Below are 72,089 nucleotides of genomic sequence, written 5' to 3'. Positions count from 1 at the left end.
TTTGGCTGCTGCATCACATTGTTGCCTCATGTTCAGTCAATGATCTATTAGTATACCCAAGTCTTTTTCACATGTGCTGCTGCTTAGCCCAATTTCTCCCATTCTGTATGTGCTTTTATTTTCATTTTTCTTGCCCAGATGTAAGACTTTGCATTTTTCCTTGTTAAACACCATTCTGTTAGTCACCGCCCACTGTTCAAGCTTTTCTAGATCTTTTTGAATACTCTCTTCCCTAGTATTAAATATCCCTCCTAGCTTTGCATCATCGGCAAATTTGATCATAAAAATGTTGAACAACACTGGGCCTAGAAAAGAGCCTTCAGGTACTTGTTGAGTAGAGGACTAATAAAATTTCCCCTTTCATTATTTACCATGATATCTGGTACACCATATGTACAAAATTCTTCGTTCAATAATGTACTTAACCATATTTTTGGCATTTGCATTTTTATTTATATTTTTTTAAAAGCCACACCTCTAGCTAACGTGAGCAGAGGTCTATGAAGACCAGCATAAACTTCAAAACACCTACTTTTGGTAGATGTATGTAGACATTCTGCAGTTTGGCTGACTCTGACAGTGAGGAGGCACTTTGACCAATTGGCCTATGTTGTGACGGGCACATGCCATCTAGCCCAGTATAAGAACTGCACAAATGGTGGTTAACTGCTAGTTCATTAGGGGCCTAGTAAGCCTAATAGCATTTGGGGTATATTCAATTGCTTCTTATATTGCTGTAAGCATGGCTGTGCCTTATGAGTTAACTGGGCAGGTTTCTGACATAAGAAATTTGCTCATTTTTAAAATGTAACAAAGTTTAAGTAAAATCATTGTTATTAATTTGACTTTAATGTACTTTTTTTTAGGTTTGTCAAGTACACAATTATCTCATTTTAGCATCATATAATTCAATATTTATACACATACACTTCACTCAAATGGAGATACACTTCTGTTCTAGGCTGGTCTGTGTTGAGGAGGGGCTAAACCATATATACTCTTCTCCCCTCCCTGTCCTTACATCACCTAGCAGCACAGTATAAGTACTATATAACGCAATATGACATATACACGGGCCCTTCACACTCACAAAAATAACCGATCCACACTATTTATTATCAGAAGAGACAATTCCATCCTAAATGTTTTGTGCAGCAAAATATAGCAAGATTTGAATTCACACCTTTGCACAGACAAGCAGGCACTCCACTGCACAGTGCTCCACCCTTTGGAATTTACCTTATCTCTTGTAGAACAAAGAAAACTTCTCTAGACAAATAATAAAATTATATAATAGACTTCACTGTCAATTTTCAATATGACCATCATCTTCTGTGGGCAAATAGTTGGGTTACGTCAGTCTATTAATCATATGTGGCAATGGTACTATGTGGAGATGCAGAGTGTAATATGCTTGTCCCCCTTTACAAGCTACAAATCTATACTATACAAACAGCGGGGGGATTTATTCATTCATTTACTGACTCATAAGCTTATGCTGCGAAGTAGGAACTGAGATTGTACTTACATGGGACTGCCAACCGAGAACAAAACACAAAGTTTAGAAAAACTCTTACCACAGTTTGACATGTTTTGTACAGTGTCAGTCATCCAATGAAAATCCTTAAAACACAACATATATCCAATTTCCACTTGCATACTTCTTATATTCACCATTTCAGTTAGCAACTCTTAGCCCTAAGCCATCCTTTCTATACACTGTTAAGCCTTTTCCATCTTTCAATATTCAAACATCCCTTGAAACGTATACCTGCTCTCTTCAACATTCGCTGACATAGACCTTCAACTTCTTTCCTTAACTAATTGTCTAGCTGTTTTACAAGCATCACCCTATCTACCATTTCCCTGTGAGTTACCCCTAAATCACCATATCGTCCAGCAGTCAGCATCCTATCTTTATGCCATCGTCCGGTTTCCAAATTAGCATTCTGTTTGGCCAACCGAAAGAGGGCAATTCTGCTCTTAAGACGGTACTCTCACCGTTACCAATTGTGGACAGTTTTATTCAAACAGCAAACCTTTTGCCTTTTGAACAGCAACATGCACAATTATTCTTACCTTTTGTGACAGGATCATACAAAGAATGTACAAAACAACAATCCTAATACAATCAAAAGTGCAATTTCACAAGTTTCCATGTCATTCTCAACTCCCATAAAAGCCTTTTAAGCCTAGATTTCTTTTCTATTGATAAATAGTCAGGACAATACAGGTTACTAACTGGGGGCTACAGGATAATTACGTACATTCTGTAAAAAACACTGTTTCTTACTCCTAAATAATCATTTACACAGTCAGACAACATAGAAAACCAGTTAATACTGGTTTTCAGACAACATAGAAAAGGGTATTACTTACAACCTAACAGACAACCTAGAAAACCACACAGTATATCTAATTCATTATAGTTCTTTTGACACAGACTTATAGTATTTCAACTCACCCAGACGCTGGGAGGATCATTCTAGAGAGAGACAAACAACATAGGTGTAAGAATAAAGTTTCTTACCTTGTTGGAGCTCCTCATAATCTCTCCATCTCTGAATAGAAGACCCCTTGATGTCCGTAAAAGATAAAAACATCTATGTCCCTCTTCAGGTGCCAATTTCTGTAAGCGCAATCGCGCTCTTAGATATATGGTGGGTGCCATATTAGGTGTGGTTGGTATGAGCTTGGAGAAAATCAGCTTAAACAACACAATATGTTATGTTACCAAGAGATTCTCTGATTATTTGTATTAAGAGACAGCTTTTAGAGACAAATAAGTTTCATGTTGATTCAGAAAGGGATGTTACAAAGCCAAACACAGCTACATCATTCATTTGGTTCAAACCAGTTTTCCTTTGAAGTATAAAAAATGATAACATTCTGTTGACTCGCCTGTCATATGTTTGAATGGGAATCTCCTGTATCTTGTCTTTAGAAGAATCGCTGTGAGAAACATCATTAACATAGTGTAAGGAATTTACTCTGCAGAATATTCCACTTGCAGATATAGCTGAAATTAGACTGAAATACAAAACTAAATCATACAAGATGTACTTTCCCTCACACCAGCATTAACTTTTTTTTAGTCATTTGTACTACAGTAGCTCTTCTGCGAAATTGAACCATAATGGCTAGTCTTTTTTTTTTTTTTTTTTTTATCATTAGATTTTTTATTGAGGTGAAAAGGATTTGCACAGTACAAATTATCACATGTATGGTACAAAGCAGGTATACAAGCATGTTAACAATGTTTGCTTACAGTTTCCATACTTTTTTCTTTTTTTTATTGTAATCTCCAATTTTTTTTTAAAATAGCAAAGGATGATTCTAGATGGATCGTTTGCATTCTTTTAACTTTAACTTATGGTTCAAGATTAGAGATGAGCGAGCACCAAAATGGTCGGGTGCTCGTTACTCAGGATTTCGCGATGCTCGAGGGTTCGTTTCGAATAACGAACCCCATTGAAGTCAATGGGCGACCCGAGCATTTTTGTATATCGCCGATGCTCGCTAAGGTTTCCATTTGTGAAAATCTGGGCAATTCAAGAAAGTGATGGGAATGACACAGCAACGGATAGGGCAGGCGAGGGGCTACATGTAGGGCTGCATCTCAAGTTCCCAGGTCCCACTATTAAGCCACAATAGCGGCAAGAGTGCCCCCCCCCTCCCAACAATTTTTACTTGTGAAAAGCCCTCATTAGCAATGCATACCTTAGCTAAGCACCACACTACCTCCAACAAAGCACAATCACTGCCTGCATGACACTCCGCTGCCACTTCTCCTGGGTTACATGCTGCCCAACCCCCCCCCCCCCCCCCCGCACGACCCAGTGTCCACAGCACACACCAAAGTGTCCCTGCGCAGCCTTCAGCTGCCCTCATGCCACACCACCCTCATGTCTATTTATAAGTGCGTCTGCCATGAGGAGGAACCGCAGGCACACACTGCAGAGGGTTGGCACGGCTAGGCAGCGACCCTCTTTAAAAGGGGCGGGGCGATAGCCCATAATGCTGTACAGAAGCAATGAGAAATCCAATCCTGTGCCACCTCCATCAGGAGCTGCACACGTGGGCATAGCAATGGGGAACCTATGTGCCACACACTATTCATTCTGTCAAGGTGTCTGCATGCCCCAGTCAGACCGCGGGTTTTTATAAATAGTCACAGGCAGGTACAACTCCGCAATGGGAATTCCGTGTGCACCCACAGCATGGGTGGCTCCCTGGAACCCACCGGCGGTACATAAATATATCCCATTGCATTGCCCATCACAGCTGAGGTAATGTCATGTTTAATGCAGGTGGGCTTCGGCCCACACTGCATGCCCCAGTCAGACTGGGGTTCTTTAGAAGTGGACACATGCAGTTACAACTCCGTGTGGACCGACAGCATGAGTGGGTGCCAGGAAGCCACTGGCGGTACATAAATATATCCCATTGCATTGCCCAGCACAGCTGAGGTAATGTCATGTTTAATGCAGGTGGGCTTCGGCCCACACTGCATGCCCCAGTCAGACCGGGGTTCTTTAGAAGTGGACACATGCAGTTACAACTCCGTGTGGACCGACAGCATGGGTGGGTGCCAGGAAGCCACTGGTGGTACATAAATATATCCCATTGCAGTGCCCAGCACAGCTGAGGTAATGTCATGCTTAATGCAGGTGGGCTTCGGCCCACACTGCATGCCCCAGTCAGACTGGGGTTCTTTAGAAGTGGACACATGCAGTTACAACTCCGTGTGGACCGACAGCATGGGTGGGTGCCAGGAAGCCACCGGCGGTACATAAATATATCCCATTGCATTGCCCTGCACAGCTGAGGTAACGTCAGATAAAATACAGGTGGGCTTCGGCCCACACTGCAGGCCCCAGTCAGGCTCGAGTTTTTTATAAGTATACACAGGCACGTACATCTCCCTAATGGGAAGTCCATGTGGACCGACAGCATGGGTGGGTCCCAAGAAGCCACCGGCGGTACATAAATATATCCCATTGCAGTGCCCATCACAGCTGAGGTAATGTCGTGCTTAATGCAGGTGGGCTTCGGCCCACACTGCATGCCCCAGTCAGACTGGGGTTCTTTAGAAGTGGACACATGCAGTTACAACTCCGTGTGGACCGACAGCATGGGTGGGTGCCAGGAAGCCACCGGCGGTACATAAATATATCCCATTGCAGTGCCCAGCACAGCTGATGTAACGTCAGCTTTAATGCAGGTGGGCAAAAAATTAATTGGATTACACTGTAGGCGAGGACCCAAAAAAATTGGTGTACCAACAGTACTAATGTACCTCAGAAAAATTGCCCATGCCCAACCAAGAGGGCAGGTGAAACCCATTAATCGCTTTGGTTAATGTGGCTTAATTTGTAACTAGGCCTGGAGGCAGCCCAGTTAAAATAAAAATTGCTTCAGGTGCAAGTTTCAACGCTTTAATGAGCATTGAAACGTATAAAAATTGTTTACAAAAATTAAATGACTGAGACTTGTGGGCCTAAGAAAAATTGCCCGTCCGGCGTGATTATGTGAGGTTTCAGGAGGAGGAGCAGGAGGAGGAGGATGAATAGAATACACAGATTGATGAAGCTAAAAGGTCCACGTTTTTGATGGTGATAGAGAACAATGCTTCCATCCGCGGGTGCAGCCTACGTATTGTTTAGGTATCGCTGCTGTCCGCTGGTGGAGAAGAGAAGTCTGGGGAAATCCAGGCTTTGTTCATCTTGATGAGTGTAAGCCTGTCGGCACTGTCGGTTGACAGGCGGGTAGGCTTATCCGTGATGATTCCCCCAGCCGCACTAAACACCCTCTCTGACAAGACGCTAGCCGCAGAACAAGCAAGCACTTCCAGGGCATACAGCGCGAGTTCAGGCCACGTGTCCAGCTTCGACACCCAGTAGTTGTATGGGGCAGAGGCGTCACAGAGGACGGTCGTGCGATCGGCTACGAACTCCCTCACCATCCTTTTACAGTGCTCCCGCCGACTCAGCCTTGACTGGGGAGCGGTGACACAGTCTTGCTGGGGAGCCAGAAAGCAGTCAAAGGCCTTAGAGAGTGTTCCCCTGCCTGTGCTGTACATGCTGCCTGATCTCCGCGCCTGCCCTGCTACCTGGCCCTCGGAACTGCGCCTTCGGCCACTAGCGCTGTCGGATGGGAATTTTACCATCAGTTTGTCCGCCAGGGTCCTGTGTTATAGCATCACTCTCGAACCCCTTTCCTCTTCGGGTATGAGAGTGGAAAGGTTCTCCTTATACTGTGGGTCGAGCAGTGTGTACACCCAGTAATCTGTAGTGGCCAGAATGCGTGTAATGCGAGGGTCACGAGAAAGGCATCCTAACATGAAGTCAGCCATGTGTGCCAGGGTACCTGTACGCAACACATGGCTGTCCTCACTAGGAAGATCACTTTCAGGATCCTCCTCCTCAACGCGCTGAGATATAGACAGGAGGGTGCTCTGACTATCCAGCGACATACTGTCTTCCCCCGCCTCCGTTTCCGAGCGCAAAGCGTCTGCCTTTATGCTTTGCAGGGAACTTCTCAAGAGGCATAGCAGAGGAACGGTGATGCTAATGATTGCAGCATCGCCGCTCACCATCTGGGTAGACTCCTCAAAGTTTCCAAGGACCTGGCAGATGTCTGCCAACCAGGCCCACTCTTCTGTAAAGAATTGAGGAGGCTGACTCCCACTGCGCCTCCCATGTTGGAGTTGGTATTCCACTATAGCTCTACGCTGCTCATAGTGCCTGGCCAACATGTGGAGCGTAGAGTTCCACCGTGTGGGCACGACGCACAGCAGTCGGTGCACTGGCAGATTAAACCGATGTTGCAGGGTGCGCAGGGTGGCAGCGTCCGTGTGGGACTTGCGGAAATGTGCACAGAGCCGGCGCACCTTTCTGAGCAGGTCTGACAAGCGTGGGTAGCTTTTCAGAAAGCGCTGAACCACCAAATTAAAGACATGGGCCAGGCATGGCACGTTCGTGAGGCTGCCGAGCTACAGAGCCGCCACCAGGTTACGGCCGTTGTCACTCACGACCATGCCCGGTTGGAGGCTCAGCGGCGCAAGCCAGCGGTCGGTCTGCTCTGTCAGACCCTGCAGTAGTTCGTGGGCCATGTGCCTCTTCTCTCCTAAGCTGAGTAGTTTCAGCACGGCCTGCTGACGCTTGCCCACCGCTCTGCTGCCGTGCCGCGCGACACCGACTGCTGGCGACGTTCTGCTGCTGACACATCTTGATTGCGAGACAGAGGTTGCGTAGAAGGAGGAGGAGGAGGAGGGTGGTTTAGTGGAGGAAGCATACACCGCCGCAGATACCACCACCAAGCTGGGGCCCGCAATTCTGGGGGTGGGTAGGACGTGAGCGGTCCCAGGCTCGGACTCTGTCCCAGCCTCCACTAAATTCACCCAATGTGCTGTCAGGGAGACATAGTGGCCCTGCCCGCCTGTGCTTGTCCACGTGTCCGTTGTTAAGTGGACCTTGGCAGTAACCGCGTTGGTGAGGGCGCGTACAATGTTGCGGGAGACGTGGTCGTGCAGGGCTGGGACGGCACATCGGGAAAAGTAGTGGCAACTGGGAACTGAGTAGCGCGGGGCCACCGCCGCCATCATACCTTTGAAAGCCTCAGTTTCCACAACCCTATACGGCAGCATCTCCAGGCTGATCAATTTGGCTATGTGCACGTTTAACGCTTGAGCGTGCAGGTGCGTGGCGGCGTACTTACGCTTGCGCTTCAACACTTGCGCTAGCGACGGCTGGACGGTGCGCTGAGGGACATTGGTGGATGGGGCCGAGGACAGCGGAGGTGAGGGTGTGGGTGCAGGCCAGGAGACGGTAGTGCCTGTGTCCTGAGAGGGGGGTTGGATGTCAGTGGCAGGTTGGGGCACAGGGGGAGAGGCAGTGGTGCAAACCGGAGGCGCTGAACGGCCTTCGTCCCACCTTGTGGGGTGCTTGGCCATCATATGCCTGCGCATGCTCGTGGTGGTGGCTCCCCGGCTGATCTTGGCGCGACAAAGGTTGCACACCACTGTTCGTCGGTCGTCTGCTCTCTCAGTGAAAAACTGCTAGACCATTGAGCACCTCGGCCTCTGCAGGATGGCATGGCGCGAGGGGGCGCTTTGGGAAACAGTTGGTGGATTATTCGGTCTGGCCCTGCCTCTACCCCTGGCCACCGCACTGCCTCTTCCAACCTGCCCTGCTGCTGCACTTGCCTCCCCCTCTGAAGACCTGTCCTCAATAGGCGTAGCAAACCAGGTGGGGTCAGTCACCTCATCGTCCTGCTGCTCTTCCTCTGAATCCTCTGTGCGCTCCTCCCTTGGACTTACTCCAATTACTACTACCTGAATGATAGACAACTGTGTCTCATCGTGATCGTCCTCCTCACCCACTGAAAGCTCTTGAGACAGTTGCCGGAAGTCCCCAGCTTCATCCCCCGGACCCCGGGAACTTTCCAAAGGTTGGGCATCTGTAACGACAAACTCCTCCAGTGGGAGAGGATTCGGAACCATTGCTGCCCATTCTGCGCAGGGGCCCGAGAACAGTTCCTGGGAGTCTGCCCGCTCCTCAGAATGTGTCATTGAAATGGAGTGAGGAGGCTGGGAGGAAGGAGGAGCAGCAGCCAGAGGATTCAGAGTTGCAGCAGTGGACGGCGCAGAAGTCTGGGTGGTCGATAGATTGCTGGATGCACTTTCTGCCATCCACGACAGGACCTGCTCACACTGCTCATTTTCTAATAAAGGTCTACCGCGTGGACCCATTTATTATGAGATGAATCTGGGGACGCCATAAACGTGCCTCTCTGCTAATCCCGCAGCAGTCAGCTGCGATACACCTGGATCAGGAGCTCGGCCTGTTCCCACACCCTGACTTGGGCCTCCGCGTCCTCGCCCGCATCCACGTCCACGTCCTCTAGGCCTACACCTACCCCTCAGCACGGTGTATTACCAGTAGTGCAGAAACAGAACGCTGTAATTAAATGTGCCGCTTATTGGCCTGTGGTTGTAGGCTGACTTCGCTTACGGAACGCACAGCAGAGCCAGGAAAGAATTTTGCGCAAGCCTGCTGTAACACTTAGCTGGCTGCGTATTAATTAGGACTACTACCCCCAGCACAGACACAGTACACTGAGGATGGTCACAAGTAGCCCAAATAGAAAGTTTTTTCCCAAATTTTTTGGGAAAAGCCCACTGCCTATATAGACAGTATATCTCTTTCACTGTCCCTGCCTCACCATACTGGCCCTGGACTATGTAAAATTACTGCAGACTGTTTCCCTCTGGACAGGATGACAGCAGTGATATAACGGCCAACGCAGAGCCAGGAAAGAATTTTGCGCAAGCCTGCTGTAACACTTAGCTGGCTGCGTATTAATTAGGACTACTACCCCCAGCACAGACGCAGTACACTGAGGACGGTCACAGGCAGCCCAAATAGAAAGTTTTTTCCCAAATTTTTTTGGAAAAGCCCACTGCCTATATGGACAGTATATGTCTTTCACCTTTTTCACTGTCCCTGCCTCAGCACTACTGGCCCTATACTATGTAAAATTACTGCAGACTGAGGACGCAATGCTCTGCACGGCCGATATACAGAAAAAAAATGTGCAACACTGCAAAAAGCAGCCTCAACAGTACTGCACACGGTCAGATGTGGCCCTAAGAAGGACCGTTGGGGTTCTTGAAGCCTAAAATAACTCCTAACACTCTCCCTATAGCAGCTCCACCATCAGCAGCACTTTCCCTGAGCTATGTCAGAATGCATCTGTGGCGAGCTGCGGGAGGGGCCGATTTATGTACTCCGGTGACACCTGATCTCGCCAGCCACTCACTGCAGGGGGATGGTATAGGGCTGGAACATCACAGGAGGAAGTTGTAATGCCTTCCCTGTCTTTCTATTGACCAGAAAAGCGCGCTAACGTCTCAGAGATGAAAGTGAAAGTAACTCGAACATCGCGTGGTGCTCGCCTCTAGTAACGAGCATCTCGAACACGCTAATACTCGAACGAATATCAAGCTCGGACGAGTACGTTCGCTCATCTCTATTCAAGATGTCTTTATTGATTTTTGCCTTATATGTAAAAAAACTTTCTTTTCTTATCGAAATAAATCACATTTGTTACAATGAAATTGTTGTTAAACTCTATACTTTAAATCTCTTCTGACGTCCGTATTCCCTCGGTGGGCCCCTTTTCGGCCACCGGGGTTGATATTATTGCTGTTAATTACATGTTACAATCTTTCACAACTATTAACCTATAAAACAGATACCGAAAACATGTCTGCATAACCTGCGGTTTCACTCTAAGAAAAGAGGAGGAAGAAAGAAAAAAGAAAGAGGGGGAAGGAGGTGAGGATGAGAGAAGATTAGGACGAGGGAGGGGTGGGAGTGGGGGGGGGGACCGATCTGTTCCGCTACTGTTAGTTTTAATGGTTTAGGTGGTAGCTCTCTCATTCCTGAGGGCCCGTGGCAACCAGTTGTGGACGCGGTCGGGGAGGCGGAGTAGTTCCATTTGCCACCCATGCGGCCACTTCCTGTGAGTCTCGGAGCTGATTCCAGGTGTACCAAACAGCCAGATATTTGTTATATTTCATCTCATCTCTAGCATATAGCTCCTCTAGATGCCTGATATTATCTAATGCTTCTAGCCACATTGTCCGAGAAGGCGGATCTGTGAAGTTCCATTTTCTAGGAATCACCTGTCGCGCTGCTAGTTTGAAGAATCTCAATAGTGAGCTTTTGGCCTGAGACAGCGACCCGGGAAACATGGATAATAGTGCTAATTCCGGGGTTAAGTGTGTTTGGTTGCCACTGACCCACGCATGGAGAGCCCCCACCTCTCGCCACAGAGGGCCTATCAGTGCACATGCACACCATATGTGAGTAAAGGTACCTTTCTCAGATAGGCATCTCCAGCAGACATTCGGACATTGGGGGCAAAATCTGGCCAATCTCTCTGGGGTCCTGTACCATCTCGTGATGACCTTGTAATTTAGCTCTTGCAATTTACTCGAGATGTTTATTTTGAAAGTCAGTATATAGGCCTTCTTCCATGACTCCTCTGTGTATGTGGCTCCCAGCTCTCGCTCCCACGCCCTCTCTAAGTCCTTTCCTTTATCCTGTGTATCCTCTTCTAACAAGAATTTATATAGTTCTGAGATTTTTTGGTTTTTTTTCCGATTATGGATAAACTGCTTCTCGAATGGTGTCAAGGGCATGTTTAACTCTTCGGGCTTCCCTAGGGATCTTATGTAATGTCTTTATTGGAGGTACTGGTACCATGCTCCAGCCGGGGGGCTCCGATTTCCAATTTCCTCCCTCAGAGGCCTAAGTCCCCCCGTCCCCAGCATGTCCCCCACCCTAGGATTGTCTGTTGGCCGTATGTCAGTCATTATCTTTGTAAGGGATGAGCCTTTGAAAAATAGTGGGATACCTGCGTTACCTACCAGGGGTGTCAGGGGGCCCGGTCTCGCTATTAGTTTTGTTTTTGTGGCTGGGCCTATCCAGGTCACCATGATATTTTCCACAAAGGGCGACAGTCCCAGGTTTCTCAGACCCTTATATCCCGGTATCCATATCAGGCCCTGTCCTTTATGTGGTACCACATCCTGCTCCATTCTCACCCAACGCTTTTGAGGGTTCTTGTGTGTTAGTTCTAGAATGCAGCGAGATAAGGTGGCCTTGTAGTATAATGCTATGTTTGGTATTTCCATCCCTCCGCGATCCCGCGGGCCAGTGAGTGCCCTCCAATTGCGTCAAGGTTGTCTGCCCCCCCATATAAACCGCATCATCGCCCTCCTAATTCGGTTTAGATATGCTCCCGGTAGTTGAATCGGGACGGTTTGGAGGGTGTATAATATTCTAGGTAATATGTTCATTTTTATCGTACGTATTTTGCCGAACCAGGAGAGGGGTACCGTCCGCCATTTGTCCAGGTCCTCCTCTAGTTTAGTTAGTAATGGCTTATAATTTTTCCGAAACAGGTCGGCTATATCGGGTGCGATTATAATTCCTAGATACTTAATGCTGTCTTTATTCCATGTAAATGGGAAAGCAGACCTTATTGCCTCTGTTTCTTCTTCTGGGATGTTTACATTAAGGATCTCGGACTTGCTCAGATTCACCTTAAAATTTGAGAGTCGGCCGAATAATTGGAATTCCTTTATTATATTTGGGAGGGCAATTCTAGGATTGGTCATGTAGATTAGCAGGTCAGGTGAGCAAGGTTCTGTGAACCGAAACGCGTACTCTGTCTGTTATGAGCACAAAATTATTGGAATAAAAGCAAGGTTTTTTCACGATACCTGGATTCCTGCATATGAGATATGTGTTTCAAATCAAAGCCAAAGTAGCCGGATGGCAACGTGAAGGTATGTGAGTACACCTGCTTACGGGACTAAAGCTGCAGCACAAGAAAACAAGGTGGGACAGTTTACTTTTTTGCTTCACATCGGCATACAAGGCTGTTTTCTGCTCATCATTATTCATCTGTACTCCCTTAATGCTCTCATTTGCCCGCAGGGCACTTGCCAGGGTCTCTATAACAATGATGTATAGATAAGGGGACAGTGGACACCCCTGGCGCGTGCCGCTTTTAATCTATAGCTGTTGTGATAGCCTTCTATTTACTCTAATCTGGGCCGAGGGACCGGCATATAGTGCCATTACCCATCCCAAGAACGGCGGGCCCAACCCAATTTGCTCGAGGGCCGCCTCCAGGAACCCCCACCCTGTCGAACGCTTTCTCTGCATCGACAGTTAAGAGGCATAATGGCTCTCCTGTGTTCTTAGCCCTGGATAGGAGTGATAGCGTTCTTATTGTATTATCTGGAGCTTCCCTGCCGTATCAGATTGGGGATATGGGGCTGGAGGCGGCCCACGAGCATCTTAGAGAATAATTTTGTGTCGACGTGCAACAACGAAATCGGCCTATAGCTTTCACATTGGGCAGGATCTTTCCCGGGCTTGGGCAGGACCGTGATTACTGCCTGTAGGGCCTGTTTCAGGAAGGGGCAGTCCCTGGAGATAGCATTAAAGGGGTTGTCCCGCGCCGAAACGGTTTTTTTTTTTTATTCAATAGGCCCCCTATTTTAAAAAAAAAAACGTTTAGTACTTACCCGAATCCCCGCGCGGCGGCGACTTCTTCCTTACCTTAGCAAGATGGCCGCCGGGATCTTCACCCACGATGCACCGAGGGTCTTCTCCCATGGTGCACCGTGGGCTCTGTGCGGCCCATTGCCGATTCCAGCCTCCTGATTGGCTGGAATCGGCACACGTGACGGGGCGGAGCTACATGATGACGCGTAGAAGGGGGCGGAGCCAGAACTCCGCTCGTGCCGAGACCCAAGAGAAGGGAGAAGACCCTTCTGCACAAGCGCGTCTAATCGGGAGATTAGACGCTGAAATTAGACGGCACCATGGAGACGGGGACGCCAGCAACGGAGCAGGTAAGTGAATAACTTCTGTATGGCTAATATTTAATGCACGATGTATATTACAAAGTGCATTAATATGGCCATACAGAAGTGCTTACCCCCACTTGCTTTCTCGGGACAACCCCTTTAAAGGCTTCTAGCATCATAGGGGCCAGATGGTCATAAAATACTTTAAAGAAGCGGGGTGTGAAGCCATCTGGGCCTGGGCTCTTACCTATCTTTAGCGACCTTACTGCCTCCTTCAGTTCCTGTGGCGTAAAGTCGCTTTCAAGGGTCTGTTTGTTGGGATCCTGTATCTGATTAGCCGTGTGCTTTGCTATGTATGTGTTCCTTTCGGTTACTAGTTCCTGTTCCTGTTCTCCCTGTCCCTCTTCTAGGTTATATAGGTCCTGATAGAACGTTTGGAAACTTTCTAGTATGCCGGTATTATGGTGAACCAACCCCTCTCCTGGTTTGTTAATTCTGAATACATACGACTGCTGTGTCCTAGGATTCAGGGCTCTTGCTAATCCCTTTCCGCACTTATTCCCAAATTCGTAGAACCACCCTTTTGATTTGTCTTGCTGACAGAGAGATGCTTGGTCTAGTATGCAGAGTATTTCCATCCGCTTAGAGGATATTTCCGAGGCGATGTTATCTGTCGGCAGTGACTTGTTAGTGGTCTCTAATTTATTGAGGTCTGCCATTAGTTCCTCGAGCTTGGCCGTTCTAATTTTCTTTAGTCTTGCCCCATGTGCTATGAATATTCCCCGTAAAACGCACTTAAGGGCCTCCTATGTAATAGAGGTTGGAGTGGGGTCTGTTTCGTGATTAGTCCTAAATTCGTCTACGGTTTGTTGTATCTCCTGTTTACAGACTGCGTCATCCAGCAGGTTGTCGTTCAGACGCCAACTGAATGACGCACTGTCCCTTCTGCCTGTCCCCAGGGAACCCCAGACTGGAGCATGATCCGGCCATATGAACGAACCCATTGTTGAGGAGGGGGATCTATCTAGTAACCCGTGCGATATGTACAGATAATCTAATCTGTGGTAGCTATTGTGTGCACCTGAGCGGTAGCTATAATCTTTCTCCCCTGGATGTAGTGTCCTCCACATATCTATCAGTCTGAGGTTTGCTAGTTTTGTTCTGAGTTTATGTGTGGATGTTGGGGAAGTCCCCGACTTACCCCCAGATGAATCTCGTGCTGGGTCCATGCTGAGGTTAAAATCGCCTCCCAGGATGGTACTGGATCCATCTGCGAACTCCACCAATGCCCCCAACATCCGGATGCCGAACTGCTGCTGACCCTGGTTGGGCAAGTAAGCATTTGCCACCGTTAAAACTTCATTATGAACCAGTATCTTTATGAATACAAATCTCCCGCTTTCGTCCACCTTTGAAGATATGAGTTTGTGAGGTAGACTTTAATAGATAGCGATTGAGGTACCGCCTGCTTTTTTAGTTGGGTGTGGGCCGTGGAACCATGTGGTATAATGTCGGTGCTTGCATTTGGGGATTTTCGTATCCTGAAAGTGAGTTTCCTGTAAGAGGGCTATCATCGTTTTTTCCTTATGAAAATTTACTGCACATTGTATAACATTTTATTATGTTTAAAGGGATGATTGCAAGAAAAAGGCAGCAAGGTGAAAGAAGTCTTGAAATGTGATGCTCTGAAAGGAAACCCTTATGATCCTGTCGTGGTTCCACCAGTTAATTGTCTTCTGTGTTGCCTCTGTCTTGAAGCCACATGTAAAGATATAGAGACATACTGTGAGGTTCTTAAAAATTTCAAGGACTTGATAAAGCCTGGAGGTCACCTTTTAATCATAAGTGTAATGGATTGTACTTTTTATTGTGTTGGTAAAACATATTTTAGTGGAATGTCTGCAAATAAGGAAGAGCTGGAGATGGCATTCAAGGAAGCTGGTTACCAAACTGAAAAAGCCTTGTTTGTGCCACGTACTGATAAATCATTCATGGATACGGCTGACTACGGCGGTCTCTATTTTTTTCATGCCCGTAAACCAAAGTAAAGCCAAATTCTTCAGTTATTTATTTATATCTTCATATTGTGACATGTAAATACACTAATGTAAAATGCTAATGAGTACATGATTTGGCATTGGGTTGAGTTTGAAAACTAAAAAATAATAAAATATTGTATAAATTCACACTACAAAAGATGATCCATTTGTCAGCATTATCAATAATGGCGATCATATCTAAAAGTGATGGCATATGTGAGTAGCCAAAATGCATGTGCAGTGTCTGAGGAGCAGGCCCTCAGCCGAGGAAACAGCAGGGTAGAGAAATAACATTGTCACCGAGCTCTACCGTCTCCTCACTACGGGTGGCTAGTTGTTACTATTGTGGGAGATTACAATTACAACCGGGGTAACCTTAAGTCCTGTTTGTCACTGTGACACCAATGTTCCGTTTTCTGCAGCGGATCACACAGATAGAATAAAGTAGTCCACACACAGAGGGTATTTTCTGAACAAGAACCGGGATGGTTCGGTTCTGTCCATTTACTTAAACTCTTGATGAATCAACAGAAGAACTGTTATTGTATGAAAACATCTTATGCATTATTGAAACAGTAAGGTTCCCAAAGCATTATTCTTCCACAGTCAGTTATCTGTAGGATTTCCCCTCCCTTTGGCCAGACTCTCTCAACTGGTAGACATTCACTTTACTTGCGTGCTTGCGGTTTTCCTCACTCCAGTTACATGTGTTTTTTGTGCTGCACTCGCACGTGTACCCAAAATGTCTGTGCTTCCACACTCTGTAAGGGCAACTTCTATATGGAGGGTTGCTGGCACGGCTGCGCTCTGGCATGAGCAGCAGGTCATCTCTCCTCTTCCCTTGACTTTCACCAACCAACTCTGGACACCCCTCTCTCACTACAACACATGGACACAGATCCAACACACAAATTGATACATTTTTCAGACAACACTAGACATGACCAGACAGTAACCCTTTCATGCCTGTAAACGCCAAAACACACAAACCTAATACATTCCACAGTTAAGACAGTAATACGAGACATACATAAAACATGTATTCTGATGTGCTTGAGGATAACCCCAAAACTCTTTACCACTACACATGCCCATTTGGATGGATAATGTTGATTAGATTTCAACTTCTGGCTATATAGTAGAATCATAACTGAAGGGTAAGTCTGAGATCCACTTACCATTCTACCACTATATAAGCAGTATAATCTACAGAGGGGCACAGGTAGATCAGACTTATGGTAAACAACTTGTGACATTGCATTTCTTGAAGATGCCCTTAAAGGGGTGGTCTCGCGAAACAAAGTGGGGTTATACACTTCTGTATGGCCATATTAATGCACTTTGTAATATACATCGTGCATTAAATATGAGCCATACAGAAGTTATTCACTTACCTGCTCCGTTGCTAGCGTCCTCGTCTCCATGGTTCCGTCTAAATTCGCCGGCAGCTTGCTTTTTTAGACGCGCTTGCGCAGTCCGGTCTTCTCCATTCAGCACGAGCCGCTTCAGTGTGCTCCCCGCTACAGCTCTTCTGCGCATGCGCAGACGAGCTGTCACTGCTCGGGAGCGCGCTGGAGCGGCTATTCTGTACCTTCCGGAGAAGCCGCCCAGCTGTCCCGCCGTCCAGCTGTCCTGGTAAGTGATGGGCCGGGGGGGCTGCCGCTGCGCCGGGCTGCGCCGGGGGGGGGGGCTGCCGCTGCGATGGGGGGGGCTGTCGCTAGGCCGGGAGGGCTGCCGCTGCGATGGGGGAGGCTGTCGCTAGGCCGGGGGGGCTGCCGCTGTGATGGGGGGGGCTGTCGCTAGGCCGGGGGGGCTGCCGCTGCGCCGGGGGAACTAGCGCTGGGCCCGGGGGGGGGGGGGGGTTTGTCGCTGGGCCGCGGGGGCTGTGATGGGGGGGGGGGGCCGCTGAGCCGGTTACCTTATGCCTGGCGGTGGGTGACAGGTCGGCGGTGTTCACTCCAGGGGTCCGGTCGGCGGCTGCGGGGCGTCTGGTTGCCATGGAGACACAGCTGGTAGCGTCTCGGGAGCGCGCACGTCGGGCTACAGCAAGCGATGCGAAAAGAGCTGGCGGCCATCTTGGGAAAAAGTTTTATAAGTTGCTGAAACGCTGGAACGGTAAGTAGAAACCAGCTAGGAAAGTAATTTACAGGGGTAATTAGTAATGTATGTTTAATTAGGGGGACTGGGCAAAAAAAAAAATTCACTGCTTCCTCGAGACATCTCCTTTAAGTCCCTTTTTGGACAGTGATTTAGGAGTGTGCTTTTGTATTTTAGTCAATGTATTCCGGTTTGCTAAAAGTGATTAAATACTTACTGTCATGTGGTGCTCCTGGGACATGTAGTTCTATGGGTCCATCAGCCCAAACCTAAGTAAGCCTGCGAGCGGAGTGAGTGTGAGTGCCTGACATAACTGTACTGTGTCGTAAGTGTATTGTGTCATAAGTGTGACTTGGGATTAGGGACTTTGGCCCCCTGCAGACGGCCAGGTCGGATCCCGCTGCGGGCCGTGCCCCTGCAGTGACCCACAGCTCACCTGCTCCAGCGTCTCCCCGCACTGCTATGTGCCGGCCAGCTGGCGCTTCCCTAGTGATGAAAAAGGACATGCCACGATTTGTTTACCGAGCGTGTGTTCACACGGTCAAATAGCAGCTGTCTACAAATGATTGCATTATCTAATGCAATCCTATGGCAGCCGGCACGTGCAGAAATTCTGCGGGAAATCCTGCAGTGGAATTTCCACCCATGTGCAGGAGCCCTTTAAAGTCAGGGACTTTGGGAAAGTCATTTGTAATTAATTACTGTTTATCTATTTGAATTTTTGCATATATAACTGTCATCTAATCTATCTGTACAGCCCCCATTTTAGAATGTAGAGCAGAAACCAGCTCCTTTTACGGATGTTTCCACGCACGGACTTGGCTGTAAACCACAACCGATGCACAGAAAAATGGAGAAAGTTCAGTATTGGGATAAAGGCTTACAGTCTTTATTAACAGATCCAAGCAGACATTAAAAATAAAACAGAACATATGCCGTCTTACATGTTCAGGAAAGCATGTTGCCCTAAATCATAGACCTCAATGCACATGTGAATAACACATATATCACAACTAGCTGATATTACCCGGCTTCACCAGAGTTAACTTGGTACTGGTGTTTATCTGGTGTTCACCCGGAAAATCTTATGAAGTCGTGGTTACTTTAGAGATACTGAGGAAAAAAATGTTCACTAGAGATGAGCGAGCATATTCGCTAAGGCAAATTACTCGAGCGAGTATTGCCTTTTTTGAGTACATGCCTGCTCGTCTTAAAAGATTCGGGTGTCGGTGGCAGATAGAAGAGAGATTTTCCTCAGACTGTATGTAAAAATTTCCCTCCAGAAAATGTCTAACTCACACACGCTGCTCATAACACACAGATCAGATAGATTCCTCTCCGTGTATAGGCAGATAGAAGTGAGATTTATCTCAGAGTGTATGTGAAAATGTCACCCCACAGAATGTCCACCTCACACTCTCCTCATTTTTACACTAAAAGGTAACGCCCCTTTTTATTCAAATTTCCTACCCAGACTGAAGGTTGCAGCCCCTTGTTATACTTAAAGGCATACTCCATCCCAGCAGTCCATATCATCTTCCTTTTGTACTTTACAGCCTTTCAATACATATGACAGCCAGTTTTATTCCTGTCAGTATATACTCATATTTCAAAATGTGTTTTGTTTTGCTGAGAAGATAACTGTCTCATATATTGCAGGATACAGATATGTTATTAGTTACATAACATAGGAATGGTCATGCCAAATTTCTGGTTTGTGCAGTATAGATGTGTGTTATTAGTTACATTACATAGGGGATCACTTATTTTTATGCATAGGATTGAATCAAGTTGCAACCCTTTAAATTTCCAATATTTAGTACGCAAAGAATGGTCATGGAAGATTTCACATTTGTGCGGTAAAAATTTGTGTAATTATTTGTTGCATCGGAAAGTGAGAGAATTAGATTACATACATAAAATTTGGACCCAAATTCTTTTGCACTTAGAATTGAATAATCAAGTTGAGACACATTAGCTTTTCCTATTTATGACATAATCAATGCTCGTACCAAATTTCAAGTTTCTATGACATCGGGAAGTGAGAAAATTAGATTACATACGTAAAATTTGGACGCTAATTCTTTAGGGCTTAAAAATTGAACAAATCGAGTTGGGACCCATTAGCCTTCCCTATTTTGGACATAATCTATGCTCGTGCCAAATTTCATATTTCTATGACATTGGGAAGTTGGAGAATTAGTAGTGAGTCAGTGAGGGCTTTCATCTATCTATCTATATATACAGTAACGATAAGCGAGCACCAAAATGCTCGTGTCGAACTTTTCGTAATGCTTGAGAGCTTGTTTCGGGTAATGAGCCCCATTGAAGTCAATGGGTGACTCGAGCATTTTTGTAAGGGACCAATGCTCTGCATAGGTGATAACTTGTCAAACACCAGAAAACATCAGAAAGTCGTGGAAACAACACATAAACAGATAGGGAAGGGCTGCATCTGAGGCTCCCAGGTCCCACTATTAAGCCAAAATGGGAGCAAGAGTCTGGCGTCACCCCCCTAATAATTTACTTGGGACAAACCCCCATTAGCAAGGCACACGCGCTAGAACATCTTAGATAAGCACCACACTACCTTCAACCAAGGAGAATCACTGCGTGCGGGTGACACCACTGCCTCTTCTCCTGGGTTACATGCTAGCACGACCCTGCATCCACAGCCCACCCAAAATTTTCCCTACACAGCGTTCAGCTGGCCTCATGCCACAAGCTCACTTCATGGGCACACCACGCTCATGTCTATTTATAAGTGCGTAATAGATGAGGAGGAACCGGAGGCACACACTGCAGAGGGTTTGCAGGGCTATGCAGCGACCCTCCTTAAAAGTGTGGGCGATAGCCCACAATGCTGTTGAGAATTGATGATAAATTGACGTTCAATCATCATTCTAAGCCTGTGCCACCTGCATCACAAAATTGTCAGTAGCCGCAAACGTGGGCATAAAGGGGACTCAGGTGCCAGCACTTCTACAGATCTCCACAATGCAACAATGCACTCTGTGTGGGAAGCATGTGAGCGGGCCCAGGGTCAGGCTCGGTCCCAGCCTCCACCTTGTGTGACCCAAGTTACATAGCAATGGGAAATCTATGTGTCCCCACACAATTCATTCTGTGTAAGTGTCAGATAGCTCAACACCACAATGGGAAGTCTTTGAGTTCCTTGGGCTCCCCATGCTGTCGGTGCACAAAGATGGTATTAGACAGGAAGTAATCAGAGCGCCCAAACATGGCAGAGTTTCACCCCTCCAAATACCTCAGCACACATTTCAACCTTGGTCAGTCAGTGTATTTTTGCCAGACGGGTAAAACACAGCAATGGGAAGTCTTTGTGCACCCACAGCATACGCGAGCCCCTGGAACCCAAGGAAAGTATTACACATTAAGTAATCAGAGCAACCAAACATGGCAGGGTTTTACCCTGCCAAGGACCTCGGCTCCCATTTCTACCCAAGTCAGTTAGTGTATTTGTGCCAGACAGGTAAAACACCGCTATGGGAAGTCTTTGTGCACCCACAGCATAGGCGAGCCCAAGGAACTTAAAGATGGTGTTACACATGCGGAAAACAGGGTGTGCAAACATGGCAGAGTTTCACCCGGCCAAGGACCTCGGCCCACATTTCTAGTCTAGTCAGTCAGTGTATTTGTGCCAGACAGGTAAAACACTGCTATGGGAAGTCTTTGTGCACCCACTGCATAGGCCAGCCCAAGGAACTTAAAGATGGTATTACACATAAAGAAATCGGAGCGCCCAAACATAGCAGAGTTTTACCCCGCCAAGGACCTCGGCATTGGCCCACATTTCTGTCCAAGTCAGTCAGTGTATTTGTGCTAGATAGGTAAAACACTTTGTGCACACACAGCATAGGCAGACCCTAGTAACATTTCTGTAGCAAGAGTATAGGCGGACCCCAGTAACATTTCTGTAGCAAAAGTATAGGTGGACCCCAGTAACATTTCTATAGCAAGAGTATAGGCAGACCCCAGTAACATTTCTGTAGCAAAAGTATAGGCAGACCCCAGTAACATTTCTATAGCAAGAGAACAGGCAGACCCTAGTAACATTTCTATAGCAAGAGTATAGGCGCACCCCAGTAACATCTCTTTAGCAAGAGTATAGGCGAACCCCTCAAACCATTCAGTAGAAAAGGTATAGACCGACCCCAGTAACATTTCTGTAGCAAGAGTATAGGCGGACCCCAGTAACATTTCTGTAGCAAAAGTATAGGCGGACCCCAGTAACATTTCAGTAACAAAAGTTTAGGCAGACCCCTGAAACATTGGTGTACCAAGAGTATAGACGAACCCCAGAAAAAATTTGGCTACCAAGAGTGTATGCGAAGGCCGGAAAAATTAGTTTGATAACAGTGTAGGCGAGGGCCAGAAAAATTAGTGCGCCCCTGAAAAACGCTCAACCGCGAGGGCAGGTATAACCCATATAAATTTTTTAAAGATACAGCTTGCTGTTGCTTAATTTGTAACAGAGCCTGGAGGCAGCCCTGTGAAAAAAAAATGGTATCTGTTAAAGTGTCAATACTTCTAAAACTTTGAAAAATTGTAAAAAAAAAAACTTTTAAACAGAGCCTTTTGGGCTGCAGAAAAATTGGCAGTTCAGCGTGATGACATGCTGTTTTAGGAGGAGTAGGAGGAGTAATAATATCCTAGAGTGATTGACAAAGCTTTTTTGTGGTGATAGAGGATGCTTTTTTCTCCTGTTGCAGCGAAAAGAATCATTAGGTTCTGCTGCTTTCTGCCGGTGGAGAAGAGAAGTCTTGGAAAATCCAGCCTTTGTTCATCTTTATGAGTGTAAGCATGTCTGCACTGGCAGATGACAGGCGGGTACGCTTATCCGTGATGATTTCCCCAGCTGCACTGAACACCCTGTCTGACAAGATGCTAGTGGCAGGGCAGGCCAGAACCTCCAGGGTGTACAAGCAAGTTTGTGCCACATGTCCAGCTTTGACACCCAATAGTTGTATGGAGCAGAGGCATCACGGAGGACGGTGGTAAGATTGGCTATGTACTCCCTCACCATCTTTTTACAGTGCTCCCTCCGACTCAGCCTTGACTTGGGAGTGGTGACACAGTCTTGCTGGGGAGCCATAAAGCTGGCAAAGGCCTTGGAGAGTGTTCCCCTGCCTGCGCTGGACATGCTGCCTGATCCCCGTGCCTCCCCTGCTACTTGGCCCTCTGAACTGCATCTTCTGCCACTAGCGCTATCAGATGGGAACTTTAGCATCACTTTTTCCACCAGGGTCCTGTGGTATTGCATCACTCTCGTACCCCTTTCCTCTTCGGGAATGAGAGTGGAAAGGTTCTCCTTATACCGTGGGTCGAGAAGGGCATACACCCAGTAATCTGTGTTGGCCAGAATGCGTCTAACGCGAGGGTCACGTGAAAGGCAGCCTAACATAAAGTCAGCAATGTGTGCCAGGGTCCCAGCACATAACACATCGCTGTCCTCACTAGGAAGATGACTTTCAGGATCCTCCTCTTTAGCCCATACACGCTGAACAGATGAGAGGCAAGCAGCATGGGTACCCTCTGCAGTGTGGCCGGCTGTGTCTTCCCCCTCCTCCTCCCCCTCCCCCTCCCCTTCCTATTCCTCCAAAACGCGCTGAGATATAGACATGAAGGTGGTCTGGCTATCAAGTGACATACTGTCATCCCCATCTCCTGTTCCAACAGCAGAGCGTCAGCCTTTATGCTTTGCAGCGAACTTCTCAGTAGGCAATAGTAATGCTAATGATTGCCGCATCGCCGCTCACCATCTGGGTAGACTCCTCAAAGTTTCCGAGAACCTGGCAGATATCTGCCATCCATCCCCACTCCTCAGTAAAGAATTGCGGAGGCTGACTACCATTCTGCCTCCCATGTTGCAGCTGGTATTCCACTATTGCTCTATGCTGTTCGTTCAGCCTGGCCAACATGTGCAGCGTAGAATTCCAGCGTGTGGGCACGTCGCACAGCAGTCGGTGCTCTGGCAGCTGAAACCAACATTGCAGGGTCCTCAGGGTGGCAGCGTGTGTGGTGGACTTGCAGAAATGTGCGCAGACGTGGCGCATCTTGCCGAGCAGGTCAGACAAGTGGGTGTAGTTTTTCAGAAACCGCTGAACCACCAGATTGAAGATGTGGGCCAGGCATGGCACGTGTGTAAGACTGCCGAGCTGCAGAGCTGCCACCAGTTTACGGCCGTTGTCACACACAACTATGCCCGATTGGAGGCTCAGCGGCGAAAGCCAGAGGTCAGTCTGCTCTGTCAGACCCTGCAGCAGTTCGGGGGCCGTGTGCCTCTTGTCACCTAAGCTGATTAGTTTCAGCACGGCTTGCTGACGGTTGCCCCCCGCTTTGCTGCCGCGCGCTACCGACTGATGGGTGACGTGCTCAAACTTCTTAATTGAGACGTAGAGGTGGAAAAGGAGGAGGAGGAGGTTTTGGAGGAGGTGGCATAAAATGCAGCAGATACCAGCACCGAGGTAGGACCCGCTATTCTTGGTGTGGGTAGGAAGTGAGCGGTCCCAGACTGACTCGGTCCCAGCCTCCACCAAGTTCACTCAATGTGCTGTCAGGGAGATATAGTGGTCCTGCCTGCCAGTACTTGTCCACACGTCCGTGGTTAAGTGGACCTTCCCAGTAACCGCGTTGGTGAGGGCATGATTGATGTTGCGGGAGACGTGCTGGTGTTGGGCTGGGACGGCACACCGGAAAAAATAGTGGTTGGTGACTTGGGACCGAGTAGCGCGGGACCGCCGCGCCAACATGTTTTTGAAAGCCTCCGTTTCCATAAGCCTGTATGGCATCATCTCCAGGCTGATTAATTTGGCAATGTGCACGTTTAAAGCTTGTGGATGCGGGTGGGTGGCGGCGTATTTGGGCTTTCGCTCCAACGCTTGGGTTAGCGACAGCTGAATGCTGCGCTGAGAGACATTGCTGGATGGAGTGGAGGGCAGTGTAGGTGAGCGTGTGGGTGCAGGCCGGGAGGCGCTCGTGCCTGCGTCCTTGGAAGGGGATTGGATCTGTGTCGCAGGTTGGGCCACAGGAGAAGGGGCAGTGGTGTGACCCGGAGGCGGTGAATGCCCTTTGTCTCACCTTGAGAGCTGCTTGGCCATCATATGCCTGCGCATGGTGGTGGTGAGGCTGGTAGTGGTGGCTCCCCAGCTGATCTTGGCGCGACACAGGTTGCACACCACTGTTTGTTTTTTTAGTGAGAGCGCGGGCGACCGACATCCACACCTTTGAACACCTAGCTCTCTGCACGGAGGCTTGCCGCGAGGGGGTGCTTTAGGGAACAGTTGGGGGATTCTTCGCTCTGGCACTTCCTCTACCCCTGGCCACTCATTTGCCTCTTCCAACCTGTCCTGCTGCTGCACTTGCCTCCCCCCTCTGAAGCCGTCCTCAGTAGGCTTAACAACCCAGGTGGGGTCAGTCACCTCATCGTTCAGCTACTCTTCCCCCGAATCCTCTGTGCGCTCCTCCCTCGGACTTACTGCCCTTACTACTAACTCACTTACAGACAACTGTGTCTTATCATCATCTTTACCCACAAAAGGCTCTTGAGACAGTTGCCGGAAGTCCCGAGCCTCATCACCAGGACTCCGGGTACTTTCCAAAGGTTGGGCATCGGTCACGACAAGCTCCTCAGGTGAGAGAGGAACCATTTTTTCCCACTCATGGCAGAGACCCGAGAACAGTTCCTGGGAGTCTGCCTGCTCATCAGAATATGTCATTTTCATGGAGTGAGGAGGCTGAGAGGAAGGAGGAGCAGCAGCCAGAGGATTCAGAGTTGCAGTCCCTAGGCCTGGAGTAGTGGACTGTGTAAAAGACTGGGTGGTCGATACATTGCTGGAGGCATTTTCTGCCATTCACAACAGGACCTGCTCGCACTGCTCTGTTTGTAATAAAGGTCTACCAGTTAGTGGACCCTGGAATAGGAGATCTTGCTTGACTGGTAACTGAAGTGGACCCTGGATTGCTAGGTGCCTTCAATAGGGGATACCAAGGTCTCTTGTCTCTCAAGGGGGCGACTAGGATTACCGCTGCTTGGCTGACCTGAACCTTTTTGCAAGATGTGTGGGATAAGGGGGGGGGGGAGGGAATGCATACGCCAGGTCTATGTCCCAGTTCAGAGACAGGGCTTCAACCCCACATGGATTGTCCCTTGGATTGAGAGAAAAATAGTCACAACATTTTGTATTTGCCCTTGTGGCAAATAGGTCGATTTGTAGTTGCCCCCACTGATGGTTTAGGAGGAGATCGAAGGCTCATTGGTTCAGACACCATTCTCCTTGGAGGACATTTTGCCTGCTGAGAAAATCTGCAACGACATTTGTAGACCCCTTCAGATGGATTGCTGAGAGGAATAGCACCGTGGATTCTGCCCAGCATAGTATCCTTGCCGCCAACTGTTGGAGGTGCGGGTGTCGTGTTCCCTCCTAGTGATGAACAAATGAGAAGGCTGTCATGTTATCAGTCAGGATTTTGACATGCCTTCCTTTGAGGTGGGGTTCTGCCACACACAGAGTCTCCCATATTGCCCTTAGCTCCCTATAGTTGGATAAGCATGTAGCTATTCAAGAGTCCCAGATTCCCTGAAAAGTCAGGTCCGCTACTTGTGCTCCCCACCCAGTCTTGCTTGTGTCAGTCGTGATGGATATTGAGGTTTCCCGTGATCAAGGGGTACCTTTGCTAAGGTTACTCTGGGAAGTCCACCAGCAAAGGGACTGTTTAACTTGAATGGACAGGCTCACCTTATCAAGGGAGGTCTGCCGTTTGTCCCACCGGGCAAGGATAAACCATTGCAGCTGCTGGGTATGGGCTAGTGCCCATGGGACTATTTGTATACACGCTGTTAATAGGCCCAGCACTTTCATTGCATCTCTGATGGATACGGTCATGGCTTGACATAGGGGTGACACCGATTTAATAAGGTCCTTACTCTTGAATGAGGAGAGCCGTGATTCCTGAGTGCAGGAATTTAGGAGTACCCCTAGATATGTCTTCTGCACACCGGGGATCAAGTCTGACTTTTGTTTGTTTGCTATCCACCCCAAGTCGTCCAAAGTAGACAGAACTACAAACAAATCTGCGTGTATGGCCTCTGCTGACTGTTACTAGCAGGAGATCATCCAGATAAGGAAAGATGAGGATTTGATTTATTCTAAAGTAGGCTATCATTTTTATCACTACTTTTGTGAAGACTCTTGGGGCAGTAGAGATATCAAACGGTAGAGCTATAAATTGGTACTGATAAACTGCATTGCCTATGTGCAGGGAAAACTTTAGGTATTTGTAATGAACTGCGGTTATTGGGATGTGGTAATATGCGTCTTTAAGGTCGATGGTGCACATGACGCTGTCGGGATCTATTAGAGGTACGATGGATCTAACAGTTTCCATTTTAAATTTCCTGTAGGAAATAAATTTGTCTAGGGCTTTGAGATTAAAAATGGTTCCGATAGAGCAGTTTGGTTTTTTGATCAAGAAAAGGGGGGCGGGGGAAATAGAAGCTCTCAACCCTTCGTGCTTGAGAACCTGTATAAATGACTCCTAGGTCTTTAAGTTCCTGGATGCCCTTTATCAGATTTTTCTGCTCCTGCGGGGACCCCAGAGAGGTTAAGAAGTATCTCTTGGGGGGGGGGGGGGGGGTAGGAATTAAATTCAATTTGATACCGTTTCAATTATCTGTAGTACTCAGGGATTGGATGTTACCCCCCACCACTGGTTCAAATATCGTGAGTCTACCCCCATTGGGTCAGAAATGGGCTGAATTTCCTTACCCCGACCTCCTTTGAGATATGACCATCTCCTCATTTTTCCTTTTCCATTAGTTTCGGGAGGTGGCTGTAGTATCGTCCTTGGAAAGGATGGTCTCTTATAGGACCTATCCGGAAGGATCTTGTTTTTGTCCCCCACTCTCTCGAGGATTTTATCCAGGACAGGCCCAAACATGTATTCTCTCTGAAACAGAATTGCGCAGAGTTTGTTCTTTGACATCACATCTGCCGACCATGATTTTAGCCATAGCGCTCGCCTTGCAGTGTTACTCAGAACCGTGGTTTTTGCACCATCTCTAACCGATTCTGCTGACGCTTCCGCTAGAAATCCAGTAGCCATCTTCAGGAGGGGAAGGCAGCATGCTAACTCTTCGCTGGGAGCCCATTCCTTTATTGATGTCTCCATCCGGTTCAGCCACAGGACCATAGATCTGGTTACTGATGTCACCGCTATGTTGGCTTCAATAGTAAAGGAAGTCGCTTCCCATGCTTTTTTCATCAGTTTGTCGACCTTCTTGTCCATAGGATCTGAGAGTTGAGATGCATCCTCAAAAGGCAGCAGGGTTTTCTTAGCCACCTTGGCTATATGCAGGTCAACCTTTGAAGTATCTTTAGATATGCAGAAATCTTCCGGTGAAAATGCCAGTCAGTTCTTGATTTCTTTTGGGATGGATAGTCTCTTTTCTGGTTTCTGCCATTCATCCAAGATAACTTGTTGAAGACTATAGTTTTTTGGAGAAAATAGTTTTCTTCCTGAACCAAAGCCCCCCCGAACATCTTGCCCTGGGACAGTTCTGGGCGGACAGTCCTCTTCAATCTGCATGGTTTCAATCACCGCTTTGATGAGATGTTCCATATCATCTGAAGAAAAATAGTATTTCTTCTCATCCTCGGCTTGTGGCAGTAGGTTTTCTAATTACCCTTCTGACAGGGGTTCCAAGGACTCTTCAGAGATGGAAAATGCTGACTCTGCCGGCCTTAACCTATTGGAGGGTCTTAATGGGCCTGGCTGAGGATGGGAAAAGGACGCCATAGAGGCCTGCAATTCCTCAATCATGCGCCTAATATCCGCTTTAAACTCCGCCCTTTCATCCGCTAGGATTTTCCCTGTGCATTCTTCACAGAAATTTTTGTAGTTATCTTCTTCTCTTATTACAGATAACACATTTTCTAGACCACAGGTGTCAAACACAAGGCCCGCGGGCCGAATCCGGCTCACCACCTCATTTTCTGTAGCCCACCGAATGTGCAGTAAGTTCCCTCATCCTCCTTGCTGTTGTCAGTATGCGATCTTCTATCGGCTTGTTCTGTCTAGTGCAGACAGTAATAGAGGAGTGCCGATAGCACACTGACAACAGTCGCAGAGGAGGGAAAAACACTGCAGAGAACAAGATCTCTGGTGCGAGGAGAGCGATGCTAAGGAGGAGCAGCTGCAGGGCGAAAGCTTGGTCAGCGCTGACCTCCTGTCACCGGCCCTCCCTCTGTTCATGGCTGCAGGCCTGGGAGACATCAGGGGCCCAAGTATACAGGAGGGCCCCAAGAAGGACTGAGAGCAACTGGTATACCTGCCAATGGGACCATATTGGATGCAGGTAAGTATAAATATGTGTGTAAAAATGCAGAAGTGTCCTTGTGTGCATATGTATGTATGTATGTATATATGTGTGTGTATATACATAATATGGGTATGTGCACCTGTGCGTATGTGTGTGTATATATATATATATATATATATATATATATATATATATATACATACATACATACATACATACACACACCTGTGTGTCTGTCGGTATATATGTACAATAGTGTGCGTATATGTGTAGAACACTGTGCGTATATATTTAGAATACTGTGCCTGTATGTATGTATGTATGTATGTATGTATGTATGTATGTATGTATGTATGTATGTATAAATAAAAATAGTGTGCGCCACTGGCCACTATGGGGGACCTTATTACCAATCGGGCCACTATGGGGTTCACTTTTACTATACTCTTACAATTAGAATCGGCCCTTTGAAGGCAGCCATAAGGCTGATGTGGCCCTCTGTGAAAAGGAGTTTGACACCCCTGTTCTAGACCATTTCCTAGGGTCTGCTTTACTCTTTTAGACCGATAAGGAAGGTCCAAAGACCCATACACAGAATAGGGGGAAAAGGGGGAAAAAAAAGGGGAGGGGAAGTGAACATATATGCATTCAATCGACCACAGTGACATTTTGCATATACTTTCTCTGCATATAGCCACTCACATTTTGCAGGGTGTCCGCCTCTCCTTCCTGTGCTGAGCTGTCACATGCTGAAGCACTTTTCTGGTCTGCAGGGTAACCTCCAGCAGGAGTAGAACCTGACAGTGGAGGCAGGATTTTAAATTTGGCACCCTTTCCGGGTTTGTGCCAGTAGCCCCCCCCCCCCCCCCCCCCACACACTATGCACGTGACAGCACTATGCTGGATGACATTATTGCTGGGCAGCACCGGCACTGTGGAGCAGTGTTCCCCCAACTCCAGTCCTCAGGGACCGGCGACAGGTCATGTTTTCTGGATTTCCTCAGTATTGCACAGGTGATGAAATTATTGTCAGGGCCTTAGACATTGCCACAGGTGGTGTTACTATGGGATATCCTGAAAACATGACCTGTTGGTGGTCCCTGAGGACTGGAGTTAGGGACCCCAGCTGTGGAGGAGGCCGCTGCCAGGAAAAACACGAGAGGCATCAGCAGTAGCGGCGTCTATGAAAGAGCCAACCCGCTCACGGAGACCTACTCTGCACAGCGACTGATGGCTCCGTGGCGGCGCAGGCCGGGAATGCAGAGACTCTGAGTGGTGTGCAAAACCTGCCTCTACCTTCCAGGGGACTTCGGAACAACGTGCCCTTTGGTCAGTAAACTCCTCGAGGCTTGCATCTGACCACTGTAGAAGCAGGAGAACACTGAGGAGAGAGGCTTTAAGGCCTCTTCCTGTCCCTACCGAGGTCAGAGGGCAACCTCCATATATGTGATGGGCCGTCGGAATGATGACCAGGAAAAGAAAAAAAAAATACTTGTCTTAAACTCATGCTAGCTGCTGCTTTGGAAAATGGAGGTTCTGAATCTATTTTCACTCAAAGTCAAAACGGAAAAAAAAGCTATATAAAGTTTACCACTTGAAATTCAAATATTGACTGTGCTTCCTGCCATTCGCCACTCAAGTTTTCACCCCAAGAGCCGAGGGGGAAGATATCTAGTAGGGTTGTACCTCTTTGTCCTTTTAGAAAGGGTCCCTTCCCTAAGAACAACAAGTAGTCTGTGACAAGGAAAGTAAGGCCTAAACTCGCATTCAACATACCATTCTTTTGGAGACCTGGAACACTCAAGGCCCCGAAAATTGCCTAATATCTTTAAATCCAGGAGTCACATCTAAGAAGTGGAGTAATATTTGTAAGCAAGACCATTATTAATAAAATGAGACCATGATCATATTTCTAGGACAGATAGTTTTCATTTTATAGAAGAACTGAATTAACCAAATGCCCTAAAATCATAACCATAAGGCTGTTGAGGTACAAGTTAATGTTATCCAACTTTGGAAGTGTAGTAAAGAATTGGAACAGAAATATAGTGTAAATGAGGCGAAAGACTTTAAATTACTTTTAGTATTCTGCATTATAGACTTCTTTTAACAGGTCTGCAGAGCCATAACAGGACACCAATGGACTTCTACTGGTCCCTACTGAACCTGCATAAGAAATCAGAGGTATGAAGAGGATTGTCAGATGCCATATGAATGCACCAGTGGATCTCATACAACAGATATATGCTCCAGAAGAAACTTTGCTTCTGAAAAAGAATCTCTCTATACTACCACACCATATTGCCTGACAGAGCTTTTATGGCAGAGGCTCAATAGTATGCCGCCAAAGCAAACAGAACTTGTGACTGCTATGTGGTAAATGGGACAGGGGGCATAAGCAATAGGTTCCACTTTTGACTCGCCTCCCGCTTATCCTTAAGGTCTGGCCAGTAACACAGACACAGCTTTCTCAGTCAATGTAGGCTGCCTCCTCCTCCTTCTTGCTTTCAATGCAGCACTGCTGGATAGTATGGAATGTAATTAAAACTTCTGCTTCTGGACATTCAAGGGAAGACTCAGGAGGAGACCTCACTGCTTTGGACAGGGGTTATTGAGAATTGACAGTTTTGTGGAGTCACAGACAAGTAACACTAGTACTATTATGTGTAGGTGAAGGTGGGGGGTGGAGAAGTGTTAGAAAGGCTGATTGGTGGTATCAATGAGATGGCAAGAACATCTAGGCCCAGATGAACAAAAATGAACTATTGCAATCAAAGAAGGTGCCACATGTGATCATTATTGATAACTGCACTCTATAAGTATACCAGAGCTGAGTTTCTGTATCTAAGCGTGACGTGTTAGTGATATGCTGCTCCTAATTTGTGTGCATGGAGGCGGGTAGAAATTCTAAGTTCCACTATGGGACCCATGTATGTCCCTTGCTTGGCTCTATACAGAATCCATTACTATACAGTTGTGCATGAGCCCTCACTAACAAGTCCAGAAAAAAAGTCACATTTCTTGTTTATTAGTAATACAAATATGTCACATTTTTATTGTCCCATAAATATAAGGATTGGATTAAGGATTTTTAGAAAGTTTTAGAGATTAAACAGTAAATTTGAAGTGTCTTAGTTAACATACACAAAGCAGTTTGGATGTTCACCTGTGTTTGTAGCACCTTGTATATAAAAGTATAATTTAATATTGTACATATAGAATTTACCCAAAGTATAGACTATGCATTGTAGGCATGGAGCGCACACTATGCATTGTAGCTACGGAGCTCAGGCACTCGTATTGGTGCAAGGAAGCTTCAGCTTGCTGTGGCTTTCGGGCATGAATATAATAATAAGCTTTATAGTCACAAATATCCATTCTTGATCTATCATTACGCGGAGCATACACAGCTTTTTCAATTTCATAACCTGCCTCTTTAAAAGCCGCCTCTAGCTCCTCCTTTCTTGTGGTCATGCTGGAAAAATATTGTTTACCAACATAGTAAAATGTAGCATCCAATATACTCAAGATCAATAAGTGACCTCCAGGTTTAATCAGAGCCTTGAAATTTTTCAGAACATTACAGAATGACTTTATGTCTTCACAAGGGGCTTCAAGGCAGAGGCAGGTAAGTAGGCAGTCAGCAGGTATCAGAAAAACAGGATCGTAAGGGTTAGTTTTCAGAGCATCACATTTCAGGACTTCTTTCACTTTACTACGGAGTTTTTCAGCCTTTTTCTCCCAATTCTCCCTTAAAATATACAAAAATATGTTATTTAACTCCATACTGTTAAACAGACCAGGTTATGTTCTCAAGTCAATAGGGCTAGTTGTATAGCCATGCTCACTATCGCAGCCCTGTTTTCAAGTCCAATTAGTTTAGTCCTAATGAGACTTGTGAGGGGGAAAAAAAGCCTTCTTGCAAGAACAGCACCTCACCTGTCCACAAGTTGTATGTGGTACAGCAGCTTAGCACCCTTTACTTTGATGGAGCTGAGCTGAAATATTACACAATCCATGGGCAAGTGTGGTTCTGCTTCAGGAAAAAAAAAAAAAAAAAAAAAAAGCAGACCGGTTTTTAAATTTGGAACCACTTCTTTAATTCCTTCCTGCTATTCTCTCATTTTCCCAGTGTTAGCTACATGAGGGCTTGCTATTTTGTGGGAGTTGTATTTTCAGTGGTACCAGTTAGTTAGTGTATTGGAAAACTTTTGAAACTTTTCATAGTACATTATAAAGTGACGCAAAATGGAAAAAAAAGTAATATATATATTTGCTTTTATGATACTCATGATGCAGTACAAATTGACATGTTATCTTTATTCTGGGGACCAGTACAGTTATGGGTATTCCAATTTTTTTTCCCTCTCTCTAGTACAACAAAAAATACAGAAGAGAAAGCTTTCTATTGCCATCTTTTGACCCCCCATAACTTATTTTTCCATTGATAGGCCGGTGTGAGCTTATTTTATTTTGCAGTGTGAAGTAGTTTATATTTGCCTCATTTTAGGTTTATATACATTTTATTCAAATTTTTCTTGGAGACAAATGTGGGGGGAAAAAATATAAAACATCCAACAATTCTGGTTTTTCTGATGGCATTCAGTGTGTGATAAATGTGATTTTAACAAATTGCACTTACAGTTAAAAAGTGGGCCCCTAGTTGGCAGGGCCCTGTGCAGCTTTGCTTTTAAGAGGCATATGTAGGATTCATCATGGTCTTTAACCAAAGGCAAAGGTAGTGCTGCTACTGTCCCCATCACTGAGAGTTCATAGTTCATGTAATAAGCTCAATCACAGGGGTTGCACTTACCAGCTTGGTTGAAAGATACAGCCATCAGAATGACTTTAATGCTGAGTAAATTGGAACCTTTAATTTGCTGACCATCTGGGTGAACAACTTGACCCTTCAGGGAGATAGCTCATTGGCACGCGAGGACTCAGGCTAGTCTCTATGAGCCTTTTTTTACCTCAATTCCTCGTTTCCAATCCTCATCGTTTAAAGCTAGTGTTACTCTACACAGTTCTTTGCAGAGGTATTCTTCAAAATACCTGCATGCGCTGCATATTATAAGAAAACATGTGCAGCAGAAGAGCAGAGGCTGATGTAGTATCTCCACATTCCTTGCTCTAAACTCAACAACTAGCACATCCGGGTTACCCAAAGTATATCCAGGCCTGGCACAACTAGCCCCTCCACTAGGGCAGGAAGAAAACAATGCGCTAAAATCATGCACTTCTCATTCATCATTGTTTCAACAGGCATAAAAAAAATTAAGATAAAGTTAAAAGAAAAAAAAAAAATCAGTTGGTTCATTGCTTTCTTGTTTCATTTAAACACTGATCTTTTGCGTTTCATGTAGATTCCCAACGATGATGTGCCTGTCAAAAACAGACTGAATGACATCACAAGCTCGCCCATTCAGGCAAATGAGAATTGTGAAGTTCTCGTTTGGTACTCAAGTGCCATAAAAAAAGGTACGTGTTGCTCTGACTGGTCAGCACTCCAAATGTGGATAGCTCTGGTCAAAGCAAATGTAGTGTCTTAGATTAATGACGTATGCTAATGCACCGTGTGCAACAGGTATTGAGAGAAGATGGTGTGGACATCTTTGTTACTCCAGGCCCAGAGGGTCGCTTTTAAGAACTCATTCAGAAAAGTATTTATCCTATGTATTACACCATCAGCTGTGATACAGAGGGTTCAAATTGGAAGCTGCTGCTCCAATCCATGTGTAGTGGCCAGCACTGGTAATTGCATGTGCAGCAGTAATAGAAATCAATGAGAGCTGAGCTTGCACTTACAAGCGTCAACCACTCCCCACTAATTGGAGTAATCTGCCTCAGCTCAAGCTTCAGTATATAGACGTGCTGACAGCAGGCACCCAATCAGCTGGGATCCTGATTGGTAGACCACAGCAGATCAAGTATTGATGACCCATCCTGGGGGTAGGTCATCAGTTTTTTTTTGCCTGGAAAAGCTTTTTAAGTTTGGGATTTTCTGGAAGATCTGCACCAGGGGCTACAAATGTAGTCTCTGGTGCGGATGGTGTGAAGCCATAACTTAGTGCCATTAGTTGCAAAGTATCGGGTTATCACAGACATAAAATAACAATTTTTATACCCGTTTCCTTCCAGCTCACACACAGATTTTATAACTGCAGTCCAGTCAAAAGCATCTGGATCCTTCTTCAGCCATTTCTGCAATTCAGCTCGGTTTTGCTCAAGGAAATCGGAAGTGATGATTTTATCAAATACTTCACAAGCTGAGAGAAGGTGATAAATGGTGGGTCCAGCGCCAAAATCAATCAGTGTATCTCCTGTTACTCCACCTTAGAATATAGAATATTTGCAATATTGAGGTCAAAGTAAAGTAACACTTAATTACAGACACCTAAGAAAAAAAAGTCAACACCACCATTTGAAACACCATGGCCAAACAATCTCATTAAGAAGCAGTGTAAGGGTGCTTTTACACAGAACGATTATTTCTCCTGTGCTTCCACACAGGAGTGATAATCATTCAGTGAAGGGAGATGGAGTGCGCCGGAAAGCACTTACGGATGCCCACCTCCAGTAAAAAAGCAATCGTTCAGAGATGAAAGTTTGCCCATTTTCACAGGACGATAGTTTTCTAGTTCCTGTCAAAATTGGATGAATGGTAAGTGCTTGAACATTCCAATTATAAACTGAATAATTGATCCATATAAGACAGCCCCGAGGCTGCCGTTACATGAGCGTTTATCCCCTGCAAAAGCAGGCAGAGCCATGCAACATGCGACTGGCACATGTGCTTGTCAGTTCAGTCATTTTGACAAGTCCAGGTGCCAGCTGAAATCAACATTTCTCAGTCTTCATTTTGTAAGCAAAAAATGATGTCATATAATAGTAACCTTGTAGTGGCCTGAAACTAAGCACTATATAGTTATGGGGACTGGTAATATAATAACTAAAGATGAGCGAGCACCAAAATGCTCGGGTGCTCGAGAGCTTGTTTTGAGTAACGAACCCCATTTAACCCCTTAGTGACGAAGCCAAATTTTGGAAATCTGACATGCGTCGTTCAACGTAGCATAACTCCGTAAAGGCCTTACATATCCAAGTGATTCTGACACTGTTTTTTCGCCACATGTTGTACTTCATTTAGGTGGTAAAAAGAGATCGATATAATTTGTGTATATTTATTAAAAGTACCAATATAGGAAAAATTTTGAAAAAAATAGTAATTTTTTCACATTTTCAACCATAATATCTCAAATATGTCCAAACATACTATACAAATTTTTGATAAGATATGCATTTCCATCTATTTATTCTGAATGCACACTTGAAAAACTTGTTTTTTTAACCATTTAGAGGACGTACAAATTTAACATTACTTTTCAGCATTTTGAGGAGCACTTTGTTTTCCTGCACCAAGCCAAGTTTGCAAAGGCTCATAAGTGTCAGAATAATAGATACCCCCACAAATGACCCCATTTTAAAAACTACACCCCTTAATGTATTCACTGAGGGGTGTCACGAGTATTTTGACCCCACCAGTTTTTTTCAGGAATTAATTCAATTTAGAGGAGAAAAAAATAAAATTTCATATTTTTGCAAATATGTCATTTTAAAGACATATTTTTTTCCCATAGTGCCCATGAAAATGAGGATTTACATCCCAAAATGGATACCCCCATTTCTCCCGTGTTCAGAAACATACCCATTGTGGCCCTAATCTTATGTCTGGATGCACAACGGGACCCAAAATGAGAGGAGCAGTTGGTGTCTTTCAGGACATAAATTTTGCTTGAAGGCGTTTTAGGCCTCATAGCACATTTGTAGAGCTCTTGAGCGGCCAAAACCAAAGAGAATCCCCACAAGTGACCCCATTTTGAAAACTAGACCCCTTAATGAATTTATCTAGGGGTGTACTGCCCATTTTGACTACACCGTTTTTGAATGAATTCAAGCCAAGCAAAAGGAAAAAAAATGTGATTTTCGTTTTTTTGGCAATTCTGTCCATTTAACAACTTTTTTTTTGTACAGCACACATGAGTGAAGCCTTGCACCCCAAAATTGATACCTCTGTTTCTCCCGTGTTCAGAGACATACCCATTGTGGCCCTAATCTTTTGTCTGGATGCACAACGGAGCCCAAAATGAAAGGAGTAGTCGGTGGCTTTCAGAACAGAAATTTAGCATGAAGGTGATTTAAGCCCCATTGCCCATTTGTAGAACCCTTGAGCGGCCAAAACGACAGAGAGCCCCACAAATGATCCCATTTTGAAAACTAGGCCCCCTAACGAATTCATCTAGGGGTGTACTGTGTATTTTTACACTACAATTTTTGAATAAATCTAAGCAAAGCAGTAGGGAAAAAAATTACAATTTTCATTTTTTTGGCAGTTGTATCAATTTAAAAACTGTTTTTTTTGTACAGCACACATAGGAATGAAGACTTTCACCCCAAAATTGATACCCCCGTTTGTCCTGTGTTCAAAAACATACCCATTGCGGCCCTAATCTACTTACAGGAAACATGGCAAGGCCTGTAATGGAGGGAACACCTGTTGGATTGCAGGGCACAACTGAATACATTCCAGGCCCCATTGCTCATTTGTACGGAATAAAAATTGACTCCCTAAAAATATCCCCCCCCCCCCTCCTCCGCGCCCTTTTCGGCGTTCAACAAATCCAAGATAAAAGTAATAATGTGAACTGTGTAGTATTTCCAAAGACGGGTAATTACGGAGGCTGGTTGGGATGGGTACATAGGGCAATAAAATCGGGTATCCCCCCTCCTCTCATGCTTTTTGGGGGGTATTGCGTGACCTCAGTAGCGGGTATGTGGTGTAAAAAGTGGCGCTCTGAGTCTCCGTAAGCTTGATGAGGTGCGGCGGTCTCACACAGAAGACGCTCAACAAGCTGCTCCTGGAACTGCAGGAAGGTGAACGTTCCCGGGGATTCTTGTAAATTGCGTATTACAGGTAGCGGTCTGAATAACGCCAGGCTCACACAGCCGTAGGTGGTATCCGCTTGCGGAGGCCCGCAGCGGATCCCAGCCGTGAGCCCGGCTGTGATCCTGCGTACAGACGTGTAATGTACTGCACATAACTGCGTACTCACACAGGCGGTCAGTCGCAGTTTTTTCTTTGTTTGCATTTCCCGCACCGTCGCTTAGCGATGACGCGGGTACCAGCAGCCCGTATGCAAGGTAGTTGCATATGGGCTGTGGGTATATCCGCGACCATGGAGCACAATGGGCTCTATGTTGCGGATATCCGCAGTAAAATAGAACCTGCTGCGTTCTCTTTTCTGCGAGTGGATTACGCAATTCCGACCCGCTAATGTGGGCGGAATTGTGTAATCCAATGCGATTGATCTGCGTATTACTGCGGATCAGACGCATGCAAAATCCGTAATTCCTATCCGGTCATGTGAGACCGGCCTAAGGTAGATCGCTACCTTTTTATCACGTGGCCGGGGACCGCTCAACGAGGCGACCCGTCACTGCTCCAGGCTCTCGGCGACCGTTGGTCGCTGGGAGCAAGGAGATTTTAAGTTTTCTGGGCTCCCCGACTCCTGCGCATGTGTCTGGAATTTTGCCGGCGGTCGCATGTGCAGAATCTGGGAAAGCTCATGGATGAGGATCGCGTCGGGGTGCAAATATGGAGGTCTCCGGTAAAAAGTTTCATCTCCTCTCACCGATCGCATCGGTGGGGGGAGATGAACCTTCACCTTTTTTTAACATTTACGTGACCACCGTTATCCATTGGATAACGGTGAACACATGACCAGGAACCGCTCACCGCAGCCCGCCCCCCCCCCCCCCCCCGTGAAATCTCCAGGCTCTCGGCTAAGTTTTGTAGCCAGGAGCAGGAAGATTTTAAATTACCACAGCTTTTGCACATGCGCCTGCCATATTGGCGACGGGTGTGTGCGCAGAAGCTGGGGTAAGGTCCGCGCATAAATCCGCGGGCCTTAGGTTCGTCATTTCATCCTCCCTCACGGATATGATTCGTGGGGGGGAGATGAAACGCAAGCTTTTTTTAAACTTTTTAAAACTTTTAAAAAAAAAAAAACTTTACCCCTTTTTTTTTTTTTTACTTTTTGCACTTTTTTTATACTTTACATGATCACTGTCATCCATTGGATGACAGTGATCATGTCCCCAGTGACATCCCTCTGCTCCTGGCTACACATGGCAGCCAGGAGCAAAGGAATTTTGAATTTCCCGAGGCTCGAGCCCCTCTGTGCACGCGCCCGATGTCAATCATCGGGCGCGCATGCGCAGATGGGGATTTCGGGTCCCGGGACATCGCAGAGGACCGGGGGTGAGTATTTTTACCTCCCCTCATGGATCCGATCCATGAGGGGAGGTGAAACCTTACTTTTACTTTTTCAACCTTTTCGCGATCGCCGCTATCCAATGGATAGCGGTGATCGCCGGCCCGGGGACCACTCACAACGGTCCCTGGTAACACCTCCTGGTTCCCGGCTACCTTCAGAAGCAGGGAGCCAGGAGATTTTAAATTTGCCGGGGACACCCGGCTTCTGCGCATGCGTGTGACGTCATCGTCTGGCGCGCATGCGCAGAGGGCCGCCGGCAGGTCCGGGAGGACCAGATCTCCGGGGGACACCGCCGATAAGCCAGGTGAGAATTTTCAGCTGCCTGGGTGGATCCGATCCATCAGGGCAGCTGAAGATCTGTCATTTTACACTGTTTCAATCGCAATATCGGGGGTGACTGCCCGCATCCTGGGATGACAGCTCCATGCTGTCGGCTACCTGCGGGCATTAATCCAAAGAGGATGCATAAAACTATGTCCTCTAGGATTAAAGCCCACTTTCTGAGGACGTAGTTTCCCGATGGGGCGGTTGTTAAGGGGTTAAGTCAATGAACGACTCGAGCATTCTTGTATGGGACCGATGCTCCGCATAGGGGATGGTTTATGAGACACCTGAAAACATCAGAAAGTCATGGAAACACCACAGAAACAGATAGGGAACGGCAGGGGTAGCATGCATGACTGCATCTGAGGTCCCAGGTCCCACTATTAAGCCAAAATGGGGGCAAGAGCCTGGCGGTCACCCCCCTAAGAATTTACTTGGGACAGACCCTCAGTAGCAAGGCACACGTGCTGCACATCTTAGCCAAGCACCACACTGGCTCCAACCAAGGACAATCACTGCCTGCGGGTGACACCGCTGCCTCTTCTCCTGGGTTACATGCTGGCATTGCTGTTCAACCCCCCGCATGACCCTGCGTCCACAGCGCACACAAAATTTTCCCTGCGCAGTGTTCAGCTGCCCTCATGCCACACCACCCTCATGTCGATTTATAAGTGCGTCTGTGATGAGTAGGAACCAGAGATACACCCTGCAGAGGGTTGGCAGGGCCAGGCAGCAACCCTCTTTGAAAGTGTGGGCGAGAATTGATGATAAATTGACGTACGATCATCATTTCAATCCTGTGCCACCTCCGTCACAAAATTGTCAGGAGCCGCAAACGTGGGCATAAAAGGGGACTCAGGCACCAGCACTTCCACACATTTCCATAATGCAGCAGCACATACTAATACCAAAGATTGGTTTGAAGTAGGAGGTGTCGCTAAAGTAGCCACCACAGGTATACAGTGACTGTGAAAGTCTCATGAAATCACTAATGCTTTCAAGGCAGTTTCACCCCGCCAAGGACCTCGGCTCACACCCTCAGTAATCGTGGGCATAAAGCGGACAGTTGTGAACGTCTCATTAAATCAGTTACGGTTGCTTTTATTGCTCCAAAGACTAAAAGAACCACAAAGAAGTTCCACAGGCCAAACCAGGCGCAGTGGATTCTCCCCCCTCCCAAGACCTTGGCCTTTGCCCACACCCTCAGTAATCGTGGGCCTAAAGCGGACTCGGATGCTAGTACAGCTGTGAACGTCTCATTAATGCAGTAACACTCCTTTTGTTTGGCCAAAACCACTGTCTCAGATAACTGGTAACACGAGATCAAACACATGTTGCCCACCACTGATCCCCAGACCCCAAGCAGCAGGAGGAGGTGCCATAATAAGGCAGAGAAACCATGACCAAGGTAGGACCCGCAATACTCTGTGTGGGAAGTACGTGAGTGGGCCCTGGGTCAGGCTCAGTCCCAGCCTCTACCTTATGTGACCCAAGGTGTCGTGAGTTACATAGCTATGGGAAATCCCTGTGTCCCCACAGACTTCATTCTGTGTATGTGTCAGGCAGCTGAACACCGCTATGGGAAACCTTTGTGCACCCACAGTATAGGCGAACCCCTCAAACATTCAGTAGCAAGTGTATAGATGGACCCCAGTAACATTTCTGCAGTAAGAGTATAGGTGAGCCCCTGAAAAATTGCTCAACTGCGAAGGCAGGTGAAACTCAAACATTTTTTAAAGATACAGCTCGCTGTTGCTTAATTTTTAACAGAGCCTTCGAAAAAATTGGTTTCAGTTAAAGTATCAATACTTTTGAAACTGTCAAAAATTATAAAGATGAACAAATGGTAGATTTCCCCCTCTTCGGGTATGAGAGTGGAAAGGTTCTCCTTATACCGTGGGTTGAGCAGTGTGTACACCCAGTAATCCGTAGTGGCCAGAATGCGTGTAACTCGAGGGTCACGAGAAAGGCATCCTAACATGAAGTCAGCCATGTGTGCCAGGGTACCTGTACGCAACACATGGCTGTCCTCACTAGGAAGATCACTTTCAGGATCCTCCTCCTCCTCCTCCTCCTCCGGCCATACACGCTGAAAGGATGACAGGCAAGCAGCATGGGTAACCTCAGCAGTGGGCTAAGCTGTCTCTTCCCCCTCCTCCTCCACGCGCTGAGATATAGACATGAGGGTGTTCCGATTATCCAGCGACATACTGTCTTCCCCCGCCTCCGTTTTTGAGCGCAAAGCGTCTGCCTTTATGCTTTGCAGGTAACTTCTCAAGAGGCATAGCAGAGGAATGGTGATGCTAATGATAGCAGCATCGCCGCTCACCATCTGGATAGACTTCTCAAAGTTTCCAAGGACCTGGCAGATGTCTGCCAACCAGGCCCACTCTTCTGTAAAGAATTGAGGAGGCTGACTCCCACTGCGCCGCCCATGTTGGAGTTGGTATTCCACTATAGCTCTACGCTGCTCATAGAGCCTGGCCAACATGTGGAGGGTAGAGTTCCACCGTGTGGGCACGTCGCACAGCAGTCGGTGCACTGGCAGATTAAACCGATGTTGCAGGGGCCGCAGGGTGGCAGCGTCCGTCTTAGAGTTGCGGAAATGTGCGCTGACCCGTCGCACCTTTCCGAGCAGGTCTGACAAGTGTGGGTAGCTTTTCAGAGAGCGCTGAACTACCAAATTAAAGACATGGGCCAGGCATGGCACGTGCGTGAGGCTGCCGAGCTGCAGAGCCGCCACCAGGTTACAGCCGTTGTCACACACGACCATGCCCGGTTGGAGACTCAGCGGCGCAAGCCAGCGGTCGGTCTGCTTTGTCACACCCTGCAGCAGTTCGTGGGCTGTGTGCCTCTTCTCTCCTAAGCTGGGTAGTTTCAGCACGGCCTGCTGGCGCTTGCCCACTGCTGTGCTGCCACCCCGCGCGACACCGACTGGTGGCGACGTGCTGCTGACACATCTTGATTGCGAGACAGAGGTTGCGTAGGAGGAGGAGGAGGGTGGTGGTGTTGTTTTAGTGGAGGAAGCATACACCGCCGCAGTTACCACCACCGAGCTGGGGCAAGCAATTCTGGGGGTGGGTAGGACGTGAGCGGTCCCAGGTCCGACTTGGTCCCAGTCTCCACTAAATTCACCCAATGTGCCGTCAGGGAGATATAGTGGCCCTGCCCGCCTGTGCTTGTCCACGTGTCCGTTGTTAAGTGGACCTTGGCAGTAACCGCATTGGTGAGGGCGCGTACAATGTTGCGGGAGACATGGTCGTGCAGGGCTGGGACGGCACATCGGGAAAAGTAGTGGCGACTGAGAACCGAGTAGCGCGGGTCCGCCGCCGCCATCATGTTTTTGAAAGCCTCCGTTTCCACAAGCCTATACGGCAGCATCTCCAGGCTGATCAATTTGGCTATGTGCACGTTTAACGCTTGAGCGTGCGGGTGCGTGGCGGCATGCTTGCGCTCAAACACTTGCGCTAGCGACGGCTGGACGCTGCGCTGAGAGACATTGCTGGATGGGGCCGAGGACAGCGGAGTTGAGCGTGTGGGTGCAGGCCAGGAGACGTTTGTGCCTGTGTCCTGAGAGGGGGGTTGGATCTCAGTGGCAGGTTGGGGCACAGGGGGAGAGGCAGTGGTGCAAACCGGAGGCGGTGAACGGCCTTCGTCCCACCTTGTGGGGTGCTTTGCCATCATATGCCTGCGCATGCTTGTAGCGGTGAGGCTGGTAGTGGTGGCTCCCCGGCTGATCTTGGCGCGACAAACCTTGCACACCACAGTTCGTGGGTCGCCTGCACTCTCAGTGAAAAATTGCCAGACCTTAGAGCACCTCGGCCTCTGCAGGGTGGCATGGCGCGAGGGTGCACTTTGGGAAACAGTTGGTGGATTATTCAGTCTGGCCCTGCCTCCACCCCTGGCCACCGCACTGCCTCTTCCAACCTGCCCTGCTGCTGCACTTGCCTCCCCTCTGAAGACCTGTCCTCAGTAGGCGTAGCAAACCAGGTGGAGTCAGTCACCTCATCGTTCAGCTGCTCTTCCTCCGAATCCTCTGTGCGCTCCTCCCTCGGACTTACTGATATTACTACTACATGACTGATAGACAACTGTGTCTCATCGTCATCCTCACCCACTGAAAGCTCGAGGCAGTTGCCGGAAGTCCCCAGCCTCATCCACCGGACCCCGGGAACTTTCCAAAGGTTGGGCATCGGTCACGACAAATTCCTCCGGTGGGAGAGGAACCATTGCTGCCCATTCTGGGCAGGGGCCCGAGAACAGTTCCTGGGAGTCTGCCTGCTCCTCAGAATGTGTCATTTTAATGGAGTGAGGAGGCTGGGAGGAAGCAGGAGCAGCAGCCAGAGGATTCAGAGTTGCAGCTGTGGACGGCGTAGAAGACTGGGTGGTCGATAGATTGCTGGATGCACTTTCTGCCATCCACGACAGGACCTGCTCACACTGCTCATTTTCTAATAAAGGTCTACCGCGTGGCGCATTAATTGTGAGATGAATCTGGGGACCCCGGAAACTTGCCACTCTCCTAATCCCGCAGCGGTCGGCTGCGATACACCTGGACCAGGAGCTCGGCCTGTGCCCACACCCTGACTTGGGCCTCCGCTTCCTCGCCCCCGTCCTCTAGGCCTACCTCTACCCCTCAGCATGGTGTATTACGAGATTAGCAGAAACAGAATGCTATAATTAAAATGTGCCGCTTAATGGCCTGTAGTTGGAGGCCGACTTCGCGTACGTAATGCACTGCAGAAGCAGGCAACAATTATGCGCAAGGGTGGGTACTCATTCAACAACTATTACACCCAGCAGAGACGCAGTAAACTGATGGCAGTGACAGGCAGGCCTAATATTGTATTTTTTGGAAGTTTTTGGGAAAGCCAAAAACAGTGGGAGGCCTTAAGTATTTTGCTTCCATTTTTTAAAATGGTGAGCTGAAACACCAGACAAACCCTGTATGCAGCGTATATTATGTATACCGTTTCCCTCTGGCGCTATGACGGCGGTGATGTAACGGGCACAGCAGAGCCAGGAAACAATTATGCGCAAGTCTGCTGTAACGCTTAGCTGCGTATTAATTATGACTACTACCCCCAGCAGACATGCAGTACACTGAAGACGGTCACAGGCAGCCCAAATATAGTATTTTCCCCCACAATTTTTTGGAAAAAGCCCACTGCCTATATACCTCTTTCCCTGCCTCACCAGTACTGCCCTATACTCTGTAAAATGACTGCAGACTGAGGACGCTATGGTCTGCACGCCCGATATAAAAAAAAAAATTAAAAATTGTGCAACACTGCTAAAAGTAGCCTCAACAGTACTGCACACGGTCAGATATGGCCCTAAGAAGGACCGTTAGGTGTTATATTCGTCTTGAAGAACCCCAACACTCTCCCTACAGCAGCTACGGCAAGACAGCACTTTCCCTGGTCTATGTCAGAATGCATCTGTGGCAAGCCGCGGGTGGGGCAGATTTTAATACTCGGGTGTCACCAGATCTCCCCAGCCACTCACTGCAGGGGGGGGGGGGTGGTATAGGGCTGGAACATCACAGGAGGAAGTTGTAATGCCTTCCCTGTCTTTCTATTGGCCAGAAAAGCGCGCAAATTTCTCAGAGATGAAAGTGAAAGTAACTCAAACATCGCGTGGTGCTCGTCTCGAGTAACGAGCATCTCGAACACCCTAAGTTCGAGATGAGCGAACGTACTCGTCCGAGCTTGATGCTCGGGCGAATATTAGCGTGTTCGGGATGCTCGTTACTCGTAACGGAGTACCACGCGATGTTCGGGTTACTTTCAGTTTCCTCTCTGAGACGTTAGCGCGATTTTCTGGCCAATTAAAAGACAGGGAAGGCATTACAACTTCCCCCTGTGATGTTCCAGCCCTATACCACCCCCCTGCTGTGAGTGGCTGGAGAGATCAGAGGTCACCCGAGTATAAAAATCGGTCCCTCCCGCGGCTCGGCTCAGATGCCTTGTGAGTTAGCTGAGGGAAAGTGCTGCTGGTGCCAGAGCTGCTGTAGGGAGAGCGTTAGGAGTTAGTGTAGGCTTCAAGAACCCCAACGGTCCTTCTTAGGGCCACATCTAATAGTGTGCAGTACTGTGTTAGCACTGTATTTTTTATTTTTTTTCAAAATTGGATCTGCAGAGCATTGCGCCCTGCAATAGGGACAGAAGTGGTGGTTAGGCAGGGAGAGTGTTAGGAGTGAGTGTAGGCTTCAAGAACCCCAACGGTCCTTTCTAGGGCCACATTTAACCGTGTGCAGTACTGTCCAGGCTGCTGTTAGCAGTGTTGCATTTTTTTTTTTTTCTCAAAACCGGCTGTGCAGACCATTGCACCCGGCATTAATACTACAGGGATAGAATTGTGTAGGCAGGGCCAGAAGACATATATTATTCATTGAATAGACGCAGTGTGGCTTTTCCTTTGAAAAACAAAGGAAAAAAATTCTATTTCGCCTGCCTCTGACAGTCCTCAGGGCTCTGGGTACGTGTGTGCTGTGTGCAGAACGTTAAAAAAAAATCAGACGCAGCCAGCTACGTTTTACTGCAGGCTTGCACCAATTTCTTTCCTGCATGGGAAATCCCTGATCTGCTGTAGCGAATTACTTTGCATCACTGCAGTTCTGTGACACATTTGCAGGGCCACAACACAGTTATTAAACTTAGTATTCATTGAATACACGCAGTGTGGCTTTCCTTTGAAAAACAAGGGAAAAAAATTCTATTTGGGCTGCAGGCTTGCGCCAATTTATTTCCTGGCTGGGAAATCACTGGTAATACAGCATGCTGAGGGGTAGGGGTAGGGGTAGGCCTAGAGGACGTGGATGCGGCCGAGGACGCGTAGGCCCAAGTGAGGGTGTGGGCACAGGCCGAGCTCCTGATCCAGGTGTGTCGCAGCCGACTGCTGCGCGATTAGGAGAGAGGCACGTTTCTGGCGTCCCCACATTCATCGCCCAATTAATGGGTCCACGCGGGAGACCTTTATTAGAAAATGAGCAGTGTGAGCAGGTCCTGTCGTGGATGGCAGAAAGCGCTTCGAGCAAGCTATCATCCACCCACAGTTCTGCGCCGTCCAGTGCTGCAAATCCGAATCCTCTGGCTGCTGCTCCTCCTTCCTCCCAGCCTCCTCACTCCACTACAATGACACATGCTCAGGAGCGGGAAGACTCCCAGGAACTGTTCTCGGGCCCCTGCTCAGATTGGGCAGCAGTGGTTCCTCTCCCACCAGAGGAGTTTATCGTCACTGATGCCCAACCATTGCAAAGTTCCCGGTGTCCGGGGGATGAGGCTGGGGACTTCTGGCAACTGTCTCAAGACCTTTCAGTGGGTGAGGAGGACGATGACGGATGAGACACAGTTGTCTATCAGTGAGGTAGTAGTAAGGGCAGTAAGTCCGAGGGAGGAGCGCACAGAGGATTCTGAGGAAGAGCAGCAGGACGATGAGGTGACTGACCCCACCTGGTGTGCAACGCCTACTCAGGACAGGTCTTCAGAGGGGGAGGCAAGGGCAGCAGCAGGGCAGGTTGCAAGAGGCAGTGCGGTGGCCAGGGGTGGAGGCAGGGCCAGACCGAATAATCCACCAACTGTTTCCCAAAGCGCACCCTCGCTCCATGCCACCCTGCAGAGGCCGAGGTGCTCTAAGGTCTGGCAGTTTTTCACAGAGACGCCTGATGACCGACGAACAGTGGTGTGCAACCTTTGTCGCGCCAAGATCAGCCGGGGAGCCACCACCAACAGCCTCACCACCACCAGCATGCGCAGACATATGATGGCCAAGCACCCCACAAGGTGGGACGAAGGCCGTTCACCGCCTCCGGTTTGCACCGCTGCCTCTCCCCGTGCCCCAACCTGCCACTGAGATCCAACCCCCCTCTCAGGACACAGGCACTACCATCTCCTGGCCTTCCACTCTCATACCCAAAGAGGAAAGGGGTTCTAGAGTGATGCCATACCACAGGGCGCTGGTGGACAAACTGATGGTAAAATTCCCATCCGACAGCACTAGTGGCCGAAGGCGCAGTTCCGAGGGCCAAGTAGCAGGGGAGGCGCAGAGATCAGGCAGCATGTACAGCACAGGCCTTTGACAGCTTTCCGGCTCCCCAGCAAGACTGTGTCACCGCTCCCCAGCAAGACTGAGTCGGCGGGAGCACTGTAAAAGGATGGTGAGGGAGTACGTAGCCGATCGCACGACCGTCCTCCGTGACGCCTCTGCCCCCTACAACTACTGGGTGTCGAAGCTGGACACGTGGCCTGAACTCGCGCTGTATGCCCTGGAGGTGCTTGCTTGTCCTGCGGCTAGCGTCTTGTCAGAGGGCGTTTAGTGCGGCTGGGGGAATCATCACAGATAGGCGTACCCGCCTGTCAACCAACAGTGCCGACAGGCTTACACTCATCAAGATGAGCAAAGCCTGGATTTCCCCAGACTTCTCTTCTCCACCAGCGGACAGCAGCGATACCTAAACAATACGTAGGCTGCACCCGCGGATGGAAGCATTGTTCTCTATCACCATCAAAAACGTGGACCTTTTAGCTTCATCAATCTGTGTATAATATTCCTCCTCCTCCTCCTGCTCCTTCTCCTGAAACCTGACGTAATCACGCCGAACGGGCAATTTTTCTTAGGCTCACAAGGCTCAGTCATATAATTTTTGTAAACAATTTTTATACGTTTCAATGCTCATTAAAGCGTTGAAACTTGCACCTCAACCAATTTTTATTTTAACTGGGCTGCCTCCAGGCCTAGTTACCAATTAAGCCACATTAACCAAAGGAATTAATGGGTTTCACCTGCCCTCTTGGTTGGGCATGGGCAATTTTTCTGAGGTACATTAGTACTGTTGGTACACCAATTTTTGGGGGCCCTCGCCTACAGTGTAATCAAATTAATTTTTAGCCCATCTGCATTACAGCTGACGTTACATCAGCTGTGTTGGGCACTGCAATGGGATATATTTATGTACCGCCGGTGGCTTCCTGGCACCCACCCATGCTGTGGGTCCACACGGAGTTGTAACAGCATGTGTCCACTTCTAAAGAACCCCAGTCTGACTGGGGCATGCAGTGTGGGCCGAAGCCCACCTGCATTAAGCACGACATTACCTCAGCTGTGATGGGCAATGCTATGGGATATATTTATGTACCGCCGGTGGGTTCCAGGGATTCCCATTGCGGAGTTGTACCTGCCTGTGACTATTTATAAAAAACCGCGGTCTGACTGGGGCATGCAGACACCTTGACAGAATGAATAGTGTGTGGCACATAGGTTCCTCATTGCTATGCCTACGTGTGCAGCTCCAGATGGAGGTGGCACAGGATTGGATTTCTCATTGCTTCTGTACAGCATTGTGGGCTACCGCCCCGCCCCTTTTAAAGAGGGTCGCTGCCTAGCCGTGCCAACCCTCTGCAGTGTGTGCCTGCGGTTCCTCCTCATGGCAGACGCACTTATAAATAGACATGAGGGTGGCGTGGCATGAGGGCAGCTGAAGGCTGGGCAGGGACAGTTTGGTGTGCGCTGTGGACACTGCGTCGTGCGGGGGGGGGGGGGGGGGAGGGGCAGCATGTAACCCAGGAGAAGTGGCAGCGGAGTGTCATGCAGGCAGTGATTGTGCTTTGTTGGAGGTAGTGTGGTGCTTAGCTAAGGTATGCATTGCTAATGAGGGCTATTTAGAAGTAAAAATTGTTGGGAGGGGGGGGGGGCACTCTTGCCGCTATTGTGGCTTAATAGTGGGACCTGGGAACTTGAGATGCAGCCCAACATGTAGCCCCTCGCCTGCCCTATCCGTTGCTGTGTCGTTCCCATCACTTTCTTGAATTGCCCAGATTTTCACAAACGAAAACCTTAGCGAGCATCGGCGATATACAGAAATGCTCGGGTCGCCCATTGACATCAATGGGGTTCGTTACTCGAAACGAACCCTCGAGCATCGCGATAATTTCGTCCCGAGTAACGAGCACCCGAGCATTTTGGTGCTCGCTCATCTCTAGTTACAAACAAAATACATTAGGCTGTGCTGCTACTATTTAACACTGATGCCATCAACTTAATTCATGTTTTTGCACAAGGGTGAAAAACAAGGACTGGCATGTGCTTACGATGCCAAGGAATTTTTTTTTCCAGATGCCTCCAAAGCAGTACCAACTACAGAGCCCCGAACATTACTAGAAACAGGAAAGTAATACCAGAGATTGTCCCAGTGCTTAAATTACAGTGACAGCCACAATGCATTATACCCAATGTGTACCCATAACAATGCATTCCTATCAGAGGCAGCAACAGTTCCTGAATTACAATGTCTGCCACAGCAACATTGCTCCCATTCTAGAACCATCAACAGTACTCCCACAGAGCAGTATTTTTATAAAGCCACTTAGGCCAGTTTCACACGGCCAAGAATCTCACGTGAGATTTGTGCATTGCAAGATGCAGGAATATGAACCCCCATTCTTTTGAATGATGACATACACATGAGATTTTTGTGGGGCAGCAAAGCATCACACCACATGCTAGATACACACGAGTGCCTTGCGAGCTTTCCCATTGAAAACAATGGGAAATACTCTGCAATCCTCCACCACACTGGAAGATCGCTACTTCCCCAAAGTGATATGAGCAGTTCTTGATACAAAATGCTCTGTATCTGCAGCGAAATCACATGTTGGCGAGCGCGATATCATACTCGCCAGTGTAAATTTAGCCTTAAAGAGACTGCCATGATCCATTATATGTACTGTAGTGCATCCAAGTGGCTGCTGAGTTTGTGGTTACACCTTGACTCTGGAACAACATATATGAGGACACTAGTACCAGAAATAACAGATTTTGCATTAGAACCCAGGAGCTCAATTTAGACCTCTGATAGTAGTTTGATTGACAAACTGTATGCAGTGATGAAACTTCCTAACAACCCCTTGTCCATTAGTTAATGTATGTATGTGTATATACACACACACACACACACACACACACACACACACACTTCTCATGCTCCACCCCAGGTGATGTCAGCGCAGGTCCTACAGCATATATAAAATACAGAGCCTGGCAGAAGAACAAAGTTAGGGCTCTTAGAAGGGGGAAGACAAAAATAACAAAGTAAGACGTTATTATCTCAGACACAACTCAGCGGTCCTGATAGGAGACACCGACCTACCCCCACCAGAGATCCAGTAGGCTGAAGGACCTGTGTTAAAGTCACTGCTGTGGGAGGAGCCATTCTGGAGTTTGGTAGAAAGTTTGGAATACTGGATAAGCCAACAGCAGGTACCAGGAGCTGTAATGATGTCACCGTCATATTATCACCTATGTGGTTGGAGTCGTGGATCCCATGACCAGGGGCAGATCACTGTGTCCAGGAGTCTATGCTGGTTATGTATGGAAATCAGCATGGATGTAGTAGAGCTGTGTGATGTGTGGGATGAGGATGGATGTAGCATGTAGCACAGCTGTGTGGTCACCAGAAACACTGGTAGTATAATTTCCTAATATTTACTAGTCTTTCAATAATAAAGAAACGGTAGCAGGTGTACCATTTAATGTGAACCATTATTTTGGCATTTTATTTACCTGTAGTAAAGGTTTCATTAAGGTTGCGCAAAGCAAAGTTAACCCATTCTTCAAGAACTCCTGCCCCTTCTGCATAGTATGTCTGGAAGTAATCGAAAGCGCTGAAGTCATCTATATAGGTTTGCTGACTTGTGAAAGGGGTCTCCATGATGTTCTGTTCTCAGTATTAATGTCCTTCAGATGTTTCACACTAGAATCCTGCATGTAAAAAAAAATTATATTCTTACTATCAAATTATATGTTCTACATTAAATGGTAAACAGGCCTTTTTAATCAGCTTCGGTTTCCTTAAAATGCTGTATTTTAGGGTGCATTCAGACAACCATATATCGGCTGGGTTTTCACATCCAGCCGATATACGGTGTCTTTCTCTGCAGGGGGAGGAGGCTAGAAGAGTCAGGAGCAGTGCTCTGAGCTCCCGCCCCCTCTCTGCCTCCTCTCCACCCCCCCTGCACTATTTTCAATGAGAAGAGGCGGGACAGGGTGGAGCTAATTCTCAGAACTTAGCCCCGCCCCGTCCCACCTCCTCTCATTAAAAATATTGCAGAGGGGCAGAGAGGGGGTGGAGAGGAGGCAGAGAGGGGGGGGGGGGACGAAGCTCAGAGCACTGCTCCCGACTCTTCCAGCCTCCTCCCCCTGCAGAGAGAGACGCCGTATATTGGCTGGGCGTGAAAACCCAGACGATATACGGTCATCTGAATGCACCCTTAGTAAGAGAAATCTATATCAAGTGCCAAAGGGGTCTGAACACTTTAGGCTATATTGACACAGTCGATAAAAATTTATATATCACACAAACTTTTTTTTATATAACACACCCATTCATTTGAATGTATATTTCTGGTCTGAGAATTGGACCAAAGGCAGGCGTGCTGCATTTTACTTTTTTTTATTTTTAATTCGGACTGCCATAGAGATGTGTTCTATTTCCATGAGATTACAGCTCACATTTTGTGGTCTCAAATATACAGGGGAATATTTGCCCATGGGAAAACAGCCTTTAAGAGCCCCAGTGTTCTGGAAATTAGTGGTCTAGTTAAGAATCAAAGTGATGATCTCTCCATTATCTATGACAAATCAAAATATCCATCTTTAAAGGAGAAATACTGGCAAAATCATATCTACTGATGGTAATTATAGCTGAATATAGATGGCAAAGACAACATAATATGTAAGTGTAAAGTTATAAAAATTTAAGGGTACCGGATTAAAAATTTAAGTTTTTCTGCCCTTAGATAGAACATTATAGGAAACTATCAAAGAGGGGAAATTGATGTGTCGCAAGAGGGAAAAATGGGAAAACTGTAAGAAGGGTTGTCAGAACGCAACCAGAAGTAAGAGTCTGACTCTACACATTCAGGTAGGAAATTGAAATAAACCGGATAACCCTTTTAATACTGCATTGCTTCTCCAAGCCCCTTGCTAAAATGGCTAGTGTGTCAACTGATCAGACTAAAAAAAGAAGGGCATTGCTACCATATTAGCAACTGCTTCTTTAAAAAAAAAAAAAAAAAAAAAAAAAAAAAAAAAAAAAAAAAAGAGGCTATTGTGCAAAAATCTCAAAAAAAATTTATAAAAAAGTTTTGGTATTGTCGTGTCGACCTGCAGGATAAAAAAAAAAATTATGCGTTTCCTCCCTCCTCTCAAAAAAATATTATAGAAGTTTTACAATACAAAAAAATGGTGAAATAAAAACTATAGTTGGCCCTTATATGGCTAGGTCGATAAAAATTCTTCCAAAATCGTTACGTCCTCAGCGCCAAAATAAGCCATGTTTTTAAGGATACAATTCCAAATTGTGAAGTCCTGCCTGCCCAGCTATGTCATGCCCCACTATGCCTAGCCGTCATATTCTCATGCTTTCACTCCAGATCCTAAAAATTATTTTTTTTCATTCTGCCCCCTATAAACAGGTTTGGCATTATATTACAGAAGAATCTCCTAACAGAGTATCACGGGCATATGCGTAAAACATTGCAGGTCTCCTGCGGTGTTTTACACATTACAGCCCATAACCTCTGCTGACAGAGACCGTCTAAGGGCTGAGTATGTCACTGTGGTGAAAACACGGTTGTAGACCTAAGCTCTAAGATGGAAGAATTTCCACTGCAAGTCCCAGTGTCTACGGGCAGATTAGATGTGTGGAAGATCCATCAGTTCAAGCAGCTCATAGGGATGCATGGGCATCAGAACTTCAATTTACACATGCTGATTTGTTTTCCAGATTCAATGAAGTCAATGGAAGCCGTCCGATCCATAGCCCATCTGCAATATTCGCAGACTCCACGGGAAAACAGGAGTTTTAAAAGAAGAATAAAAAGTGCCCCGGCCGGCACGTCCGCATTACAGAAAAAAAGAGGACTATGAGGTATGCAGGGTCGCCAGCGGACAGGGTCGGACTCCTCTGCGGGCTCCCGAAAATGGAATCCGACCGCATGTGGACATGAGGCCTTACCACAGAGAACTGACCAAAGCTGGACTCACATATCTTGTGAGGTAATTGTTCACTTCAGATCACATAAGTCGCTCATACGAGCTGCTGAGGGGTTCCTATGCAATAAACCAATAGTGGAAGTAAGAGAAAGTAATCTTTCACATTCAAATGAATTCAGGAAATGTTTTTTTTTAACCACATGGACACGTATTAACACGGCAAACAGTTTGACTTGCAAGTCATAAATATGCTAAGTCAATATGGAAAAAAGGACCTCAGTTGTAGATGCACAGACAAATGTCTTATAATTTCACAGACTGCGGTATGACTGTGGTAACCCTGTTTGGGGAGGCAGATAACATAGTATGTGGGGGGGGGGAGGGGGGGGGGGGGGGGGAGAGAGAAAGAACAAATGTCCACCTAGTTTAGCCTATTAACCCTCCCCCTCCCAATGTTTATCCAGATGAAAGCAAAAAATAAAACAAAATACAACAAACACACAACTAATGAGATAAATAAATCTTCCTGACTCCAAATTGGCAGAGTAATCCCTGGATCAACAACCCTTCTGAAGGAACTAGTGACTAACCTGCAATACTGAATAACGCTCAAAAAAAAGCATGCAGGCCACTCTGAAACCCTTAGAAAATGAAACAATATAAAGAAGAGCATGGCCCACACATCCACATACTGTATATTGATCTGTTGCTTCTCAGCATTATTTTAATACAGGAGGTTCTTTGTAACATTTTGATCAAATTGCATAAGCTGACTAGCCATCTCATGGCCACCTCTATGATTGGCTCCCTGCATTACTGGGCACAGCAGCACATGGTAACACCTGCCACAACAACCCATCAGCCAAGAAAGGAGCAACCCAGTTACCTAACATCACTACTGCTGCCTGGCTCAGCCCACATGACTCTGGATCACGGATCACACCATAATAACCTGGACCACCATGCAGCACCACACCATGTGAACAGAGCTTACCTATCCATATGATCCCAGACACTAGACTGAGATCCAAGAAGGCGCATCACCCTGATGCAGTCTGCTGCTAATTAAGAACACCTGGGCCAAATAGGTGGGAATGCTGGTACCAAGGAAAAATAGGGCTTTCAAATGAAACTATACAAACAAAAGCATGGAACGCACATCCACATATTATACATTGATCTATTGCTCCCCAGCATGAGGCTGCTTTCACGCTGGTGGTAAAATCATACTATGCGAGAGTGAAAATGCAGAATTATGAAACCCGTGCTTTTCAATGGTTCATTTCTATTTGTGATGTTTTCACTCATGCGACCTTGCGAGATTTGAAAATCACAGAATGTTCAATCTTTCGGCATTCTGCTATTTTTTTTTTTTTTCTAGCCCGTTTCCCTATGGAGCCTCTGATTTATCGCATCACAACACACAAATGATATGATGCATTATTTTTAAATTAGAAGCTGCTATTGACTTTCGTGCGTGAAAACCGAGCAAGAAAATCATGGGCAGCAGCAATGTAATGCAAGATTATTCTGCAATTTTCTTGTGGCTATATTGCAATCACCAGTGTGAGGGCTTATTCACACGAGCGTATGTTGGCCATCTGATGTATTGGATTTCATACATATATTCCTGATGTCAGCTGGTCTGCAGATTAGACGGTCGATGATGGCAGGTGGTCGGTCCAGCATTGCAGGGGAAGGAATCGGCGGGGAGGAGGTTGTTGGCGGCTGTAGGACCTGTGGAGTGGTTCCAGTCTGTCCGGGATTCAGAAGCAGAGAAGACAAGCGCAGCAGCTGGTGGGTTCACAGCTCCAGTGCAGCCAGGTAAGATGACATCCATGTCTTGTTCGTTGAATTTAGACAGCCAGGTGGTGCTCACTGGGTATAGTTTAATCCCTTCCTCCTATAGGACATACATTGTTGGCCTGCATCATTGGGGTATGTATGAAGAGACATTGCGTGGCGATCTCTCTTCATACAGCGCAGGCACCAGCTGTTTCTTACAGCTGAAACTCGGTGGCAACAGCTCGGTTGATTGGAACTATTAACCCTTCTGACAGCGGCATTTAAATCCCCTAGACGATGTTCGGGGGTCCTGTACAGCCCCCCACGATGAATCCCAGGGAGTTGTGCGGGTGTCATGGCAGCCAGGGGCCTACTGAAAGGCCCCACAGCTGTCATGGCAGTATGCCTAACAAGCCATGCCAATGGGGTGGCTTGATCAACTGCCTGCCCGATCTCAGTATTATTTTTGGCAGTAATAACTATGGAGCAGCAGGTGATGATGGTGGCGGTCACAGTGCATACAGAAAAAGATGGGGAGGAGATTTGGTTGGATGATAAAGCAAAAGGGGAGGTTTATGTGTGCTCTGAGAATCCTTTATGTGCGCATTGAGGGCTTATTCAGGCATGTGTATATCGGTGTAGGAGGTAGTGCAGGAGCTAGTGCACTGTCCAGCCCCTTCTCCGCCCCCTCTCTGCCCCTCACCACTGTTTGCAATGGGAGGGTTGGGACAGGGCGGAACAAAGTTCTGTCCCTGTCTCGCCCCCTCTCATTGCAAACAGTGATGAGGAGGGGCGAAGAGAGGGTGGGGCAGTGCACTAGCTCCTGTCCCGCCTCCTCCTCTTCCAGAGAGGGGCAGCATATATTGGCCAGGCGTGAAAACTAGAGATGAGCGAGCGTACTCGGATAAGCACTACTCGCTCGAGTAATTGGCTTTATCCGAGTATCGCTGTGCTCGTCCCTGAAGATTCGGGTGCCGCTGCGGCTGACAGGTGAGTCGCAGCGGGGAGCAGGGGAGAGCAGGCGGGAGAGAAGGAGAGAAAGATCTTACCTCCGTTCCTCCCCGCTCTCCCCTGCAGCTCCCCGCTCCGCAGCTGCACCCGAATCTTCAGGGACGAGCACAGCGATACTCGGATAAAGCCAATTACTCGAGCGAGTAGTGCTTATCCGAGTATGCTCGCTCATCTCTAGTGAAAACCCAAGCGATATATGCACGTCTGAATTAGCTCTTAAAGAAGGAAGTAAGTGAAAAGTGGGATGAATATGTGGAAATTTTTTTCTCTTCTCCCTTTGGAAAAATTTAATTTGGACAAAAGGAAAAGGACGGAATATAAGAAAGAGGAGGAAAAGAAGAGGAAATGGTGCTTGATACACCATCTTACTAACTGGCTGCAGGCCTTGGCCTTTTTAGCTAGCGTGATAGGGGAAAGACCCTGGAGAACTATTCCCTGCTATTTTGCTACTTGGATTCAATTGGGGAGTCTTATAGAGTTTATGGGGGGCAAACCTGTCTGCAGTATAACAAACAGTTCAGTCAGAGAAAAGCTGTTCGCCCTTCTATTAGATTGGACCAGAAGTATATAGGCCTATAACTAAAAGTGATTGCCCCGATGCAGTATGGACAGCCCTTATATGGAGGAGCCAGGTCGTCAGGTTTGGCCATTGGGTTACAGGTTGCAAGCCAAGGTGGGCAAGCAGGGGGGGCACAAGCCAGGATTGTGTTGGCAGTCTAAATTTGGGGCTGGTTGCAGGTTTAACCCCTTCCCGCCCCATGATGTAAGGGTACGTCATGGGAGCGGGGTACTTCCCGCAAAATGACGTACCCTTAAGTCATAGGGATAGCGCGAGATCATAGCAGATCTCACGCTATCCCGCAGTGGGAGCCACCCCCCCCCACACTGTTAACCCCTTTCCTGCCGCGATCTATGTAGATCTCAGCATGGAAAGGGTTCACAGAGGGAGCGCTGCCTATACTTGTACCATTTCTGTACAAGTATAGGCAGACCCCTGTAACATTTATGGAGCAGCAGTAAAAGCAGACCCCTGTAACATTCACGTGGCAGAAGTATAGGCAGACCCCAGTAACATTCACGTGGCAGAAGTATAGGCAGACCCCAGTAACATTTATGTAGCAGCAGTATAGGCAGACCCCAGCACGATTTCTGCAGTAGAAGTATAGGCAGACCCCTGTAACGTGTGTGGCAGAAGTATAGGCAGACTCCAGTAACAATCTTGTAGCAGAAGTAGACCCCAGTAAAATTTCTGTAGTAATAGTATAGGCCAACCTCTGAAACATTGGGGTACCATGAGTGTAGGCGAAGGCCGGAAAAATTAGTTGGATAAGAGTGTAGGCGTGGGCCCGAAAAATAAGTGTACCAAGAGTACAAGTGTACCTCTGAAAAAATGTATCAACCGAGAGGGCAGGTGAAACCCATAAATATTTTTTGAAAGATACAGCTCGCTGGTGCTTAATTTGTAACAGAGCCTGGAGGCAGCCCTGTTGAAAAAATTGGTTCATGTTATAAAGTATCAATACTTTTGAAACTTTGAAAAATTGTAAAAACATTGCCAGATGAGCCTTTTGGGCCGCAGAACAAATTGGCAGTTCAGCGCAATGACATGTTGTTTCTGGAGAAGGAGGAGTAGCAGGAGGACTAATGTCAGAGACAGATTGACAAAGATAAATGCCCCGTTTTTCCGGTGATAGAGAAGAGTGCTTTTATCTGCGGTTGCAGCGAAAAGAATGTTTAGGTAACGCTGCTCTCCTCCGGTGGAGAAGAGAAGTCTGGGGAAATCCAGGCTTTTTTCATCTTTATGATTGTAAGCATATCGGCACTGGCAGTTGACAGGCAGGTACGCTTGTCCGTGATGATTTCCCCAGCTGCACTAAACACCCTCTCTGACAAGACGATAGCGGCAGGGCATGCCAGCACATCCTGGGCATACAGCGCAAGTTCGTGCAACATGTCCAGCTTTGACACCCAATAGTTGTATGGAGCAAAGCATCACAGAGGATGGTGGTACGATCGGCTACGTACTCCCTCACCGTCTTTTTAGAGTGCCCCCTCCGACTCAGCCTTGCCTGGGGAGTAGTGACGCAGTCTTGCTGGGGAGCCATAAAGCTGGCAAAGGCCTTGGAGAGTGTTCCCCTGCCTGCGCTGAACATGCTGCCTGATCTCCGCGCCTCCCCTGCTACTTGGCCCTCGGAACTGCGTCTTCTGCCGCTAGCTCTGTCATATGCAAAGTTTACCATCAGTTTGTCCACCAGGGCCCTGTGGTATTGCATCACTCTTGAACCCCTTTCCTTTTCGGGAATGAGAGTGGAAAAGTTTTCCTTATACCGTGGGTCGAGAAGGGTGTACACCCAGTAATCCGTAGTGGCCAGAATTCGTCTAACGCGAGGGAGGGAGGCAAGCAGCATTGGTACCCTCTGCAGTGGGCCCAGCTGTCTCTTCCCCCTCCTCCTCCTGCTCCTCCCCTTCCTCCTCCTCCTCCTCCAAAATGCGCTGAGATATAGACATGAGGGTGCTCTGACTATCAAGCGACATACTCTCTTCCCCTGTCTCCTGCTCGACTGCAAAGCATCAGCCTTTATGCTTTGCAGCGAACTTCTCAACAGGAATAGCAGAGGAATGGTGACGCTAATGATTGCATCATCGCCGCTCACCTTCTGGGTAGACACCTCAAAGTTTCCGAGGACCTGGCAGATGTCTGCCATACAGGCCCACTCCTCTGTAAAGATTTGGGGAGGCTGACTCCCACTACGCCGCCCATGTTGGAGTTGGTATTCCACCATTGCTCTACCGGTCGGCTGAATGCTTCAGCTAGGAATAAAGGAATAGGAGCCCGGTTGTATTTTGTTGGTTTTCGGAACTGGGGCCATGATTAAGAGGGACGGCCGGGGGCATTCGTAATGTGCCGGTAGAGGTGAAATTCTTCGACCGGCTCAAGACGGACCAAAGCGAAAGCATTTGCCAAGAATGTTTTCATTGTTGGAGGAGGAGGAGGGGGAGGGTTTAGAGGAGGTGGCATAGACCACCGCAGATACCAGAACCGAGGAAGGACCCGCAATTCTGGGTGTGGGTAGGATGTGTGCGGTCCCAGACTCTGACTCAGTCCAAGCCTCCACCAAATTCACCCAATATGCTGTCAGGGAGATATAGTGGCCCTGCCCGCCAATACTTGTCCACGTGTCCGCGGTTAAGTGGATCTTCCCAGTAACTGCGTTGGTGAGGGCACGATTCATGTTGCGGGAGACGCGCTGGTGTAGGGCTGGGACGGCACACCGGGAAAGATAGTGGCAACTGGGGACCGAGTAGAGCGTGCGGGGGTGTGGTGGCGTATTTGCGTTTGCGCTCCAATGCTTGCACTAGCGACAGCTGGACGCTGCGCTGAGAGACATTGCTGGATGCGGCCGAGGACAGCGGAGTCTGCCTGCTCATCAGAATGTGTCATTTTCATGGAGTGTGGAGGCTGGGAGGAAGGAGGAGCAGCAGCGAGAGGATTCAGAGTTGCAGCATTGGACGGCGTAGAAGACTGGGTTGTCGATACGTCGCTGGATGCATTTTCTGCTATCCACGACAGGACCTGCTCACACTGCTCATTTTGTAATAAAGGTCTACCACGTGGACCCATAAATTGTGATATGAAGCTGGGGACCCCTGAAACTTGCCTCTCTCCTAATCCCGCAGCAGCCGGCTGTGATTCACCTGGAGCAGGAACTCTGCCTGTGCCCACAGCCTCACTTGGACCTCTGCGTCCTTGGCTGCATCCACGGCCACGTCCTCAAGGCCTACCCTTACCCCTCAGCATGGTGTATTTCGAATACAGCAGACAAAGAGCGGTGTAAAAAATTAGGCAATTATTGGCCTGCACTTGGAGGCTAACAGCGGTTATGTTACGCACACTATAGGCCCAAAACATTATACGCTGGCCTGCAGCAAGGCCTAGCTGGCTAATAGTGAGCCACTGCAACTCCCAGCAGCCACACAGAAAACTGCACACGGTCACAGGTTGCCCTAAGGGTGACTACCCACTACATTTTTTTTTTCACTGCGAAATTTGCAGCGTTTTTTTTTTTCTGTTGAGGTCTTTAGAACTTGTAATGTTAAAATCTCGATTTCACGGTAAATTTCTCGTACTCAAGTCAATTGCTCGTACTCGAGTCAATTCCACCACGTAATTTCATTACGTGGTGCACTTGACTCGAGTACGAGCGTCTCGAGGACCCTAATGCTCGAGCGAGCATCACGTTCGGACGAGTACGTTCGCTCATCTCTAATAATTAACGCTTTAAAAAAAAAGACATAAAATCTCTGGCAAAATTGATGCATTTTTTCTCCCTACGATCATAAAAAAAAAATAATAAAAGTTTTACAATGTAGTCTATGTACCCAAAAATGGTACCGATAAAAACTAAAGTTCGCCACGCAAAAAACTAGCCCTTATACAGCCGCGTCAACGGAAAAATAAAAAAGTTATGGCTTTTGAAAAATGGAGATGGAAAAAATACCAAAAATCGTTTGGTCCTTAACGCCAAAATAGGCCATGTCCTTAAGGGGTTAAGCACATCTGCTAACACTGGTGAAGCTAGTAGAGATTGTGTCACTTCTAAGTAGATATCCAGATAGATTTAAAGTGGAGTTTATTTTAATAGGTTTCCGCAACAGTTTTAAAATTCCAACTCCGCGGCATTGTGTTCTCTTTTCTCTTACAAAAGAACTACATTCAGCACTGAGGTACCTGACAGTAGTTATTGAAAAATTGGAGAAGCAGGTTCTTTTAGGGCGCATGGCAGGACCTTTTGTGAAACCTTTTTTTCTGGATTTTAGGCCTCTTCCACATGGGCGATTCAATAGCAATGCAAGAAAATCGCATCCGTATCGCTGTTTTGTGCGATATCACTACGTTTTCACACAGCGATATCGTAATTTTGCAGGGCAACCAAGTTGCAAGTGGTGCTACCAAGTCATCGGTTATTGGGTTGGTTGGGAAATGCTTCAGTGATAGGGGTTTTCAGTGGCAAAGGTAAATCAGCCTTGGCGTATGGATTGAAAAGTCGCAGTATGAACGACGTGACAAAACTATTTTTGGTAGGTCAAGTTTAAAAGGGCCTCAGAAAAGTTAAAGGGAGGCTAGTATCGTTTAATTTGCTGGAAAAATTGGGTTTGACATTTGGAGGGATTTGTGCGGGAAGTTTTTTAAAAGCATTATTTAGAGTTGCTTTTTCTTTGGAGCTTTGTGGTTGGGGGAGTTGCTTTTTCCTATTAAAAAGCTGGTTGGTGGTTTGTATGCTGATGACCTTAGACTGATTGGGGATGGTTGGAGATTTATATTTGGCATTCCAAGATGGATCAGTGGGGAATGGGGGAAATAATTGTGGTAGGTCAAGTGTCGGGGCGCCGATGTGTCCAGTGAAGTGTTGGGAAGTGTACAAAAAAAGAGTCGGGGTAAGTGCTGGGCCATTGTTGTGTCACGCAGACGATGAGTTCTTGTCCAGATTACAATTCAAAGCGTTTTTTCATAAGACGTTGAGTAGCTCTGGACTTGAGAGTTTATTTTTTTGGTCTCGTTCTTTCAGAGTGGGTGCAGCAACGGAAATGCCTAGTCTGAATCCGGATGCAGAAGGGGAGAAGAGGATCGGTAGATGGGAATCTTGGCGATATAGGTCACATGTACGACCACATTTATTGTAGAAGTTGAGAGGGGGGGGGGGTTATAGGTTATGTTTTAGTTATGTTGGGGTAATTATCTTCTTTGCAGGTCATCGCCCGTCCGTGGTGTGGATTATGGGGCATTTATACATCTATTGGGGTGCAGAGAGGGCAGATGTCTGACCTAATGGAAGGCAGTTGGGTGTAACAAGAAACAATGCAGTGTTAAGGTGGATGGATACGTGTGGATGGGATAGCATGGTGGAGGGTGTTGCTGGATTTTCAGAATCTAGTGAGTTTGGATAGTGTCCCTGATATATTAGTGCTGCCTGTGGCAGACAATGATTTTGGTAGGAGGTCGTTTTGTAATTTGTCACGGGACATTCGTTATGATATTTCACAGCTGTTAACTCCTTAACGACGGGGCCCCTTTTTTTCCCATTCTTGTTTTTTTCTACCCCTTTAAAAAAATCGTAACTCCTTTTATTTATCCATTGACACTGCTGTATGAAGACTTGTTTTTTTGCGGGACGGGTTGTATTTTTCAATAGTGCTATTTAATGTACCATATAATGTACCGAAAAACTTTTAAAAAATTGGAATAAAATGTAAAAAAACCCTGACATTCTGCCATCTTTCAGTGTATCTTGTTTCTACAGCGCACAAATTGCAACAAAAATTACATGATAACTTTATTCTATGGGTCAGTACGATTGCTATGATACCAAATTTGTGTATGTTTTTTTTTTTACTGTACTAATCTTTTTTTTCTTCAAAGTCATTTAATTTTTAAAAATCTTCTGTGTGCAATAACCTTTTTATTTTTCTATCAGCGTAGTTGTGCGAGGGCTCATTTTTTTTTTCCGGGATGTCCTGTAGTTTACGTTAGTGCCAATTTGGAATACATCTGACTTTCAGATCGCTTTTTATTGTGTTTTTTCTGGGAGACGGGGTAACTGAAAAAGTGCATTTCTGTCATTCTTACTTTTTTTTTTGGACAACATTCACCATGCGGGTAAATAATGTGCTACTTTGATATATCGGACTTTTACGGACAAAGCAATACCAAATATGTATTTTTTTTTATAATTTAAATTTTTTATTATAGATATGGCAAAAGGGGGGTGGTTTAAACTTTTTTTTTTTTTTTTTTTTTACAATTAATAAAACTTTTTCACTTTTCTTTTTATCTGATCTTCTTTTCACCCAATGCGAGGTCGGTAAGAAATTTGAACAAGGCTCGGCCGAAGTTAAATTGACAGGTGTCAAGGTTTTTGGGTCATAACGGGGTGTGGCCATAGGACACGTGGAGCTGGAAATTGGAAACAGGAATTTTTGGAGGAGTAATAGAGTACATTTGATTGAAGTGGGCACGGCCCTTGGGTCTTTAGCTATCCAGGAGGGGATCAAGAGAGTGCCACTTTTATGGGGTGTGGCACAGGCTTATTGGGGTCAGGTGTGCTTGCTGTGGCATATTGGGGAGTCCTTGGAATTAGCATAAAACTGAGGTGGGGGGAAGACAGGTGCTGGATAGCCATTAACTGCCCTGTTTTGATTAATGGTTATGGTGGGTCAGTCACCTATTGACTTTGACAGGGCAGAGTCCTTGCAGAGGTAATGGAGTGTCTAGCCTGGTAATGGCTACCAGTTCTCTTAGTCAGAAGGTAGGCGGCTGGAGGCAACTGGCGATATTGGATCTCCTGAGTCAGTTGATGTCCGACGGGAGGCATTACTGATATTTCCCTAAAATGGTGAGGCGACAGATTTTTGGGGCTCCAAGGACCACCCCTCATGTTGTTTATGGTTAAATGGGGGTTTACAAAATGTTAATTTTGCGTAAAGTTGTGTTTGTAATACAAATTATCCAAATAATTGGTGTATGTCATTATTTGGGCATTTGAGAGGAGATTGATGGAGTTTTAAAAGGTTTATAGCTGCAGCTGGGAACAACTCCGTTATACCCAGGTCATGCTATATGTTCCCAAAAATTGGATAAATGAAGACTAAAGTGCATCCTGCAAAAAACAAGTTCTTTTAGAGCACTCTTGATGGAAAAATAAAATGCCATGGCTATTGCAATGCGTGTAAACAAAAGCAAATCTTAAAAAAAAAACGTTATACAATACATGGTGTCATTAAAAAATGAAACTTGTTCTGGAAAAAAAACAAGCCCTCGTATGGCTATGTCGAGGGAAAGATTAAAAGCACCTGTAATGCGATGATAAAAAATGAAAAACAGGCTTAGTCAATAGGGGCTAAATTACCATCCCTTCCAGAAGCTTCTAGCATCCTCTGGCTCTCCCCCTCCACTACCAATCAAGCCTAAAAGTAGGTAATTTCCCAATTGTTAAGGCCAGCCTGAGATACAAGCGATACAGCCATATAAACAAATACAACACAACATATGTCTTCCTTAGATGTTAACATTTCCCAGTAGTGCTAGTATGTTTTACAAGAACTGTGATTGTTGTGGCTGTCCTAAAAAATTGCTATAACCTGCTGCTGAATGTTTAGTAAATCTCTGGTTTCTGTTGCACAAGTTCCCTGCTTCTAACTTGATTGCTCTGCACTAAACACCACAGTCACCTAACATAAAACCTGCTGAGATGTTTGGATGCTGCAAAACTGCCCAACATGTTGTCTCAGCAATAATCCTTCCTGTTCCTTTCCTGTGTGTAATTGTGAATATAGTCCACAATAGCCCTGGTTGTGGTTCCCCCTGAAGAAGCCATAAGGCGAAACATGTTGGGTGGCTATTAGAGATGAGCGAGCACCCAAATGCTCAGGTCCTTGTTATGGGAGTCAAGCTTTTCGTAAAATTCGAGAGCTCTACTCGAGTAACGAACCCCATTGACTACAATGGGAGACTCAAGCAATTTTGCATGTTGGCCCGCGGGTCATGAACTTTTGGCGGGGGGGGGGGGGGGGGGCAGGGTTCATCTGTCTCTGTCTCTCTCAAAATTTGCCATTGACGTGCATGCTGCCTCGCGTTTGGGAGGGGCCAAAACAGGCACGTCACAGTGGGGAGGAGCCCAAAACTGGGGCGGGGTCGAACACGGCGTGATGCTCGTTTGAGTAACGAGCACCATCGAGTATGCTAATTCTCGAACGAGCATTAAGCTCGGCAGAGTACGTTAGCTCAACTCTAGTGGCTATAGATTAGATTTTATTAGGTGGTGTTGTTTTACTAATCTCTACATAGGCTTTTGGAAGTTGGCCATCCAGGCCTATGTTTAAGTGTGTATATGAACAATTATACACATGATACTAACTCATGACTGCTGGTCACATTTCATTTGCTACCACCATTTGTCCCTATAGTTTAAATATTATTCAATGCTGTCTTTGTCTTTTTCAATAATAAAGTATTTAGATTATATTTTAGGGGATATTACCAATGGGTATTTCTTAGCTTTGGCAAATAGAATTGTGTTTCATTAGAAATATGTTAGGATTACTCAGGGACAGTGGTGTCTGGTGTTAAGATCAGTGTCAGAAATAGAATAGAGAAAGACTTGGGGATAGCTAGAATTAGAGTTAGACATTGCCTAGTTGTTATTTCTCTTTCCGACAACTATTTGGGTGCACAGGAACAATATAGTAGATCAAATAGGAGTGAGAAGACAGCATGAAAAAGAAATGCAACAAAAAAAGAAGTCAGCACTTCCAATAAAGAAATTAAATGTGCAGCTGTGTAAAACCCATGGTCTTGACAATCAAGTACAAGTACAAACAGATGGCAACAGCACTAAAGATGCATTTACACAAACTGACAGTTTTGAGTGATCATTTTGCATAGGAACTATTGGGCTAATCAGCCCTTTAGTACTTCATGTGCATGTATTTAGAGAACAACCAGTGGTCTGTTCTCTAAATACGTCACTATTGTTCTCCAGCGGGACAGCGGCTGTTAACAGCTGTTAAGGTTATCATCTGTTAGCAGCACTGCCCATGGAGAACTTAGCGTGTGGTCCGTCTTATCTTATCGTCCTGAGGGACGAGGATTTCATGCAGACCTGAATTCAGCAATGAAAGAAAAGTGCACGATGGGCACATATTTACATGCAATTATTATTGCTCAAAGGATGGCTTTTGAGCAAATTTTGAATGATAATCGTTGTGTGTAAAAAGACCTTTAGCCTCCATATAAATTCTGAAAAAGTAGGAAACCTGGGTTTTCTAACTCTAACACATATCACACTTTGGGCCTATATAGCTTTGTATCATACCTTTCTTCAATTTATTTAGAGGCTTAAGCCCAAAGAGATGTATCTATTAGTGCTAAAACTTATCCAAAATGGTCACTTAGACATGGCAGATAGGCCCACACATTTTGATCAAAATATGTACTAGGAACCTTGAATTTTTATGTGTTTAGCATAGAAAACATGTCAGCTGACACGCCAATCCAAATAAAAATATAAATAAACTAACAAAGATATGACAAGACACAATTTTATTGCAATTACATATACACATATGGATATAAAATTAAAAACAATTTAAATAATGCCGCCACCCTCTTCCTTTCATCTATTGGTGAATTCCAATTTGCATTACCTACTAGTTTTGATGCATGCTTCATATATTTGCTCATTTGGATGGATTTAAAAGGTTTATTTTAAGTAGATTAATACTTTAAGATGACCCTGTCAATAGGTTCACGGTTCCCTAATGATGAAAAGCATGAAATAGTAACAGGCTCCCAGATAACAAGACATACCGTATATACCGGCGTATAAGACGACTTTTGAACCCCGAAAAATCTGCTCTGAAGTCGGGGGTCGTCTTATACGCCGGTAATACAAAAAAAAAGAAAGTGTCAAAAAAAAAAAATCATTACTCACCTCCCCCGGCGTTCTGCGGTGCTGCTGCAGGCTGTCGCTCCCTCCTGGTCCCCGGCAGAGCATTGCTTTCTGGACGCAGGGCTTGAAATCCCCGCCTCCAGAAAGCTAATACTGTGATTGGCTAACACACGCTGTCAGCCAATCACAGCCATTCAATGACATCATTGAATGACTGTGATTGGCTGAAGGCACGTGTGTTTTAGCCAATCACAGCCATTCAATGATGTCATTGAATGGCTGTGATTGGCTGACGGCCCTGCGTCCAGAAAGCAATGCTCTGCCGGGGACCAGGAGGGAGCGACAGCCTGCAGCAGCGCCGCAGAAAACCGGGGGAGGTGAGTACTGTTTTTTTTTTTTGCTCCACTGTATTCCCGACGTATAAGGTGACAGTTGGGGGGTCGTCTTATACGCCCCGTCGCCTTATACGCCGGAATATACGGTATATTTTACTTTGAAACGTTGCCGCATATAGGGAAAAAGCTGTCAACCAAGTTTAACTATGTGGGGAGAAAATGAATGAAAACCATCCAGAAGCACTTCTTCCCAAGCCTATTCTTTTTATAAGTCTGTTTTTTTTTTTTAAATACACAATTCACCATATGCATAATACACAATAGCTGAAGATAGTCTGCTATGCAGTTAATTTAGGGTATGTGGAGGTATGTCCATCCTTACCTTTCCTCTTGGCTGGGTATGTCTAGATATTTGTGCCATGAGATAACCAGCTTTTCAAAAACAACATGATTTCAAGATACTCTTTTATGAGGTCTCTATTAGAGATGAGCGAACGTACTCGTCCGAGCTTGATACTCGTTCGAGTATTAGCGTGTTCGAGATGCTCGTTACTCTTAATGAGCACCACGCGGTGTTCGAGTTACTTTCACTTTCATCTCTGAGACGTTAGCGCACTTTTCTGGCCAATTGAAAGACAGGGAAGGCATTACAACTTCCCCCTGCGACGTTCAAGCCCTATACCACCCCCCTGCAGTGAGTGGCTGGGGAGATCAGGTGTCACCCGAGTATAAAAATCGGCCCCTCCCACGGCTCGCCTCAGATGCGTTGTGACATAGCTGAGGGACAGTGCTATCGTGTTGGAGCTGCTGTAGGGAGAGTGTTAGTAGTTAGTGTAGGCTTCAAGAACCCCAACGGTCCTTCTTAGGGCCACATCTAACCGTGTGCAGTACTGTGGAGTCTGCTTTTTGCAGTGTTGCACATTTTTTTTTTTTTGGTATATCGGCCGTGCAGAGCATTGCGCCCTGCAGTAATACTACAGGGACAGAAGTGGTGGTTAGGCAGGGAGAGTGTTAGGAGTGATTATAGGCTTCAAGAACCCCAACGGTCCTTCTTAGGGCCACATCTAACCGTGTGCAGTACTGTGGAGGCTGCTTTTTGCAGTGTTGCACATTTTTTATTTTTTGTTATATCGGCCGTGCAGAGCATTGCACCCTGCAGTAATACTCCAGGGACAGAATTGTGTAGGCAGGGCCAGAAGACATATATTATTGATTGAATATACGCAGTTGGCCTTTTCCAAAAAATATTGGGCAAAAAATCTTTTTGGCCTGCCTGTCACTGTGCTCAGTGTTCTGGGTCCGTGTGTGCTGGGGGTAGTAGTTCTACAAATAAATACGCAGGCAGCTAAGTGTTACAGCAGGCGTGCGCCAAATTATTTCCTGGCTCAGAAATCACCGCTCTGTTGCAGTTAATAACAGTGCGACACTCTGCAGTTCTGTGACACACTCCAGGGACAGAATTGTGGAGGCAGGGACAGAAGACATATATTATTCCTTGAATATACGCAGTGGTCCTTTTCTAAAAAATACTGGGCCAAATATCTATTTGGCCTGCCTCTCACTGTGCTGCTCAGTGTTCTGGGTCCGTGTGTGCTGGGTGTAGTAGTTCTACAAATAAATACGCAGGCAGCTAAGTGTTACAGCAGGCGTGCGCCAAATTATTTCCTGGCTTTCCGTAAACGAAGTCAGCCTCCAACCACAGGCCGATAAGCGGCACATTTAATTACAGCGTTCTGTTTCTGCACTACTGCTAATACACCATGCTGAGGGGTAGGGGTAGGCCTATAGGACGTGGACGCGGGCGAGGACGCGGAGGCCCAAGTCAGGGTGTGGGCACAGGCCGAGCCAGTGCGGTGGCCAGGGGTAGAGGCAGGGCCAGACCGAATAATCCACCAACTGGTTCCCAAAGCGCCCCCTCGCGCCATGCCACCCTGCAGAGGTCAAGGTGCTCTACGGTGTGGCAGTTTTTCACAGAGACACCTGACGACCGACGAACAGTGGTGTGCAACCTTTGTCGCGCCAAGATCAGCTGGGGAGGCACCACCACCAGCATGCGCAGGCATATGATGGCCAAGCACCCCACAAGGTGGGACGATGCCCGTTCACCGCCTCCGGTTTGCACCACTGCCTCTCCCCCTGTGCCCCAACCTGCCACTGAGATCCAACCCCCCTCTGAGGACACAGGCAGTACCGTCTCCTGGCCTGCACCCACACCCTCACCTCCGCTGTCCTCGGCCCCATCCAGCAATGTCTCTCAGCGTAGCGTCCAGACGTCAATAGCGCCACTGTTTGAGCGCAAGCGCAAGTACGACGCCACGCACCCGCACGCTGAAGCGTTAAACGTGCACATTGCAAAATTGATCAGCCTAGAGATGCTGCCGTATAGGCTTGTGGAAATGTAGGCTTTCAAAAGCATGATGGCGGCGGCGGCCCCGCGCTACTCGGTTCCCAGTCGCCACTACTTTTACCGATGTGCCGTCCCAGGCCTGCACGACCACGTCTCCCGCAACATTGTACGCGCACTCACCAACGCGGTTACTGCCAAGGTCCACTTAACAACAGACACGTGGACAAGCACAGGCTGGCAGGGCCACTATATCTCCCTGACGGCACATTGGGTGAATTTAGTGGAGGCTGGGACAGAGTCAGAGCCTGGGACCGCTCACGTCCTACCCACCCCCAGAATTGCGTGCCCCAGCTCGGTGGTGGTATCTGCGGGGGTGTATGCTTCCTCCACTAAACCACCCTCCTCCTCCTCCTACGCAACCTCTGTCTCGCAATCAAGATGTGTCAGCAGCAGCAGCACGTCGCCAGCAGTCGGTGTCACGCGGCGTGGCAGCACAGTGGTGGGCAAGCGTCAGCAGGCCGTGCTGAAACTACTCAGCTTAGGAGAGAAAAGCCACACGGCCCACGAACTGCTGCAGGGTCTGACAGAGCAGACGGACCGCTGGCTTGCGCCGCTGAGCCTCCAACCGGGCATGGTCGTGTGTGACAACGGCCGTAACCTGGTGGCGGCTCTGCAGCTCGGCAGCCTCACGCACGTGCCATGCCTGGCCCATGTCTTTAATTTGGTGGTTCAGCGCTTTCTGAAAAGCTACCCCCACTTGTCATACCTGCTCGGAAAGGTGCGCCAGCTCTGCGCACATTTCCGCAAATCCCACACGCACGCTGCCACCCTGCGGACACTGCAACATCGGTTTAATCTGCCAGTGCACCGACTGCTGTGCGACGTGCCCACACAGTGGAACTCTACGCTCCACATGTTGGCCAGACTCTATGAGCAGCGTAGAGCTATAGTGAAATACCAACTCCAACATGGGCGGCGCAGTGGGAGTCAGCCTCCTCAAATATTTACAGAAGAGTGGGCCTGGTTGGCAGCCATCTGCCAGGTCCTTGGAAACTTTGAGGAGTCTACCCAGATGGTGAGCGGGGATGCTACAATCATTAGCGTCACCATTCCTCTGCTATGCCTCTTGAGAAGTTCCCTGCAAAGCATAAAGGCAGACGCTTTGGAATCAGAAACGGAGGCGGGGGAAGACAGTATGTCGCTGGATAGTCAGAACAACCTCATGTCTATATCTCAGCGCGTTGAGGAGGAGGGGGAGGAGCATGAGGAGGAGGGGGAAGAGACAGCTTGGCCCACTGCTGAGGGGACAGATGCTGCTTGCCTGTCATCCTTTCAGCGTGTATGGCCAGAGGAGGAGGAGGAGGAGGAGGAGGGGGAGGAGCATGAGGAGGAGGGGGAAGAGACAGCTTGGCCCACTGCTGAGGGTACAGACGCAGCTTGCCTGTCATCCTTTCAGCGTGTATGGCCGGAGGAGGAGGAGGAACCCTAAAGTGATCTTCCTAGTGAGGACAGCCATGTGTTGCGTACAGGTACCCTGGCACACATGGCTGACTTCATGTTAGGATGCCTTTCTCGTGACCCTCGCGTTACACGCATTCTGGCCACTACGGATTACTGGGTGTACACACTGCTCGACCCACGGTATAAGGAGAGCCTTTCCACTCTCATTCCCGAAGAGGAAAGGGGTTCGAGAATGATGCTATACCACAGGGCGCTGGTGGACAAACTGATGGTAAACTTCCCATCCGACAGCGCTGGTGGCCGAAGGCGCAGTTCCGCGGCCCAGGTAGCAGGGGAGGCGCAGAGATCAGGCAGCATGTACAGCGCAGGCAGGGGAACACTCTCTAAGGCCTTTGACAGCTTTATGGCTCCCCAGCAAGACTGTGTCACCGGTCCCCAGTCAAGGCTGAGTTGGCGGGAGCACTGTAAAAGGATGGTGAGGGAGTACGTAGCCGATTGCACGACCGTCCTCGGTGACGCCTCTGCCCCCTACAACTACTGGGTCTTGAAGCTGGACACGTGGCCTGAACTCGCGCTGTATGCCCTGGAGGTGCTTGCTTGTCCTGCGGCTAGCGTCTTGTCAGAGAGTGTGTTTAGTGTGGCTGGGGGAATCATCACGGATAAGCGTACCCACCTGTCAACCGACAGTGCCGACAGGCTTACACTCATCAAGATGAACAAAGCCTGGATTTCCCCAGACTTCTCTTCTCCACCAGCGGACAGCAGCGATACATAAACAATACGTAGGCTGCACCCGCGGATGAAAGCATCGTTCTCTATCACCATCCAAAACGGGGACCTTTTTGCTTCATCTATCTGTGTATAATATTCCTCCTCTTCCTCCTGCTCCTCCTCCTGAAACCTCACATAATCACACCGAACGGGCAATTTTTCTTAGGCCCACAAGGCTCAGTCATATAATTTTTGTAAACAATTTTTATACGTTTCAATGCTCATTAAAGTGTTGAAACTTTCACCTCAACCAATTTTTATTTTAACTGGGCTGCCTCCTGGCCTAGTTACCAATTAAGCCACATTAACCAAAGCGATTAATGGGTTTCACCTGCCCTCTTGGTTGGGCATGGGCAATTTTTCAGAGGTACATTAGTACTGTTGATACACCAATTTTTGGGGGCCCTCGCCTAC

The 72,089-nt window shown here is 47.2% G+C and overlaps 1 protein-coding gene across 1 annotated transcript; it reads right to left on the bottom strand.

Annotated features, from left to right (window-relative positions):
- Window positions 1-32,092: 32,092 nt before the first annotated feature.
- LOC136633599 (nicotinamide N-methyltransferase-like) lies at window positions 32,093-51,235 on the bottom strand. Its single transcript, XM_066609357.1, has 3 exons — window positions 51,088-51,235; window positions 34,995-35,202; window positions 32,093-32,621 (listed from the first exon to the last, which is right to left on the bottom strand). Exons 1-3 carry the CDS (start codon window positions 51,233-51,235, stop codon window positions 32,093-32,095), a joined length of 885 nt encoding a protein of 294 aa, XP_066465454.1.
- Between the last annotated feature and the right edge of the window lie 20,854 nt (window positions 51,236-72,089).

This window comes from Eleutherodactylus coqui, chromosome 6 (genome assembly GCF_035609145.1).
Source record: "Eleutherodactylus coqui strain aEleCoq1 chromosome 6, aEleCoq1.hap1, whole genome shotgun sequence".
In the NCBI taxonomy this organism is placed as follows: Eukaryota; Metazoa; Chordata; class Amphibia; order Anura; family Eleutherodactylidae; genus Eleutherodactylus; species Eleutherodactylus coqui.
This window is presented reverse-complemented; position numbering and strand designations above follow the sequence as displayed.

Excerpts from the sequence above, each read along its gene's own strand:
- LOC136633599 (XM_066609357.1), bottom strand. The coding sequence starts at position 51,235 with ATGGAGACCCCTTTCACAAGTCAGCAAACCTATATAGATGACTTCAGC. Across the intron at positions 35,203-51,087 it reads TAATGAAACCTTTACTACAG|GTGGAGTAACAGGAGATACA; the intron begins GTAAATAAAATG and ends CTATATTCTAAG. Across the intron at positions 32,622-34,994 it reads TGTGAGCTGGAAGGAAACGG|GGAGAATTGGGAGAAAAAGG; the intron begins GTATAAAAATTG and ends GTATATTTTAAG.